The sequence below is a fragment of the Coregonus clupeaformis genome, chromosome 19, assembly GCF_020615455.1.
Source record: "Coregonus clupeaformis isolate EN_2021a chromosome 19, ASM2061545v1, whole genome shotgun sequence".
Taxonomy (NCBI): Eukaryota; Metazoa; Chordata; class Actinopteri; order Salmoniformes; family Salmonidae; genus Coregonus; species Coregonus clupeaformis.
Window position 1 is genome coordinate 34,478,988 of NC_059210.1, and position 72,089 is coordinate 34,551,076.

General features: G+C 43.1%; 2 protein-coding genes, 1 long non-coding RNA gene and 1 pseudogene across 4 annotated transcripts; 3 read left to right on the top strand and 1 right to left on the bottom strand.

The window, feature by feature from the left end:
• Window positions 1-2,237: 2,237 nt before the first annotated feature.
• LOC121532062 lies at window positions 2,238-15,628 on the bottom strand. The gene is made up of 3 exons (XR_005994232.1): window positions 15,486-15,628; window positions 2,678-2,765; window positions 2,238-2,317 (listed from the first exon to the last, which is right to left on the bottom strand). It is a non-coding gene; the product is annotated as an uncharacterized LOC121532062 (long non-coding RNA).
• On the top strand, window positions 14,732-21,882 carry LOC121532061 (SIN3-HDAC complex-associated factor-like). 2 transcript variants are annotated; one of them, XM_041837727.2, is made up of 6 exons: window positions 14,732-14,889; window positions 17,230-17,357; window positions 19,461-19,560; window positions 19,703-19,826; window positions 20,146-20,296; window positions 20,703-21,882. In XM_041837727.2, the coding sequence occupies exons 2-6, from the start codon at window positions 17,230-17,232 to the stop codon at window positions 20,995-20,997; spliced, it is 798 nt and encodes a 265-aa protein (XP_041693661.1). In that variant the 5' UTR covers window positions 14,732-14,889; the 3' UTR covers window positions 20,998-21,882. The 2 variants fall into 2 exon arrangements, with proteins under 2 accessions (XP_041693661.1, XP_045061091.1); XM_045205156.1 differs by lacking the exon at window positions 14,732-14,889 and adding an exon at window positions 16,934-17,033.
• Window positions 21,883-26,234: 4,352 nt separating this feature from the next.
• LOC121531382 (kxDL motif-containing protein 1-like) lies at window positions 26,235-34,184 on the top strand. Its single transcript, XM_041836620.1, has 5 exons — window positions 26,235-26,421; window positions 28,534-28,632; window positions 30,447-30,599; window positions 31,149-31,195; window positions 33,201-34,184. The coding sequence occupies exons 2-5, from the start codon at window positions 28,538-28,540 to the stop codon at window positions 33,461-33,463; spliced, it is 558 nt and encodes a 185-aa protein (XP_041692554.1). The 5' UTR covers window positions 26,235-26,421; window positions 28,534-28,537; the 3' UTR covers window positions 33,464-34,184.
• Window positions 34,185-40,242: 6,058 nt separating this feature from the next.
• Window positions 40,243-50,910, top strand: LOC121531201 (annotated as a pseudogene).
• The last annotated feature ends 21,179 nt before the right edge of the window (window positions 50,911-72,089 follow it).

Here is a 72,089-nt window from a genome sequence, read left to right on the forward strand (position 1 = left end):
GGAAACTTCCGGAAAAACAATATCTATACACAAATTAGCAACAGGAGGCTCTGGGTGAGTCAGGTGCCTACCCACCTGAGACGGTCGACCAGTGCCCTGCCTGCTGCCTCGACTTCCTGAGGACCCTCCCCAGCACCGACCAGCAGTGTGTCCTCTGCGGCCACAGTTGGTGCAGGGGACGGTCCCTCTCCCCGTCTCCCTAACTGCAGCACCTCCGAGCTCCATGGGGGTAGACTCGGAGGTGCTGGGGAATGGAATGGACGGCCCTTGATCAGAACGTCCGCGGGCTGCCAACAGGTTATCCAACCTGATGGACATGTCCACAAGTTGGTCCAGGGTGAGATCGGTGTCCCTGCAGGCCAGCTCCCGACGGACGTCCTCCCTTAAGCTGCAGAGATAATGGTCGATCAGGGCCCTCTCATTTCATCCCACGCTGGCTGCTAATATTCTGAACTCCAGCGCGAACTCCTGCGCGCTCCTCATCTCCTGTCGTAGGTGGAACAGACATTCACCCGCCGCCCTCCCCTCTGGTGGATGATCAAATACCGCCCGGAAGCGGCGGGTGTAGCGGACAGTACTTGCGTCTATTCCTCCCCACTCGGCGTTGGCCCACTCCAGCGCCTTCCCCGATAGACAGGAGATGAGGGTGGACACGCTCTCGTATCCTGCTCTGACATGCACTGTCAACTGTGTGACCTTATATAGACAGGTTTGTGCCTTTCCAAATCATGTCCAGTCAATAGAATTTACCCCAGGTGGCCTCCAATCAAGTTGTAGAAACATCTCAAGGATGATCAATGGAAATATTATGTACCTGAGCTCAATTTTGAGTCTCATAGCAAAGGGTCTGAATACTTATGTAAATAAGGTATCTGTTATTTATTTTTTATAAATTAGCAACATTTTCTAAAAACCTGTTTTCGCTTTGTCATTATGGGGTATTGTGTGTAGATTGATGAGGAAAAAATACATTAATCAATTTTAGAATAAGGTTGTAACGTAACAAAATGTGGAAAAAGTCAAGGGGTCTGAATACTTTTCGAATGCATTGTAGTCCGGGTAGCTATTGGTTAACTATTTAACTAACTATTTAGCAGTCTCATGGCTTGGGGGTAGAAGCTGTTCAGGGTCCTGGTCGTTCCAGACTTGGTACAATTTTTAGGGACTTCCTCTGACATCGCCTGGTATAGAGGTCCTGGATGGCAGGGATCAAAGTATTCGTGCCATTATCGCGTCTGACATTTTAAAGTAGTCAATTGTTTTCTTCTTCATTGGCTGATTGCTCCCCACCCAGTTGACTACTTTAAAAATGGTGGAAGCCCTCAATGGCAATCTCCATGCTAAAGTGGGTTATGTCCATGATGAGTCCTCTATCTATCTTCATGGCAACAGGGACAACTCCGATATAAAGCAGTTTTTTCCAAAGTGCTTCCACTTATATCAGTGCATTCATAACAACCTAACCATTACAAAACGTATATTCTATCATATAAGCCTCATGTAGCAAATTAGCAATTAATTTTTGTTGACCAAATTCGACACTCATTGTCCTCCATACAAACATTGTGAGTAAGCGAGAGGGTTTACGCTGCCCAAAATCTGTCCACGTCATGTAAATAAGCCCACAAAGTGAGGAGTTTTTTGTATGGAGGTCACTAACCATTTTTCCATCCAACCTTTTTATGCGAGTAAAGGACATGTTGAATAAAAAATGTCATGACAGGCCTGATGGAAACTGCACATTGGTTGGTTAATTTCCAGTATTATCAAACTTCATCCAGATATTACACTGTTGACGTGTATGGAGTACAAAATTACTTAATTAGCTTGTATTCTCCGAACAATAACACCAGTGTTCCTGTAAAATAATTTGAATACGGTAATATAGGTTATAGCCAAGAGAGGAGGAAGTGGTGGCTTGTTAGAGCACAGACATGGTTCACATTTCAGTGGTGCTCATGAGGACCCCCAGAACAATTGTCAATGTGGCCCCCCTCAAACATATTGTAACACTGGGAACCCTCAGCAGTCAATGTATGATAGGACCCTGAGTGCAGGAGTATAATGAACATGTGGGGTTTCTGTACATCGTAATCATTTATTTTCCATTCCATTGTTTGCTCAGCTTGTAATTGTAGTTGGTTATGTTAACATTATCAGAACAGGCATTGAATGATCGAACAAAACATGGACCCATTCTGTAATATTGTTTTGTTACAATTTCATCCCTATACTCACTTTATGTCAATATTACAATATTGCTGCTTGCTCAGCCTCTGTCCTTGGTCTGCATCACACAGCCCGGGAATCCTGAGTCCTGTAAGACACATGAAACACATAGGTAGGTTGTTGAATTGTCATTATGTCTGTCATGGATCCGGTCCAGACATTACCATTTTGCTTTTCTCAGTTTAGCCCAGAGAACTGAGAGTCAGGCAGGGATTCTCTCTCTCTGTATACAGTCAAGACGGTGCTGTCAGGTTTCTACCCACTGTGTACATCAACACCCGGGTCAAGCCACCCATGATTGTCCAGCCTTGTTGTAGTCCTGACTCTACCCTACTGTAGGATGGTGATCTGATTTGCATTTTATGGGTGAGAGACAATCCTCTCTTTCTTAGTTTTATGGGCATGTGTGAGTTATGATGTTATTTACAGTGACATACTGTATACCTACCTTCACAATAAGCTACGCAAATGAACGTGTACACTGCATTTTTCTGGACAAACTTCAGTGAGGCTAAATTGCTGTTGTCTGTTGACTCCTGAAACACAGACACAAAGGTGGAGTTGGATCAATATATAGCCTAAATTCTAAGAACTTGACAATGACATACAATGATACTCAAACATTCTTCATGGAGAGGAATGTGTCTGTCTGGCCATGGTTTTACTTCTGTGGTCTGATTGGAGAGAGGAAAAGATTAGGAACAATCTTTCTTATTGGTCTATTAATTAATTTACTGCATGGTGATGTCACTAGACAGGCCAAAACTCCATCCCACCAAAACAGGCAGAAATTTCAGGTGGTCTTTTCAAAGAGCACTTACACTAAAGGGCATTATCATCATTTTCACAAATTCACAGTATTATTCCAACCTCATAGTGTGGAAATATATATAGGAAAATCAAGTTTTTGACTGCACTGGGCCTTTAATGTAAGACAAGGGAGCCACATTCACATAAAAAGTTATTCATTTCACATGAAATAACATCAGGATGACTATAGGTCTTATTCCAAACATTAAATTGAGATGGGAGAGCTGCAAGCCTTTTCTTATTCAACAGTTGATTGATGATTTTCCAAGTTTACTTTTTTTGTTTGAAGATTCTTGGAATTTGCTAGTAAAATATATTTTGGGGGATATCGGAAGTAGATGGGTACATTTGTTCTTATACCTTTTGTAATTGGCAGAATTCAGGGGTGTGTGATTTGTGAGAAACATTTTATATACATTTTTTGAGACTGGTTGTAAACCAAGGTTTCCAGAATCCATCTGCTGCACTCTTACAAGGTCGAACTAAGGGAAAGCCGTGTTGAAATACAGAATTGAAGGATGTGAAAAAAGTCTGGTAAGCAGACTCCACATCGGCATGATTATAAACATTTTCCCAGTAAATATAATCAATCAACATCTTAAAGAGCTCCTTTTGTTAAAAACGTGAATTTTAACTGCAGACCCACCTGCTCTCAACCCCTTCTCCAAAACCCGCATCACTCTCTGCCACATGGCCTCAAACTGCACCATTTTGTTTCTGCCTGTCCCCCATGCACTTTCAACATTTAGATAATAAAGCATTTTACCTTTCAATTTGTGTTAACGATGGAGGATTGGTTGATTTCCAGTTTTTAAGTATATGTTTTTTCAAGATGATTGATGAGAGAAGTGTAATTTACATTTACGTCATTTAGCAGACGCTCTTATCCAGAGCGACTTACATCAAACCCATCAGGTATCTCACTGCACCCTCATATGCCATGTCTTGAAATATGCAGACAGACGGATTAAAAGTACATTTATATTGTATATAATACTTCTGACAGCAAACTTTCTAACACCGCCCATAACTTTTGGACTTTAAAGCATTCACAGAAGGCATGGATTATTGAGTCATTGTTAACTTTACACATGACTCTGCCGTTGTGCTCTATTGTATAATACAGTGCCTTCAGAAAGTATGCATACACTTTTTTTTTTTTGTCATTTAGCAGACGCTCTTATCCAGAGCAACTTACAGTTAGTGAATACATTATTATTTTTATTTCATACTGGCCCCCTGTGGGAATCGAACCCACAACCCTGGCGTTGCAAACGCCATGCTCTACCAACTGAGCTACATCCCTGCCGGCCATTCCCTCCCCTACCCTGGGCCAATTGTGCACCGCCCCATGGGTCTCCCGGTCACGGCCGGCTACGACAGAGCCTGGATTCGAACCAGGATCTCTAGTGGCACAGCTAGCGCTGCGATGCAGTGCCTTAGACCACTGCACCACTCTGGAGGATATTGACTTATTCCACATTTTCTTGTGTTACAGCCTGAATTCAAAATGGATATAATAGATTTTTTTACACAGAATACCCCATAATGACACCATGAAAACATGTTTTTAGGAATGTCTGCAAATGTATTGAAAATTAAATACAGATATATCTCATATACATACAGTGGGGAGAACAAGTATTTGATACACTGCCAATTTTGCAGGTTTTCCTACTTACAAAGCATGTAGAGGTCTGTCATTTTTATCATAGGTACACTTCAACTGTGAGAGACGGAATCTACAACTAAAATCCAGAAAATCACATTGTATGATTTTTAAGTAATTAATTTGCATTTTATTGCATGACATAAGTATTTGATACATCAGAAAAGCAGAACTTAATATTTGGTACAGAAACCTTTGTTTGCAATTACAGAGATCATACGTTTCCTGTAGGTCTTGACCAGGTTTGCACACACTGCAGCAGGGATTTTGGCCCACTCCAACATACAGACCTTCTCCAGATCCTTCAGGTTTCGGGGCTGTCGCTGGGCAATACGGACTTTCAGCTCCCTCCAAAGATTTTCTATTGGGTTCAGGTCTGGAGACTGGCTAGTTCACTCCAGGACCTTGAGATGCTTCTTACGGAGCCACTCCTTAGTTGCCCTGGCTGTGTGTTTCGGGTCGTTGTCATGCTGGAAGACCCAGCCACGACCCATCTTCAATGCTCTTACTGAGGGAAGGAGGTTGTTGGCCAAGATCTCGCGATACATGGCCCCATCCATCCTCCCCTCAATACGGTGCAGTCGTCCTGTCCCCTTTGCAGAAAAGCATCCCCAAAGAATGATGTTTCCACCTCCATGCTTCACGGTTGGGATGGTGTTCTTGGGGTTGTACTCATGCTTCTTCTTCCTCCAAACACGGCGAGTGGAGTTTAGTGTGTTACTAATGGTTTTCTTTGAGACTGTGGTCCCAGCTCTCTTCAGGTCATTGACCAGGTCCTGCCGTGTAGTTCTGGGCTGATCCCTCACCTTCCTCATGATCATTGATGCCCCACGTGGTGAGATCTTGCATGGAGCCCCAGACCGAGGGTGATTGACCGTCATCTTGAACTTCTTCCATTTTCTAATAATTGCGCCAACAGTTGTTGCCTTCTCACCAAGCTGCTTGCCTATTGTCCTGTAGCCCATCCCAGCCTTGTGCAGGTCTACAATTGTATCCCTGATGTCCTTACACAGCTCTCTGGTCTTGGCCATTGTGGAGAGGTTGGAGTCTGTTTGATTGAGTGTGTGGACAGGTGTCTTTTATACAGGTAACGAGTTCAAACAGGTGCAGTTAATACAGGTAATGAGTGGAGAACAGGAGGGCTTCTTAAAGAAAAACTAACAGGTCTGTGAGAGCCGGAATTCTTACTGGTTGGTAGGTGATCAAATACTTATGTCATGCAATAAAATGCTAATGAATTACTTAAAAATCATACAATGTGATTTTCTGGATTTTTGTTTTAGATTCTGTCTCTCACAGTTGAAGTGTACCTATGATAAAAATGACAGACCTCTACATGCTTTGTAAGTAGGAAAACCTGCAAAATCAGCAGTGTATCAAATACTTGTTCTCCCCACTGTAAGTATTCACACCCCTGAGTCAATACTTTGTAGAAGCACCTTTGGCAGCAATTACAGCTGTGAGTCTTTCTGGGTACGTCTTTAAGCGCTTTCTAAACCTGGATTGTGCAACATTTGCCCATTATTCTTAAAAAAATTATTAAAGCTCTGTCAAATTGGTTGATGATCATTGCTAGACAACCATTTTCAGGTCTTGACATAGATTTTCAAGTAGATTTAAGTCAAAACTCTAACTTGGCCACTGAGGAACTTTCACTGTCTTCTTGGTAAGCAATTCCAGTGTAGATTTGGCCTTGTGTTTTAGGTTATTGTCCTGCTGAAAGGTGAATTCATCTCACAGTGTCTGGTGGAAGGTAGACTGAAATAGGTTTTCCTCTAGGATTTTGCCTGTGCTAAGCTCCATTCCATTTCTTTTTAATCCTGAAAAACTACCCAGTCCTTAACGATTACAAGCATAGCCATAACATGATGCATCCACCACTATGCTTGAAAATATGGAGAGTGGTACTCAGTAATGTGGATTTGCCCCAAACATAACACTTTGTAGTCAGGGTAAAAGGTTATGTGCTTTGCCATATTTTTTGCAGTATTACTTTAGTGCCTTATTGCAAACAGGATGCATGTTTTGGAATATTTGTATTCTGTATAGGCTTCCTTCTTTTCCCTCTGTCAATTAGGTTACTATTGTGGAGTAACTACAATGTTATTGAGCCATCCTCAGTTTTCTCCTATCACAGCCATTAAACTCTGTAACTGTTTTAAAGGGACCATTGGCCTCATGGTGAAATCCCTGATCAGTTTCCTGATCACTTCTTAATTCTGTCATGGAAATAAATGTATTTCCTATTACCAAGTCATTTACGGTTTCTATGCCTTTAGTTTTCCATGTGGACCAATTTATCTGTGAATTCTGAAAAACTATGATATTGGTTCTTGAAGAATACGTTTCATTTTCTTCCATATAGTTATAGTGTTTTCAACTATGAAGTTGTTAATGTTCTTGGCTTTTTCCTTTGAAAATAGACACGTGAAAATATTCTGTGGATGAGCATTACATCTTCAATATGTACCCATTGTTCCTCTTTAGTGCATTTACATTTACATTTACATTTTAGTCATTTAGAAGACGCTCTTATCCAGAGCGACTTACAGTTAGTGAATACATATTTATTTAATTTTTTTATACTGGCCCCCCGTGGGAATCAAACCCACAACCCTGGCGTTGCAAACGCCATGCTCTATCAACTGAGCTACATCCCTGCCGGCCATTTCCTCCCCTACCCTGGACGACGCTGGGCCAATTGTGTGCCGCCCATGAGTCTCCCGGTCGCGGCCGGCTGCGACAGAGCCTGGATTCGAACCAGCATTTAACTATATGTCGCAAGTAAAAGCCTTGGGTGGCGAGTTGATACAATTCCATAGTATGGAAGGTTAAAACAACCCTCAGACTTAGGAAGATATAAAACCTTTTTATTCTATGAGTTTTATTCATCCTTATAAAGTCTGTTATGACCGAGTATACTTTTTTAAAGAATGTATTTGGTGGGGTAATTGTTATTACCGGGAATAAATATAAAAACTTTGGGAGCCATGCTATTCTGAATAGGTTTATTCTACCTATAAGATTCATGGGAAGATTGTTCCATTTAATTAGATTTTCTTTCATTTGTTGACTAATGGGATAAAGTTATATTTATATATGTGTTGTTTGTTGTCACTTATTAAGCATCCAAAGTATTTGATATTTTTTGTGGTCCACTTAAAGGATTGCTGTAGATCATGAGTTATTATTTATATTTTTCCTATTGCCATTATTTAGTTTTTTCCATGTTCATTTTATATCCTGAGATTTTAGAGTGTTCTGAAAATATTTTCTGCAAGGGGGGGCATTGCGTTTTCAATATTGTTCAGGTATATTAGGAGATCATCTGCAAAAAGGTTTAGTTTATATTTATCAATACTGATACCTATTACGTTTGGGTCCTGTCTAATTATTTCTGCACGCGGTTCAGTTGTCAGTGAAAACAGGAGGGGGGAGAGAATACATCCCTGTCTTGTGCCCCTTTCTAAAGCAATTTCATCAGATAATATTATTTGTGAATATTTTTTCTTTAGGACATTTATATATTTAGTTTTTCTAAGGACACAGAAAACAGAGGCAGTGGGAGAACCTATTCTAGTAAGTAAATGTATTGTTTGCTAGCTTGCTACAGGAACTTAGTGTGCAGGCTAACTCAAATGAGCTGCTAAAGTAGTTTACATACTGTATAGCTGGCTGAGTGAATTAAATATCACCAGCTAGCTAACTTCATATTAGCTAGCTATCTTGATGTATTTATCATTATATATTAAAAACACAAACTCGAAATGCATTTGTAGCTAGGTAGCTAGCTAGCTAACAGCCATGGAAGAGGGTGAAAGGATTAGAAGCTCCAGCTGTCAGAGAAGGGAGAGAGTAGGTACCTGGATAGGGCAGGTACCTTTGTGGGAGGAATTATGAAAAGATTATCCAGTTCAGGTCCCTAGCGAGACAAACTGAGGACAGAGAGATACAGCAACATAATATTCAGTGCTGTCTAATTAAAGTATAATGAAGCCTGTTTCATTGTGATTTTTTCTGTGAAACCCTGTCTGCAGATGAAGAGGTCCCAATGAATGTCCCAAGAGAATAAGGGTACATCCTTGTATACCATGGGTTATATGTGTACTTATGTTAGCAAATGTTGGGAACAGAAATACAGTTTAAAAGTCACACACAATGTATAAACCTATTACAACTGGAGCAGGCCAACCGTGCTGGGTGTGCAGACTTCTGTTCCAGCCCCGCACTAACACACCTTATCACACCTAATTAGTTGATAATCAACTGTGCTATTGCTGGGCTGGATCAGGGATTATTGGAGCGAGGTTGGCTACCTCTGGTATTGACTTTTTTGTTGTTGACCTGAAATTATACTTGAGGAATAATAGCCTACTTGTTTTTTTATTTTTTATTAACCCATCCACCTATTTATTTTTTTACCGCTTTTTTGTTACATATACAGTGAGGGAAAAAAGTATTTGATCCCCTGCTGATTTTGTACATTTGCCCACTGACAAAGACATGATCAGTCTATAATTTTAATGGTAGGTTTATTTGAACAGTGAGAGACAGAATAACAACAACAAAAATCCAGAAAAACGCATGTCAAAAATGTTAGAAATTGATTTGCATTTTAATGAGGGAAATAAGTATTTGACCCCTCTGCAAAACATGACTTAGTACTTGGTGGCAAAACCCTTGTTGGCAATCACAGAGGTCAGACATTTCTTGTAGTTGGCCACCAGGTTTGCACACATCTCAGGAGGGGTTTTGTCCCACTCGTCTTTGCAGATCTTCTCCAAGTCATTAAGGTTTCGAGGCTGACGTTTGGCAACTCAAACCTTCAGCTCCCTCTACAGATTTTCTATGGGATTAAGGTCTGGAGACTGGCTAGGCCACTCCAGGACCATAATGTGCTTCTTCTTGAGCCACTCCTTTGTTGCCTTGACCGTGTGTTTTGGGTCATTGTCATGCTGGAATACCCATCCACTACCCATTTTCAATGCCCTGGCTGAGGGAAGGAGGTTCTCACCCAAGATTTGACGGTACATGGCCCCGTCCATCATCCCTTTGATGCGGTGAAGTTGTCCTGTCCCCTTAGCAGAAAAACACCCCCAAAGCATAATGTTTCCACCGCCATGTTTGACAGTGGGGATGGTGTTCTTGGGGTCATAGGCAGCATTCCTCCTCCTCCAAACACGGCGAGTTGAGTTGATGCCAAAGAGCTCGATTTTGGTCTCATCTGACCACAACACTTTCACCCAGTTCTCTGAATCATTCAGATGTTCATTGGCAAACTTCAGACGGGCATGTATATGTGCTTTCTTGAGCAGGGGGACCTTGCGTGCGCTGCAGGATTTCAGTCCTTCACGGCGTAGTGTGTTACCAATTGTTTTCTTGGTGACTATGGTCCCAGCTGCCTTGAGATCATTGACAAGATCCTCCCGTGTAGTTCTGAGCTGATTCCTCACCGTTCTCATGATCATTGCAACTCCACGAGGTGAGATCTTGCATGGAGCCCCAGGCCGAGGGAGATTGACAGTTCTTTTGTGTTTCTTCCATTTGCGAATAATCGCACCAACTGTTGTCACCTTCTCACCAAGCTGCTTGGCGATGGTCTTGTAGCCCATTCCAGCCTTGTGTAGGTCTACAATCTTGTCCCTGACATCCTTGGAGAGCTCTTTGGTCTTTGCCATGGTGGAGAGTTTGGAATTTGATTGATTGATTGCTTCTGTGGACAGGTGTCTTTTATACCGGGAACAAACTGAGATTAGGAGCACTCCCTTTAAGAGTGTGCTCCTAATCTCAGCTCGTTACCTGTATAAAAGACACCTGGGAGCCAGAAATCTTTCTGATTGAGAGGGGGTCAAATACTTATTTCCCTCATTAAAATGCTAATCAATTTATAACATTTTTTACATGCGTTTTTCTGGATTTTTTTGTTGTTATTCTGTCTCTCACTGTTCAAATAAACCTACCATTAAAATTATCGACTGATCATTTCTTTGTCAGTGGGAAAACGTACAAAATCAGCAGGGGATCAAATACTTTTTTCCCTCACTGTACATACATTTTACATAGTAAATAAATGTTACTTTTATATACATCATTCACCTGACAAAGATTTATATATATCAAATCTTTGTCAGGGCAGAGCCCCACCTGTTTAGCTAAAACATTTATAATAATATCACATATCAGTTTGCAAACAATCATCAATCAATCTGCATACAAATATGATCTATTTTTTGCTTTCTTGAGTAAGGCAGCTCCAAAATGCAGGTGTTTCAGCCTAGCTCAGTGCTTTCTGTGGTGGTGGGGCAGCCAGCGGAAAATACGGAGCATAGGGACTGGTAAAGTTCTCTAGTTGCGCCGTAATTGGCTCAGTGTTCTGTCACTCATGGGGACACTACAGTGGCTTGCGAAAGTATTCACCCCCTTGGCATTTTTCCTATTTTGTTGCCCCCCCTCTTGGGATATGTCTCTATAAACTTGGCACATCTAGCCCCTGGGATTTTTGCCCAGTCTTCAAGGCAAAACTGCTCCAGCTCCTTCAAGTTGGATGGGTTCCGCTGGTGTACAGCAATCTTTAAGTCATACCACAGATTCTTAATTGGATTGAGGTCTGGGCTTTGATTAGGCCATTCCAAGACATTTAAATGTTTCCCCTTAAACCACTTGAGTGTTGCTTTAGCAGTATGCTTAGGGTCATTGTCCTGCTGAAAGGTGAACCTCCGTCCCAGTCTCAAATCTCTGGAAGACTGAAACACGTTTCCCTCAAGAATATCCCTGTATTTAGCGCCATCCATCATTCCTTCAATTCTGACCAGTTTCCCAGTCCCTGCCAATGAAAAACATCCCCACAGCATGATGCTGCCACCACCATGCTTCACTGTGGGGATGCTGTTCTCGGGGTGATGAGAGGTTTTGGGTTTGCGCCAGACATAGTGTTTTCCTTGTTGACCAAAAAGCACAATTTTAGTCTCATCTGACCATTGTACCTTCTTCCATATGTTTGGGGAGTCTCCCACATGCCTTTTGGCGAACACCAAACGTGTTTGCTTATTTTCTTCTTTAAGCAATGGCTTTTTTCTGGCCACTATTCCATAAAGCCCAGCTCTGTGGAGTGTACGGCTTAAAGTGGTCCTATGGACAGATACTCCAATCTCCGTGTGGAGCTTTGCAGCTCCTTCAGGGTTATCTTTGGTCTCTTTGTTGCCTCTCAGATTAATGCCCCCCTTGCCTGGTCCATGAGTTTGGTGGGCGGCCCTCTCTTGGCAGGTTTGTTGTGGTGCCATATTCTGTCCATTTTTTAATAATGTATTTAATGGTGCTCCGTGGGATGTTCAAAGTTTCTGATATTGTTTTGGTGGTGCCCCTTGCTTAGCGGTGTTGCGGACTCTGGGGCCTTTCAGAACAGGTGTATGTATACTGGGATCATTTGACACTTAGATTGCACACAGATGGGCTTTATTTAACTAATTATGTGACTTCTGAAGGTAATTGGTTGCACCAGATTTTATTTAGGGCCTTCATAGCAAAGTGGGTGAATACATATGCACGCACCACTTTTCCGTAATTTATTTTTTAGCATTTTTTTAACAAGTTATGTTTTTCATTTCACTTCACCAATTTGGACTATTTTGTGTATGTCCATTACATGAAATCCAAATAAAAATCCATTTAAATTACAGGTTGTAATGCAACAAAATAGGAAAAATGCCAAGGGGGATGAATACTTTTGCAAGGCACTGTATGTCACCACAAAATCTACGGGTAGACCTTGAAAGTTCAAGCCCAATGGGTGCTGCCATAGAGTTACATTAGAAGTGCCCATCCAAGAAGGCTCAAGGTCACAGATATGACATCAAATAACGTTATATATACCGTAGCTTTGATTGGACTGATCATGTCAACATCATACTTTCAAAATCTTAGCTAGCAAGCTAGCAGTCATCATCACAAATAAAATCGACAATCTACTGGCAAATCCTTTTCAATCCTTGTCACATGAAGATACATTATTAAGAGAAATTATAGATAAAACATATCGGTGCTCATCGGCCATTGGACATAAACATTACACAACAAGTTGGAAATCGCTAATTCAACGATGAGTGGTTTGGAAGGAAGCAGTGGCTAACTGCAAGCTTTGCAAAGCAATAACTAGCCTGCTATTCAGTGGAGTGGGTGTGTGGTCCAAGTCTGGGTTTAAGGGTCTCTTTTCCAAGCTTAAAAGGATAACATTCATCATGACGGGCCAGAAAAGTTGAATACATTGGCCATGCTGTCAATCCAACATAACTTCTGCCGTGTTCAAAACAACTGGAAACTCGGAACAGGGCAATCTCAGACTTCAGTGAGTTCAAGACAACTGGGAACTCTGAAAAAACAAGCTCAGACTGGGAAAATATGTTTTGAACGGTCATCCAACTCGGAATTCCAAGTCGGGAACTCTGCCTCTTTCTAGAGCTCCGACCTGAAGATCACTGACGTCATGATTCAACCTTGTTTTTTTCTGAGTTCCCAGTTGTCTTGTATGCACCATGAATCCAGAGATTGCCAGACTTTGATGACAAAGTTTGATTACAAAATCTGCCCACGAAGGACCATCGCACCATCTTCCTGTTCAAGTGAGCACCGCACAACAAGGTGAATCCAAAAATGTATTGTATGCTGCTTCATAAATGATGTGTTATGCCAGGGAGATATGTATACTGTAGCTAAGAAAGTAATACTAAGTGTATGTTGTGTAGTAAGCTGTTAGTAGCCCATGTGCCTCACCCTAATAATTTGGTCCCTTTCCCCTCATAACTTAATACTGTAAGAACGGCCCATGTTCTGAATTTTGTCGCTATACATTTCAAAAGTGCGGAACAAATAGTTATTTTGACTACGTCCGTCCTAGCTCGCTCATTAATGTCTTAATCTAAATTACGGATTGCCTCCCATCCACTCGTCGTCCCCTTATGCCAGTTTGAACATCTCAATTGTCAGCAGAAACCAAATTAGTTTAATCAAGTCGGCCATATCAGCTATGTTTTTTTAAAGGCAGTAAATGAGGTTGAATTAACTTTTTCGCTGCCAGACAAGGCTCTGCTGATAGCCAGGTGTAGCAGTGGTAAGGTGTTGGGACTGCTGTTGGGACTCTGCTGTTGGGACAGCTTTATGTAGGCCCTAACAGTTTGTGGGCACCGTTTGTCACTGTTATAGTGCAATGAATGTATTGTTTAGTGTTGTGTTGTGGCTTTCAAAAAATATATATATATATATGGTTTGCCCCATCAAGATTTACATGCTAAAATCACCTCTGCTTTTACTCAAGTATGACAATTGGGTACTTTTTCCACCACTGGAAAGTGGTCAAAAATGTTAGTATAAAGTATACCTGTTTTAGCCACATTACTCAATGAATTTGTAAAAAATATTATCTATAAGGGTGGCAGATGAACTGGTCACTCTTGTGGGCTTGTAGAGGGGATATGCTTAAATAGCTGTAGTAAAAAAAAGTTGTGTATTATAATCACTGCACTTTTGGAGCTAGGAACAAAAGCGTTTAGCTACACCCGCATTAACATCTGCTAAAAATGTGTATGTGACCAATACAATTTGATTTGATTTTGATTTGATAAAAAGTATTCAAAAGTATATGTGTCAGTGAGTGGTTCTCACTTTTAAATACATTTATGTTGTAGTTACCCAGCTACACAAGTCCTCGTCCACTACACGAGACCTAGTCTAGTTACTAATATTTTGTTATGATGGCTTCTACTCAAGTGAATGCATTTAATAATGCGATTCCTTGCTGCGTCTCCTTAAACAAGCCATCTGGCGTTCCATAGTAGAAAGATTGTCTCCGCCTCTTTGCTTACATTCTCCAATGTGCCATAGAAACGAAAGACGAGCCCCCTGTTCCCGCGCAATGTTCCCATCCTTATAATGCCAGCAGAGTGCAGACGCAATGAAACGTCAGCCGTTTATGCAAATCAGGTTGATTGAAGAAAATCAGAAAATGGAGGCGTGGATGGAGCGCACGCGCAGTGAGTCCACAACTACCCAGTCCCTTACACAGCGAGCGAGACATCAACAAGAGAGAGCCGTATCTGATGCTGGTGAATTGTGAGAGTAGTTAGGCTACATTGTAACGACGCGTGTTCAAGGTTATTACTTTGTATCAACTACGTTCGACTTTCATTAAGGTAAGAATTGTGTTGGCTATTGTTCAAGTCTAGACTTCTCAAAATGTGCAACATTTTTGTGTCAGTTTGCTTGGCTATTGTAGGCTTCAAAACAAGCAAGCTCCGAGTTGTCTTGGCCACTTGAGAAGGCGAACAATTTAACATCGATTTTCACAGTTTGAGAAACAGCATTAATTGGCCTATAAGCCTAACCTATTTATTCGTTTTTTTTTATTTTTTTATTTTGTTAAAGTATTTAATATGTTAGTTTAAATGGGAATGATACTTGGAAAAACGATTGCAGCAATATGCCTGTTTGTTGACATCTGATGGTGAAAGTGAACTAAAGAAACCGTCTGCAACATAATCAAAAATGGGTGCACAGCAGATGTAGGCCTACGCATTTTATCCCCTTTATTTCGAGTTATATAGTGCCGTGTGCATTCTATGGTGTCTTCCCGATTAATTAGTTTTAGTTGTGATTCTGAATAGGTGGATTCCTAGCCTCCAAGTCCACTTAGTTTGCAATGTTGAAATGTGCATGTTCCGCTTGTTATTCATGACTGTTTACTGACGTAAGTAATGCCCAAGTTCGAGACCCCATCATGCCTACCTACCCGAGATGGTGCGCTTTCCAACACGCCGGCGATTACTCTGTGTCAACACGAATGCATCTATCACAAAACAAATAGGAGCCTAACCAAATGATAGCGACTAACTAAAATGATAGCAAGATTAAACCACAATTTAAAATAATTTATGTAGGCCTACGTTGTCACTGTTAAAAACCGAAGCTTTGAACTTCGTGCGCATTTGGTGTTTGGAGTTGCACTGGCCAGTGACGCGGCGTCGCTTGAATAACAATTGGTACCCTAAATATCACATTACAAGACTATTCCAAAGCATAATTGTCTCGTTTTGGAGAGGAATATGTTATTTGTATGTACAAAGTTTGATAATGCGGTTGTTTCAATTACCTAATCGAGTTTATTGACTCAAACGGCAGACGGTGGGTTGAAAGGTTCAGTTAAAATGGGTGCGCATGAGGCTGCTCTTGTGCCATGCTTCCTCGTGTAAGTGGGCGGTGAACGTATCGATTTACAGTAGTCTAAGGTGGAAAGGTTATTTTTCATCATGACCGACTAATTTCGTTTTTAAACATAGGCCGTTTTTAATGACTACACGATGTTAGTCGGTTTTACAACTTTTTATTCTAAATATTTCGCACATAATAGCTCATCACAAGCTCAATTTCTCCATCACACACACACCCTCCCCCCCCCCCCGCCCCCTCCGCCCTCCCTCCCTCACTCCCCCCTCCCTCCCCCGCCTCCCTCACTCCCCCTACCACCTCCCCGCCTCCCTCACTCCCCCCTCCCCGCCTCCCTCACTCCCCCCTACCCCCCTCCCCGCCCTCCCTCACTCCCCCCTCCCCGCCCTCCCTCACTCCCCCTCCCCGCATCCCTCACTCTCCCTCCCCGCATCCCTCACTCTCCCTCTCCGCCTTTGAAGTCTGTTGCCATGTAGAGTTACGTCACGTACTGTACTATCCTGCTACTGTCTGGTTGTGCCACTGCACTGTCAAGAGACCCGAAGGACTGCCGCTTATATGGCAAAACAAGTAGGCTATAGGGGGCGCGGCTCACGGTTTTGCCGCATGATTATTTTGAAGGCTTCCATGCTTCGTGATAGGGTTTCCATGGCAAAATAAGAGGTACTTCTCCTTTAAATGCCGATTAGAAATAAACTATTAACATTTCTTCACATTTATTGCACCACGAGGTATTCACACAAGCATCAGGTCCGATCAACTTAGCTTAGGCCTTGGTTATTTCATTAACTGCGTCGGTGCGTCTGTCTTATTGCATCAAACCAGAGTTTACAATTTTGTCCTAGCTAAGGATATGTAATATTTGGCCATATCGCTGCGGCAGCTATGCAATGCAAATCTCCGAAGACGATAAGAGCGCAGCAGCAGGGTGACATTATCTGTCTGACACGCAGACAGCCAGCTGACCTATATTCGCTCCATTTGGGTCAGTGCATGGCAAGATGTTCACTTTCATCTGCTGCGCGTTATTGCGGGAGGCTTCTGAAAATTATTGCATGTCTATCAACCATTATTACAATAGTTAGCCTATATGGAAGAAAAAAAGATTGAAATGGTAGCCTGTTGTTCCGCTGTTTGGCACACAGGCTGAATCTTTTGCAAATAAATCACTTTTGAATCATACATTTGATATGCACAAAATTGACCATAACCATATCCTATTATATGCCAATCCCTTTCATAATGATTTGTACAATTTTTTTATTTATTAAAATGCAAATGCCTTTGCTGTTTTGTGTTTTGGAAAACAGATGTTTGGCTTTCACAAGCCGAAGATGTACAGGAGTTTAGACGGCTGTTGCATCTGCCGCGCCAAGTCCTCCAGCTCGCGCTTCACGGACAGCAAGCGGTACGAGAAGGACTTTACGAGCTGTTTCGGGTAAGCAAGGATTTCTGACAATTACCGCACCCTTATAGCGGATTTCCATGTCTATGCATTTTTGCAAAAGTAGAATGGCATTGTAAAAAAAAAAAAAAAACTGAGCAGTCAGTTCTGTTTCCATAGCACTCAGTGCGTAATTACGCATATAATGCAGCAAACTGGTGGACTGCTGCCTCCCATACACACTCTGAAAATTATCAAAACATTATTGTCCCTAATGAGTGGACAGCTACAGTGAGGGAAAAAAGTATTTGATCCCCTGCTGATTTTGTACATTTGCCCACTGACAAAGACATGATCAGTCTATAATTTTAATGGTAGGTTAATTTGAACAGTGAGAGATAGAATAACAACAACAAAATCTAGAAAAACGCATGTCAAAAAATGTTATAAATTGATTTGCATTTTAATGAGGGAAATAAGTATTTGACCCCCTCTCAATCAGAAAGATTTCTGGCTCCCAGGTGTCTTTTATACAGCTAACGAGTTGAGATTAGGAGCACACTCTTAAAGGGAGTGCTCCTAATCTCAGTTTGTTACCTGTATAAAAGACACCTGTCCACAGAAGCAATCAATCAATCAGATTCAAAACTGTCCACCATGGCCAATACCAAAGAGCTCTCCAAGGATGTCAGGGACAAGATTGTAGACCTACACAAGGCTGAAATGGGCTACAAGACCATCGCCAAGCAGCTTGGTGAGAAGGTGACAACAGTTGGTGCGATTATTTGCAAATGGAAGAAACACAAATGTAACTCATATGTAACTCTGTGTTGTTGTTTTTATCGCACTGCTTTGCATTTATCTTGGCCAGGTCGCAGTTGTAAATGAGAACTTGTTCTCAACTGGCTTACCTGGTTAAATAAAGGTGAAATAAAAAAAATAAAAAAAGACCTGTCAATCTCCCTCGGCCTGGGGCTCCATGCAAGATCTCACCTCGTGGAGTTGCAATGATCATGAGAACGGTGAGGAATCACCCAGAACTACACGGGAGGATCTTGTCAATGATTTCAAGGCAGCTGGGACCATAGTCACCAAGAAAACAATTGGTAACACACTACGCCGTGAAGGACTGAAATCCTGCTGTGCCCGCAAGGTCCCCCTGCTCAAGAAAGCACATATACAGGCCCATCTGAAGTTTGCCAATGAACATCTGAATGATTCAGAGGAGAACTGGGTGAAAGTGTTGTGGTCAGATGAGACCAAAATCAAGCTCTTTGGCATCAACTCAACTCGCCGTGTTTGGAGGAGGAGGAATGCTGCCTATGACCCCAAGAACACCATCCCCACTGTCAAACATGGAGGTGGAAACATTATGCTTTGGGGGTGTTTTTCTGCTAAGGGGACAGGACAACGTCACCACATCAAAGGGACGATGGACGGCGCCATGTACCATCAAATCTTGAATGAGAACCTCCTTCCCTCAGCCAGGGCATTGAAAATGGGTCGTGGATGGTTATTCCAGCATGACAATGACCCAAAACACACGGCCAAGGCAACAAAGGAGTGGCTCAAGAAGAAGCACATTAAGGTCCTGGAGTGGCCCAGCCAGTCTCCAGACCTTAATCCCATAGAAAATCTGTAGAGGGAGCTGAAGGTTTGAGTTGCCAAACGTCAGGCTCGAAACCTTAATGATTTGGAGAAGATCTGCAAAGAGGAGTGGGACAAAATCCCTCCTGAGATGTGTGCAAACCTGGTGGCCAACTACAAGAAACGTCTGACCTCTGTGATTGCCAACAAGGGTTTTGCCACCAAGTACTAAGTTGTGTTTTGCAGAGGGGTCAAATACTTATTTCCCTCATTAAAATGCAAATCAATTTATAAATTTTTTTTTTTTTGTTATTCTGTCTCTCACTGTTCAAATAAACCTACCATTAAAATTATAGACTGATCATGTCTTTGTCAGTGGGCAAACATACAAAATCAGCAGGGGATCAAATACTTTTTTCCCCTCACTGTACATGTGAATTATTGTAAAATGGTCAGAAATTATGTTCCTCCTGGTAACCTAAATGTAATGGCATTATGAACATCCATAATATTTACATTGTTCACATGGTCCTGCTTAACCCATATTTCACATGTTTTCCCCTCATGTAGATTATGTGAAATTCGGTCTGGAGAAATCTGTAATGCCTGTGTACTCCTGGTGAAACGATGTAAGAAACTCCCAGTGGGGTCTAAGAAAAACTGGAATCATGTAAGCTCCACATTTTGTCTATATCTCCTCCTCACCACTCACCTGCCTGTTGAAAATGGTTAAGAAGAATACCAAAAAATGATGGGAGCACCTCTCTTCACTTCTCCTCTCTTCACTTCTCTTCTCTTCTATCCTATCCTAGGTGGTTGATGCCCGAGGAGGCCCCAGCCTAAAGATTTCTTCCAGGCCAAAGAAACTGAAGTCCCTCTCCAAGAGAGCCATGCCAAGCCAGATCAGCCGACTTCAGAAAGAGCTAAAGAGGAACAGTAAGTCCTGTGCACAATGCTCCATAAACATATTAAGGTGTGACCACTTTTAGGTCAGTTTAGCCAATTCAGTAATAGATCAATGCAACCAGAAGACCCAATCTCAGTGCTTTTCAGATGTTGAGGCACTGAGTCAGACAATACTTTTTTTCATTTCACGAGTATCCTTGTATCGTAGCCTAAATATGTACATATTCTGGAGGTTGAGATTCAAACATTGTGCGACATTTCCACTCAGAACATACTTCTTCTTCAGTCTACCCAATGATGTACACTACAGTATTGCCTACTACATCTATGGTTCCCCCTCCCTCTCCAGACTCTGATGCCCACAGCACCACGTCCAGTGCCTCCCCGGCCCAGTCTCCCAGCTACAGCAACCCTTCTGATGAGGGCTCCGACACAGAGCTCTCCCCAGGCCCCAGCCGCTCCCCTGTCTTCTCCTTCCTGGACCTCACCTACTGGAAGAGGTAAGGCTACTGTTTTTTGTTATTTTTACCATCTTTAATTATATGGCCTTATAATTCTAATTATATGGCCTGTATGTGTGTGGCCACTCTTTGCTGTTTTTTTTATTTATTTTTTATGAACTGTGTGTGGTGATTTCATGAGTCTCCAAACAAAACACTGTGTCTGTAAAATCCAGCCTGGAAGCGTCCATGTTCATTTTCACCAGACGTGCAGCCTCACCATTGCTTTTGGCACTCAGATAAGAGAGAAAATAAAGGAAACATGAGCCATCTAAGACTTTATTTATTTATTTTATATGCACATATGCATTCCTCGCTGTAACAATAATTGACCATATCTTGTATGGTTGCATAAACTATATCAGTATTACATGAATAATCCCATGTTCCTTTGCTCCTCCTCCAGGCAGAAGGTGTGTTGTGGGATCATCTACAAGGGCCGCTTTGGGGAGGTGCTCATCGACCCTCACCTCTTCAAGCCCTGCTGCCGCAAGAAACAACAACAGCAGCGACAGGAGCTGGAGGAGGGGTACGAGGAGGAGGTTGTGGAAGAGGGAGAAGTGGCGGAGGAGGTGGTGGTGAGGAAGGAAGATGAGGTGGAGAAAGAGGAGGTGAGGTCAAACAGCCAGGAGAGCTCCGAGACTCCTCAGCTACAGGTCATCGTGACAACATCTCAGACCAAAGAGGAGGAAGACTGGTGATGTTGCACCACAGTGTGTGCATTTTTCAGGAAGCCTTGGGAGTGCTCCTGGTTTACAAGCACTTACAAAAAGAAGTTACCGCTGATTGCCTTTAGTCAGCGAGCAGCTGAATACGGTCATTTTGTTTGTTTGGTAACTTATGAACTGACTGAGCCATATGGACTAGTTTTTCCCAATTCATCTGGTCTTGTTGTACTTGGTATTCTCCTTGTCCTGGGTTTGTCTTCATTAGGCTGGGCATGCAACGGAAAATGTTTGAAAACGTTTTGCAACGGAAAATTAGCATTTCTTATTGGGCAAGTCAATGTAGTCCACTCCTTGTTGCAAATCCATTTTATTCCGTTTGGTGCCTTATGAACACAACCCAGATGTTCGGACACCTCTCTTGGTGTTTTTCTCCTTGACATAAAATGCTGTAGTTTTGACTGATCGGCAGAATATCTTTACAGGTTACAGCCGTACAGTAGCACTTGTATTATCGTGAAACAAATTCACATTCACACTATATTTATCTGTTCTGTATATATGGGCCTGTATGTATTTCTATATGGGCCTCGGTCGAGAGCCTGTTCACAGCACCAACAGCCAATACACCAGCCTTAATTTAGTGAGGGAAGGCAGTGCTAGTGTTTTGTCAGTGTTGGTATACTAAGGGATGATATTAAGGGAACATTTTGAAACTTCATAATCTCCAGCACCACCCCAACATCAATGTGAAAACTGTGTTTCTTTGTTTTGTAGTAAAAAAGATGAGCACCAGATTAAAAAATATATATTATTCCGGATGATGTCATCTGGTGTGCATCATGTAATTTTAACCAATTATGAGCAAGCAAAGGTTAGTACTTTTGACCAGATTATGCTCCTGCTCAGATGTTGCATGCATCAACCAATGGTTGCATGCCATTATATCAACTGTGTCATCGACTGACAAATTGCTATAACATAGGTGGTCCTGTGTGGCTCAATTGGTAGAGCACGGTGCTTACAACACCAAATATCATGGGGCTTGATTCCCGCTTGGGCCACCCATATGTAAAATGTATGGATGCATGATTGTAAGTCGCTTTGGATAAAAGTGTCTGCTAAATGGCTTATTATTATAGATATGTGGTTAGCTGATACATAAAATACCTATCCAGGTGTTGTAAGATCTGGCAGGTGTCAGCAACGCCTGGGCAGAGGAACGCGCCCAATTTCAAGTGTTTCCGAATGATGTTTTCACCTTTTTATACTACAAAATATAGAAATGCGCTGTTTTTATATACAGTATTATGCTGTTTGGGTGGTGGAGATGATGAATATGAAGTTGAAAATTGTGAAATGTCCCTTTAAGGCAATAGTTAGTGCTAGATGGGTAGTTTGAGTTTTCTCCTGCTTATTATCTTAATGTTGGCAATGGAGGCCTTAGGTTTTCAAAATGAAGAAAAGCAACACTAGTGTGCTTTGCATAAATGCCGAAGAAATAACCCCTCTCATCCAAAAGATCTGTAGATCAGATGCATGAGTCTAATACGCTATTGCATGTCCTTAAAAGCATATTACTTGCTCTTATTTTCCAAACCCGAAGCCCCAAAGTATTTTTTATTTTAAAAATTTTTACATGTTTTCAACGTATTATAAGTCAGCAAATACAATAGTAAACAGTTCAGATCATGAACTATTCCTCCTAGAGGCCTAGCGGGATTCCTTTGTTTCTTACTGTCAATAAGGGGACAGTGGATCTACTGCAACAACTTAGACCTACAATGCAATGCATTAACCCACATGAGCACAAAACTCAATTATGCCCCCCTGTTGTCAAAAACTGTGTATTGTTTTTGATTCTCTGGGGAATTGGTATTTTTTTAAATTCTATTTTTTTTTGTCTGCAGGATTTCCATATAATTTAAACTTAATGATACATATGTCAATTCTATTGATCCTTATTTAAGCATTTTATACTTTTGAGGATTTACTATCATGTTCAAAACGTAGGATTCATAATTCCTTGGTTACTTAAGCAACTACAATATACTAGCCTACATTATCAAACAAAAACCAAAGCACACTTAAATTCAGTCAACTTCAAATGCAAAACAGGTTATTTAGTCATTTATTTGTAATTTATAAGTGGTATAAAAAAAGGACACTAAAATCTGTTTGTTTTTAATTATCCATACTATAGGGAAGATTGTATGTATATGTACATATTTAAATGGAGGGTGAAGGCTTTCTAGTTCAGTTTTTCTGTTATTTATTTCATATTGACTCAGTACTGGTACTCCCTGTATACTGTATAGCTATGCTATTTTCTACTCCCTATATACAGCCATGTTTATTTTTATTTGTTATTCACTGTATTTATTCCTCGTGTCACTATTACATTTTTATCTTATCTTTAACTCTGCATTGTGGTAATAGGACACGTAAATAAGCATTTCACTGTTTGTATAGACAACAGGTGCACACTAAGCATGTGACTAATAAACTTCAATTTTATTTATTTGTATTAGAGCATTTTCCCCATATTACTATTCTGATGCTGGTTTCTCACTATGTAATAACTTCGATTTTACATTTAAAGTTAGGTAGTTCTGTGATATGATTAGCCATTAATGTAGTTCTTAAGCAATCAGTCTTCTAGTCAAATTCACAATTAACAGTATTTGAATTATTGGGAGCAATACTCGTATTTATTTTATCAACATGAATGTGTAGTAATTTATTCTGTAATATAAAAGCATTTGATTGGACCTGTATCCTTGTATCAGGTATCCAGCCTGTTGAACTATGAATTTCAGTGATTTGAGGTAGCCTATATTCAAACTTTGCTTTCATCTCATCTTTGCCCTGTAATGTTGCATATGAACTGCATAATTTAAAAGTTGAATCTTAGCTTTAGTGCTTCATGCATGTATTGTAGCTATGCAATTGCATTTATTTACCAAGTTAGATCTAGACAAAGCATTGTCTTGTGTTTTATACATGATGTACTTTTTTTGTACTAGTCTTTCAATAAAAGTAATTTGTGAGTTTGAGTCAGAATTTTCTGTTTTGCTAAAAACCTTGGACCTTTATCCTGTTTCAGGGGTTGTTTATAACCACTCCCTAAACTCGAACAGTAATCTGCACCCCTCTGTCATGTTGTCTATAAGGCAGCATGATGCATTGTTCAGAAACATGCATCTCTTTTCCTTAACTTGTTTGAATTTTCAGGCAGATAAAGCATATTTTATTAAAACCAGAGCGGATAAGGGGCAAAGCAAGAGGGATAACTGGGCCCAAAATCTGTCTTGTCCACTAGGTGGCGTTTTGTTTGTTTTCACTTACCAAGGGAGGAGTTAAACTTTTTTTTTTTTTGGAAACCCCTTTTTCTCCCCAATTTCGTGATATCCAATTACGATCTTGTCTCATCGCTGCAACTCCCCAACGTGCTCGGGAGAGGCAAAAGTCGAGTCATGCGTCCTCCAAAACATGACCCGCCAAACCGCATTCCTTAACACCCACCTGCTTAACCCGGAAGCCAGCTGCACCAACATGTCGAAGGAAACACCATCAACTGGCAACCGACCCGTTACAGCCAAGTAAAGGAGCCACTACAGCCAAGTAAAGCCTCCCCGGCCAAACCCTCCTCTAACCCGGACGACGCTTGCTATTGTGCACCGCCCTATGGGACTCCTAGTCACGGCAGGCTGTGACACAGCCTGGGATCGAACCCGGGTCTGTAGTGACGCCTCAAGCACTGCGATGCAGTGCCTTAGACTGCTGTGCCACTCGGGAGGCCAATCAAGGAGTTTTTGTATGGAGTTCAATAGCTAGGTTTTCATCAAATGGCGACAGATTTTCATGCAAATATTTTCAAATCCGCATTAAAAACAATATTCCCATTTTCCCACTAGTGATGTTTCCCTCAAATGTACTTGTTGCGGGTGATGTGTGTGATGACGTAGTGCACATAAAAGTAACTTTTGCTGTAAAATTCCCATGTAGGCTACCGAATTAAAAATACAAGTTAAATGGGCTTCCATTTTCTTTTCAACTCTACTGATGGTTTTGTCACAAAAAGATTGTGCTATATGGTGAATTTGCCCACTCTACCCAACAATTGGTAGATACAGTGCAGATATAGCCTACAATGAGATTATTATAGACAAAAAAGAGCGAGATTATTTTTATTTGTCAAACGGCAGCCAAACTCATCATGTCACCAGAATAAGACCCTCTATTTATTGGAAAGGCCCATCAAGCTCATTAGCATACACTTTCACCACCCTGTGAAGTTCATAATTTATTTCATTTGTAGCCTAATAAACTGCATGCTTTCCCGAGTTGTAGTGGAAGGACCACACAATATACAGGTGCAGCTCAATAAATTAGAATATTGTGGAAAAGTTAAGTAATTTCAATAATTCAATTGACAAAGTGAAACTCATATATATTGTGGATTAATTACAAAAAAAGTGAAATAGTTCAAGCCTGTATTTGTTTTAATGTTGATGATTACGGCTTACAGCTCATGAAAACCCCAAATTCAGTATCTCCGAAAATTAGAATATGACATAAGCCCCCCACGCTTGACACGAGGAATGCAACAGTTGTAGCCCATTTCCTGGATAAGTATGTGCGTGGTGGCTCTTGATGCACTGACTCCTGCCTCAGTCCAACCCTTGTGAAGCTCCCACACATTTTTGTCCATGGAGTTTTATGAACATCCTCAAGGCAGACACAGTGATTTTTTTATTTATTTTTTACCTACCTCTAGGCTGCTATACATATTAATTTGGTTTGTCATTCTATAGTTTTTCATTGAAATTTAGTGGTAGGGCCTAATTAAATTAAATTAATTTAGAATTTATTATAATTAATTTTCCAGAAATAGTTTTACCAGTTCCGTGTATTCTCGAGTCAAATAGAAAAAAGTGAGGGAGCGCAACTCCTCCGGCGCTCCGGCAGCACTACATCCCTGAATGTAAATGTAAGACATTTATTTTCATTGTTAGAGCAGCCACTTGAGTATCTATCTGGTCAATATAATGGATAATCTGTGTAAAAAAGTATTACTTTTTCCATGCGACCCCCAGTTTGGGTCGCATTAGATTAGGTCCCATATTATTAGTTAGATCTAGAGTTCTAAAAAAGGTTTAAAATAATAATAAAAAATAATAATAACTACCTTTGGTTTGCTGTGATTGGCATAAGGCCACCGGAAATGACAGATATTCCTTTCCTATGTCACGTGATAAATATTTCCACAACACGGAAATGCGGTGTAGCGTTCAGTTTCTCCAGAAATAAGAAATGTTTCTTTTTGCCACAGACTGCTAAATTACATCTAGCTCCAGTTATAAAAGTGACTGTCAGTAGCTTAATGTAAGAGTTTATATTTCCATTCAAGTGTTAAAGAAAATTAACGGATGTAACGAGTTTGGAACATATGTAATCGTAAGTATGTTAGGCTAGCCTGCTTATCGTTACCAAATATTTGTATAACTAACTAAGCTCGTTGTTCTGTCTGTGATGTTCCTGGCTATAGTCTAGTCAGGTAACGTTAGTTGCTAGCCAGCTAGCGTTAGCTATATACACTGAACAAAAATATAAACGCAACGTAAAGTGTTGGTCCCATGTTTCATGAACTGAAAAAAAGATCCCAGACATTTTCCATACGCACAAAAAAAATATTTATCTCAAATGTTATGCACAACTTTGTTTACATCCCTGTTAGTGAGCATTTCTCCATTGCCAAGAAAATCCATCCACCTGACAGGTGTGACATATCAAGAAGCTGATTAAATGGCATGATCATTACACAGGTGCACCTTGTGCTGGGGACAATAAAAGGTCACTCTAAAATGTGCACTTTTGTCACACAACACAATGCCACAGATGTCTCAGGCTTTGAAGGAGTGTGCAATTCTCCTGAGTCCTCCTGAGTGGCGCAGTGGTCTAAGGCACTGCATCGCAGTGCTAACTGTGCCACTAGAGATCCTGGTTCGAATCCAGGCTCTGTCGCAGCCGGCCGCGACCAGGAGACTCATGGGCGGCGCACAATTGGCCCAGCGTTGTCCAGGGGAGGAGAGGGAATGGCCGGCAGGGATGTTGCTCAGCTGATAGAGCATGGCGTTTGCAACGCCAGGGTTGTGGGTTCACTAACTGTAAGTCGCTCTGGATAAGAGCGTCTGCTAAATGACTAAAATGTAAATGTAAATGCAATTGGCATGCAGGAATGTCCACCAGAGAATTGAATGTTCATTTCCCTACCACAAACCAACGCTGTTTTAGAGAATTTGGCAGTACGTCCAACCAGCCTCAAATTTGTAACCACGCCAGCCGAGGACCTCCACATCTGGCTTCTTCACTTGTGGGATCGTCTGAGACCATCCACCTGGACAGCTGATGAAACTGGGGGTTTGCACAACCGAATAATTTTGGCACAAACTGTCAAACCTTCTCAGGGAAGCGCATCTGTATGCTCATCGTCCTAACCAGGGTCTTGACCTGACTGCAGTTTGGCGTCGTAACCGACTTCAGTGGGCAAATGCTCACCTTCGATGGCCACTGGCACGTTGGAGAAGTGTGCTCTTCACGGATGAATCCCGGTTTCAACTGTACCGGGCATATTGCAGACAGCGTGTATGGCGTTGTGTGGGTGAGCGGTTTGCTGATGTCAACTTTGAACAGAGTGCCCCATGGTGGCGGTGGGGTTATGGTATGGGCATGTATAAGCTATGGACAATGAACACCATTGCATTTTATCGATTGAAATTTGATTGCACAGAGATATCGTGACGTAATCCTGAGGCCAATTGTCATGCCATTCATCCGCTGCAATCACCTCATGTTTCAGCATGATGATGGACAGCCCCATGTCGCAAGGATCTGTTCCTGGAAGATGTAAATGACCCAGTTCCTCTATGGCTTGCATACTCACCAGACATGTGACCCATTGAGCATGTTTGGGATGCTCTGGATCGATGTGATCGACAGTGTGTTCTAGTTCCCACCAATATCCATCAACAGCCATTGAAGAGGAGTGGGACAACATTCCACTGGCCACAATCAACAGCCTGATCAACTCTATGCAAAGGAGTTGTCGCGCTGCATGAGGCAAATGGTGGTCACAGCAAATGATGGTCACACCAGATACTGATTGGTTTTCTGATCCACACCACTACCTTTTTTTAAAGGCATCTGTGACCAACCGATGCATATCTGTATTCCCAGTCATATGAAATCCATAGATTAGGGCCTAATTAATTTATTTCAATTGACTGATTTCCATGTAACTCTGAAAAATATTTGAAAATGTTGCATTTATATTTTTGTTCAGTGTAGTTAAGCAAACTAACAGAATGCATAATAGCCTTGTATCTTGCCAGTGCTAACAACAAGGTAACTGCTTCATAGCATTTCCTGACTATGATAGGCCTTTTCCCTAGCAGGCTCATATTTGTGTTTGCATTACAAATTACAACAAATAGCTAACCCCTAGTTGTTTGACATTCATGAATTCACGGTGATGGTGTGTTTTTTTCAATTGCTTTCCATTATCATCAGCACCATGGAACCCACAGCCTCTGGAATGTTCTGTAACAGAATGCTCAGCATGGTCAACTCTGAGGATGTCAACGCCATCGTCCAAGCCCAGAGGCACATGTGAGTAACAGTCTGGACTGCTGCACAGAGCACATCCTATATCTGCTCTGAGCATTGATATTACTCACATAAAGTAATGTTTTCCAACTCCAATCCTCGGGTACCCCCCTAACAGCACACATTTTTGTTATTCCTCTGGAGAAACACCTCATTCAACTCAGGTGTGCTTGTCCAGGCCTACAATAAAAATTAGTACTGTTGGGGGTACTTGAGGACTGGAGTTGGGAAACACTAACATAGATAACAGACTAGCTGGCTCCATGGGGTCTTGATGGATGGCCTTGCACACACTATGATATGTTACAATAGTCAAATACAGCACAACATTGGTTCATTTTGGGTCATGCAGATCTGAGGTGATTTTATTACACCAACAAAACATAGCCTAGAGTCTAGACCTACTAATTTAATTGACACTCAATCCTGTTACAGTCAGCGTGTGCAGACTGCAGCAAAACAGGCACAGCTTTTTTTTATTTTTTTTATTTCACCTTTATTTAACCAGGTAAGCCAGTTGAGAACAAGTTCTCATTTACAACTGCGACCTGGCCAAGCTAAAGCAAAGCAGTGCGATAAAAACAACACAGAGTTACATATGGGGTAAAAAACATAAAGTCAAAAATACAACAGAAAATATATATACAGTGTGTGCAAATGTAGCAAGTTATGGAGGTAAGGCAATAAATAGGCTATAGTGCAAAATAATTACAATAGTATTAACACTGGAATGCTAGATGTGCAAATAGAGATACTGGGGTGCAAAAGAGCAAAATAAATAACAATATAGGGATGAGGTAGTTGGGTGGGCTAATTTCAGATGGGCTGTGTACAGGTGCAGTGATCGGTAAGGTGCTCTGACAACTGATGCTTAAAGTTAGTGAGGGAGATAAGTCTCCAGCTTCAGAGATTTTTGCAATTCGTTCCAGTCATTGGCAGCAGAGAACTGGAAGGAATGGCGGCCAAAGGAGGTGTTGGCTTTGGGAATGACCAGTGAGATATACCTGCTGGAGCGCAGACTACGGGTGGGTGCTGCTATGGTGACCAATGAGCTAAGATAAGGCGGGGATTTGCCTAGCAGTGATTTATAGATGGCCTGGAGCCAGTGGGTTTGACGACGAACATGTAGTGAGGACCAGCCAACAAGAGCGTACAGGTCACAGTGGTGGGTAGCGTATGGGGCTTTGGAGACAAAACGGATGGCACTGTGATAGACTACATCCAATTTGCTGAGTAGAGTGTTGGAGGCTATTTTGTAAATGACATCGCCGAAGTCAAGGATCGGTAGGATAGTCAGTTTTACGAGGGCATGTTTGGCAGCATGAGTGAAGGGAGGCTTTGTTGCGAAATAGGAAGCCGATTCTAGATTTAACTTTGGATTGGAGATTCTTTATGTGAGTCTGGAAGGAGAGTTTACAGTCTAACCAGACACCTAGGTATTTGTAGTTGTCCACATACTCTAGGTCAGACCCGTCAAGAGTAGTGATTCTAGTCGGGTGGGCGGGTGCCAGCAGCGTTCGATTGAAAAGCATGCATTTAGTTTTACTAGTGTTTAAGAGCAGTTGGAGGCTACTGAAGGAGTGTTGTATGGCATTGAAGCTCGTTTGGAGGTTTGTTAACACAGTGTCCAATGAAGGGCCAGATGTATACAAAATGGTGTCGTCTGCGTAGAGGTGGATCTGAGAGTCACCAGCAGCAAGAGCGACATCATTGATATACAGCTTTGCCAAAGACTGACGCAAATAGGACACCATTAATTTCAAATTATCGCTATAATAGAGCCTATATATCTTGCTCGTCATTGGCTCCTCTCCCAGGCTGGACCGCTTTGAGAAGACCAATGAGATGCTGATCAACTTCAATGGACTTTCCAACGTGCGGCTTCAGCAGATGAACGACCACTTCCTGCTTCACACGCGCACCCTGGTGGAGATGAAGAAGGACTTGGACAGCATCTTTAGGAGAATCAGGTGATGGACCCGTCCTAATACTACCCCCATTGTCTTCTGACAGATGGCGTCATTCTAACGCGACACGCTTTGCCATCAAGCTATCTGACGTAAGACAATGAGGCTACCCCTAGACCCGGCCTCTAGACCCCCTATTCCCTATTTCCAAAAACAACCCCACGCCTTTCTGTAGATCTGACACGGTTGGATAAGTGTAAGCAATCTGGCAACATCTCCACCCAACCTATCAGGGGACAAGATGGGATCTACTACCATACCTATCACATTTTTCAGATCTACATGAAGTGCTTAGGGGAAGGGGCAAGGGGTTGTTTAACAACCATATTCTTGGTGGATTGTATACTTCCTCCAAGTTGTTTCTCCAAGCACATATTATACTGACTACGAATGGAAACGTTCATCTGACAGTGACGGTCAGTCACACACTGTCTCTTGTCCAATTTTCGCTCTTAGCTCGTGGGAGTAGTCACAAAATTATTGCTCTAACCTTGGTTTCTTTCTGTTCTGTGAACATAATCCAGATATTCATGTTTTTTTCTGTCCACGTAGGGCTTTAAAGGGCAAGATCGCCAAGCAGTACCCAGAGGCCTTCAGCAGTAAGTTTGACATTTTACAGTCATGACAGCAACATTGGCAGACAGACAACAGATACAGTGAGGGGGAAAAAGTATTTGATCCCCTGCTGATTTTGTACGTTTGCCCACTGACAAAGAAATGATCAGTCTATAATTTTAATGGTAGGTTTATTTGAACAGTGAGAGACAGAATAACAACAACAAAAATCCAGAAAAACGCATGTCAAAAATGTTATAAATTGATTTGCATTTTAATGAGGGAAATAAGTATTTTACCCCCTCTCAATCAGAAAGATTTCTGGCTACCAGGTTCTTTTATACAGGTAACAAGCTGAGATTAGGAGCACACTCTTAAAGGGAGTGCTCCTAATCTCAGCTTGTTACCTGTATAAAAGACACCTGTCCACGGAAGCAATCAATCAGATTCCAAACTCTCCACCATGGCCAAGACCAAAGAGCTCTCCAAGGATGTCAGGGGACAAGATTGTAGACCTACACAAGGCTGGAATGGGCTACAAGACCATCGCCAAGCAGCTTGGTGAGAAGGTGACAACAGTTGGTGCGATTATTCGCAAATGGAAGAAACACAAAATAACTGTCAATCTCCCTCGGCCTGGGGCTCCATGCAAGATCTCACCTCGTGGAGTTGCAATGATCACGAGAACGTTGAGGAATCAGCCCAGAACTACACGGGAGGATCTTGTCAATGATCTCAAGGCAGCTGGGACCATACTCACCAAGAAAACCATTGGTAACACACTACGCCATGAAGGACTGAAATCCTGCAGCGCCCGCAAGGTCCCCCTGCTCAAGAAAGCACATATACAGGGCCGTCTGAAGTTTGCCAATGAACATCTGAATGATTCAGAGGAGAACTGGGTGAAAGTGTTGTGGTCACATGAGACCAAAATCGAGCTCTTTGGCATCAACTCAACTCGCCGTGTTTGGAGGAGGAGGAATGCTGCCTATGACCCCAAGAACACCATCCCCACCGTCAAACATGGAGGTGGAAACATTATGCTCTGGGGGTGTTTTTCTGCTAAGGGGACAGGACAACTTCACCGCATCAAAGGGACGATGGACGGGGCCATGTACCGTCAAATCTTGGGTGAGAACCTCCTTCCCTCAGCCAGGGCATTGAAAAATGGGTCGTGGATGGGTATTCCAGCATGACAATGACCCAAAACACACGGCCAAGGCAACAAAGGAGTGGCTCAAGAAGAAGCACATTAAGGTCCTGGAGTGGCCTAGCCAGTCTCCAGACCTTAATCCCATAGAAAATCTGTGGAGGGAGCTGAAGGTTCGAGTTGCCAAACGTCAGCCTCGAAACCTTAATGACTTAGAGAAGATCTGCAAAGAGGAGTGGAACAAAATCCCTCCTGAGATGTGTGCAAACCTGGTGGCCAACTACAAGAAACGTCTGACCTCTGTGATTGCCAACAAGGGTTTTGCCACCAAGTACTAAGTCATGTTTTGCAGAGGGGTCAAATACTTATTTCCCTTATTAAAATGCAAATCAATTTATAACATTTTTGACATGCGTTTTTCTGGATTTTTTGTTTGTTATTCTGTCTCTCACTGTTCAAATAAACCTACCATTAAAATTATAGGCTGATCATGTCGTCGTCAGTGGGCAAACTTACAAAATCAGCAGGGTATCAAATACCTTTTTCCCTCACTGTATGTTGTTTACTGTAAATAGTTCTTCATTCAGACATTCACAGTAGTTTTCATCGGGTCTTAATTAGACCTACACATATCAGACACTTTGTAAAGTATTTGACGTAACGGAATTCAATGTTGTGATTCCATATTCAGTAAGCCTTTCTCCTCAGTGCCTCTGAGGGTGCATCTTAATATTATTAAGTGGTGTTCTTTCTTCCTCCATCTGCACAAGGTGAAAGCATAATTTCTGGATAGTAGGGATCCCCTATTGCGTTCACCGGTGCTGTTTTTTTCCAATTAGTGTAGAATGGAGGCCACTTTAGACTGAGATTCACCCTGAGTCTCTCCCTCTCCCACACAGACGTCCACGAGTCGCCTATCATGGAGGACGACGAGTTTGATCCCATCCCTGCCAGGGTCGCCATGACAATCACCACCGCCATGTCGGGGCAGAGCACCGAGTCATGTGACACGAGCCCCGACGTCATTTCCCGGACTGTAAGCCGGTGTTCCGAAGACTTCTCCCAGGAGCAGGCCGACACACCCACCTCTGACAAAGACCTGCCTAGCCCTGAAACGGACGTGCTGAGGGACGAGGGCCCGGACTCAGTGCCTGCAGAGTAAGGCTTAGGACTAAAGCTCTACTCAGTGCCTGCAGAGTAGGGCCTCCGTAACCCAGGCCTAGAGCTCTACTCAGTGCCTGTAGATTAGATAGAAGCAGCAGGAGGTCAATGTGATTGATTGGCTTCAGAGTTTTGACCAGTTATCTGGTAAGTCGGGTCTTAATCAGTAGCTGATTTGATGTTCAGGATATAACCCAGCACACTGACTGCCGTTCGCCTGTAACCACCAAGACTGTGTTAGAAGAGTACACCTTACACAAGATCCCTTTTGTAGACATGCTTGCTCCATGCTTGTCCAGCACTCGCCACTAACAATGAAGAAGATAATTGCATTTTTGTGTGTGTTGTTGTGAAGAACCGAATCCTTTATTACTGACACAGGAGGACTGCACCCAGCTAGTCATTATTTGTTTGTGTGCACAGGAGTCTCTTTTATCATTAATAATTGTTTAGCTTGGAAATATTCACTCCTTTAAAGAGGTAGTGAGCTTTGTTGGTCATGGGTAAGCCTATTGGAAGCCAGCTAATCGCAATGGTACGGCCTGCCAAAATATGGTTAAGTTTTTTAGTAACACACCTCGGTGTTATTTACCCTATTAAAACTAGAGCCTGACCGAAATGGTTATTTGGGTCCGATTTCTGGGGGGACAAAACTTACCGATACAGATATATCTGCCGATATACTGTTTTACAGCAGGGAAAATAAAGTTTCATTTTCCACACTGAATTCTCATAAATTGCCATCCAAAAGAGCAATTGTCCAAGAAATATGCTTTGAATGTTGATTTCTTACATTGTGACATCATGAGAATGGCAGAAAGGGTTCAGATAAGCTTGAGATACCCTTTTTTCATCCTATTTATTGAGTATCAGTTATCGGTGGAATTATCGGCCGATACCGATATAGCGTTAAAATGGCAATATCGGCAGATAATTCTGGTGATGTAATATATCGGACAGCTTCTAATTGAAACCTCACCACCACTACAGATACTTTTTTTAAAACATGCAAAATGTGTGAGTTGCTTCATGGAAGAGTTCAGTATTATTGTTTTCCATTGTCTCTCAGATATGCGTTTTATTTTGTTGGGATGACTTGAGCTCAAGTACTAGGCTACATTGTAAATTACATCTCGATGAAGTGGCTAACTTAAGCTTTCTAAGTGTTTATCTGTATCATGTTTACGGTAAATGTTGCGTAACAACTTGAATGCTAAATTATATTAATAGGTTTGTTTAACAATTAAAATACTTGAAATATGACAACAAAAAACTCCAGCTTTTAATGTAACTTTTAGAAGTGGCGGAGCATTAGTCTGTCTAGACAGATGGGTTGACTCCCACGATGTACCAATGTTCCAGCCATACAGTGCATTTGGAAAGTATTCAGACCCCTTGACTTTTTCCACATTTGTTTTTTTCCCCCTCAATCTACACACAATAATACCCCATAATGACAAAGCAAAAACAGGTTAAGAAATGTTAGCAAATGTATTTTAAATAAAAACAGAAATCACATTTACATAAGTATTCAGACCCTTTACTCAGTACTTTGTTGAAGCACCTTTGGCAATGATTACAGCCTCAAATCTTCTTAGGTATGATGCTATAAGCTTGGCACACCTGTATTTGGGGAGTTTCTCCCATTCTTCTCTGCGTTGTCTTGGCTGTGTGCTTAGGATCGTTGTCCTGTTGGAAGGTGAACCTTCGCCCCAGTCTGAGGTCCTGAGCACTCTGGAGCAGGTTTTCATCAAGGATCTCTCTGTACTTTGCTCCATTCATCTTTCCCTCGATCCTGACAAGTCTCCCAGTCCCTGCTACTGAAAAACATCCCCACAGCATGATGCTGCCACCACCATGCTTCACCGTATGGATGGTTCCAGGTTTCCTCCAGACGTGAAGCTTGGCATTCAGGCCAAATAGTTAAATCTTGGTTTCATCAGACCAGAGAATCTTGTTTCTCATGGTCTGCGAGTCCTTTAGGTGCCTTTTGGCAAACTCCAAGCGGGCTGTCATGAGCCTTTCACTGAGGAGTGGCTTCAGTCTGGCCACTCTACCATAAAGGCCTGATTGGTGGAGTGCTGCAGAGATATTTGTCCTTCTGGATGGTTCTCCCATCTCCACAGAGGAGCTCTGGAGCTCTATCAGTGACCGTCGGGTTCTTGGTCACCTCCCTGACCATGGCCCTTCTCCCCCGATTGCTCAGTTTGGCCAGGCGGCCAGCTCTAGGAAGAGTCTTGGTGATTTCAAACTTCTTCCATTTAAAAATGATGGAGGCCACTGTGTTCTTAGGGACCTTCAATGCTGCAGATCTTTTTTTAGTACCCTTCCCCAGATCTGTGCCTCTAAAAATATCCTGTCTCGGAGGTCTATGGACAATTCCTTCGACCTCATGGCTTGGTTTTTGCTCTGACATGCACTGTCAAATGTGGAATATTATATAGACAGGTGTGTGCCTTTCCAAATCATGTCCAATCAATTGAATTTACGACAGGTGGACTCCAATCAAGTTGTAGAAACATCAAGGTTAATCAATGGAAACAGGATGCACCTAAGCTCAATTTCGAGTCTCATAGCAAAGGGTCTGAATATTTACAGTGGGGAGAACAAGTATTTGATACACTGCCGATTTTGCAGGTTTTCCTACTTACAAAGCATGTAGAGGTCTGTAATTTTTATCATAGGTACACTTCAAAAACAAAAATCCAGAAAATCACATTTGTATGATTTTTAAGTAATTAATTTGCATTTTATTGCATGACATAAGTATTTGATACATAAGAAAAGCAGAATTTAATATTTGGTACAGAAACCTTTGTTTGCAATTACAGAGATCATACGTTTCCTGTAGGTCTTGACCAGGTTTGCACACACTGCAGCAGGGATTTTGGCCCACTCCTCCATACAGACCTTCTCCAGATCCTTCAGGTTTCGGGGCTGTCGCTGAGCAATACGGACTTTCAGCTCCCTCCAAAGATTTTCTATTAGGTTCAGGTCTGGAGACTGGCTAGGCCACTCCAGGACCTTGAGATGCTTCTTACGGAGCCACTCCTTAGTTGCCCTGGCTGTGTGTTTCGGGTCGTTGTCATGCTGGAAGACCCAGCCACGACCCATCTTCAATGCTCTTACTGAGGGAAGGAGGTTGTTGGCCAAGATCTCGCAATACATGGCCCCATCCATCCTCCCCTCAATACGGTGCAGTCGTCCTGTCCCCTTTGCAGAAAAGCATCCCCAAAGAATGATGTTTCCACCTCCATGCTTCACGGTTGGGATGGTGTTCTTGGGGTTGTACTCATCCTTCTTCTTCCTCCAAACACGGCAAGTGGAGTTTAGACCAAAAAGCTCTATTTTTGTCTCATCAGACCACATGACCTTCTCCCATTCGTCCTCTGGATCATCCAGATGGTCATTGGCAAACTTCAGACGGGCCTGGACATGCGCTGGCTTGAGCAGGGGGACCTTGCGTGCGCTGCAGGAATTTAATCCATGACGGCGTAGTGTGTTACTAATGGTTTTCTTTGAGACTGTTGTCCCAGCTCTCTTCAGGTCATTGACCAGGTCCTGCCGTGTAGTTCTGGGCTGATCCCTCACCTTCCTCATGATCATTGATGCCCCACGAGGTGAGATCTTGCATGGAGCCCCAGACCGAGGGTGATTGACCGTCATCTTGAACTTCTTCCATTTTCTAATAATTGTGCCAACAGCTGTTGCCTTCTCACCAAGCTGCTTGCCTATTGTCCTGTAGCCCATCTCAGCCTTGTGCAGGTCTACAATTGTATCCCTGATGTCCTTACACAGCTCTCTGGTCTTGGCCATTGTGGAGAGGTTGGAGTCTGTTTGATTGAGTGTGTGGACAGGTGTCTTTTATACAGGTAACGAGTTCAAACAGGTGCAGTTAATACAGGTAATGAGTGGAGAACAGGAGGGCTTCTTAAATAAAAACTAACAGGTCTGTGAGAGCCGGAATTCTTACTGGTTGGTAGGTGATCAAATACTTATGTCATGCAATAAAATGCAAATTAATTACTTAAAAATCATACAATGTGATTTTCTGGATTTTTGTTTTAGATTCCGTCTCTCACAGTTGAAGTGTACCTATGATAAAAATTACAGACCTCTACATGCTTTGTAAGTAGGAAAACCTGCAAAATCGGCATTGTATCAAATACTTGTTCTCCCCACTGTATGTAAATAAGGTATTTACGTTTTTTATTTTTAATACATTTGCAAAGATTTCTAAAAACCTGTTTTCACATTGTCATTATGGGTTATTGTGTGTAGATTGATGAGGATTTTTATTTAATCTGTTTTACAATAAGGCTGTAACGTAACAAAATGTGGAAAAAGTGAAGAGGTCTGAATACTTTCCGAATGCACTGTAGGTATGGGATTTCCGAGACTAGCTGAACGTTGTTCCGTAGCACATGCACAGAAAGTACGGGGTTTAGCTATTGGGAAGAGGTGTCCAGAGAGTGGTCACGCAGCCACTCTGCCAAAACAGACTAAAACATGCTCCCTTGCCACATTGAAAAGGGTTAGATTAGCAGCCTCAGGTCGTCATTCTGAGAAGACGATTATCTCTGGTTGTAATGAAATGAAACTTCAGCACACTGATGATCTTAATTCTACACAGATTTTATACCAATTTGGTCCTAATGTACCTTCAACAGGATTTTTTTGTTGTTGATTTCTTACATTGTGACATCATGAGAATGGCAGCAAGCGTTCAGATAATCTTGAGATACCCTTTTTTCATCCTATTTATTGAATATCAGTTATTGGTGGAATTATCGACCAATATAGCGTTAAAATGCCAATATCCGATAATGTCAGTGATGCGATATATCGGTCCGGTTCTAATTGAAACTCAATTTCTGTCAGACCTCATATCATAGGGATTAAGAGACTTTGCATTTGAGCCAAACACTGCACCTTGCCATCAATAACCTGCAATACTAATCTGCACTATACTGCATTTGCACTATGTACACCTTTGCGCAACAATGTATATGCACTGTATATATTCGTTATAGCAGCATCCCTTCCTCTGCATATTTCCCCTCTGTAAATTGTATATCCTCACTGTAAATCATCTTCTACTCCAGAATTGTATGTTTACTGTAAGTATATTGTATGTCCTGTATGTTTACTGTAAGTATATTGTATGTCCTGTATGTATATTGTATGTCCTGTATGTTTACTGTGTCTGTATTCTGTTTGTACATTGTCTATTGCTGGCAGCGCCTACTCACTAAGTCAAATTCCAGGTACAGTTGAAGTCAGAAGTTTACATACACTTAGGCTGGATTCATTAAAACTCGTTTTTCAACCACTCCACAAATTTCTTGTTAACAAACTATAGTTTTGTCAAGTATGACAAGTAATTTTTCCAACAATTGTTTACAGACAGATTATTTCACTTATAATTCACTGTATCACAATTCCAGTGGGTCAGAAGTTTACATACGTAAGTTGACTGTGCATTTAAGCAGCTTGGAAAATTCCAGAAAATGATGCATGGCTTTAGAAGCTTCTGATAGGCTAATTGACATCATTTGAGTCAATTGGAGGTCAGTGCCTCTTTGCTTGACAACATGAAAATCAAAAGCAATCAGCCAAGACCTCAGAAAAAGAAAAAAAAATTGTAGACCTACACAAGTCTGGTTCATCCTTGGGAGCAATTTCCAAACACCTGAAGGTACCACGTTCAACTGTACAAACAATAGCATGGGACCACGCAGCCGTTATACCGCTCAGGAAGGAGACGCGTTCTGTCTCCTAGAGATGAACGTACTTTGGTGCGAAAAGTGCAAATCAATCCCAGAACAACAGCAAAGGACCATGTGAAGATGCTGGAGGAAACGGGTACAAAAGTATCTATATCCACAGTAAAACGAGTCCTATATCGACGTAACCTGAAAGGCCGTTCAGCAAGGAAGAAGCCACTGCTCCAAAACCGCCATAAAAAAGACAGACTACGGTTTGCAACTGCACATGGGGACAAAGATCGTACTTTTGGGAGAAATGTCCTCTGGTCTGATGAAACAAAAATAGAACTGTTTGGCCATAATGACCATTGTTATGTTTGGAGGAAAAAGGGGGATGCTTGCAAGCCGAAGAACACCATCCCAACGGTGAAGCACGGGGGTGGCAGCATCATGCTGTGGGGGTGCTTTGCTGCAGGAGGGACTGGTGCACTTCACAAAATAGATGGCATCATGAGGAAGGAAAATGATGTGGATATATTGAAGCAACATCTCAAGACATCAGTCAGGAAGTTAAAGCTTGGTCGCAAATGGGTCTTCCAAATGGAGAATGACCCCAAGCATACTTCCAAAGTTGTGGCATAATGGCTTAAGGACAACAAAGTCAAGGTATTGGAGTGGCCATTACAAAGCCCTGACCTCAATCCTATAGAACATTTGTGGGCAGAACTGAAAAAGCGTGTGCGAGCAAGGAGGCCTACAAACCTGACTCAGTTACACCAGCTCTGTCAGGAGGAATGGGCCAAAATTCACCCAGCTTATTGTAGGAAGCATGTGGAAGGCTACCTGAAACGTTTGACCCAAGTTAAACAATTTAAAGGCAATGCTACCAAATACTATTTGACTGTATGTAAACTTCTGACCCACTGGGAATGTGATGTAAGTAATAAAAGCTGAAATAAATAATTCTCTCTACTATTATTCTGACATTTCACATTCTTAAAATAAAGTGGTGATCCTAACTGACCTAAGACAGGGAATTTTTACTAGGATTAAATGTCAGGAATTGTGAAAAACTGAGTTTAAATGTATTTGGCTAAGGTGTATGTAAACTTCCGACTTCAACTGTATGTGTAAATGTACTGTACTTGGCTAATAAAGTGATTATGATGCCCTCTGCTGGCCAGACACTGTCTGATCTTATGGTTCACACACAGAACCAGTGAAAAAGCCAAGTTTCGATTTCAGTGGAAGCCAATCCTACTGCTCAGAACAAACCGTTAAACCGGGAAACAATGTATCTCTGTGACTCTGCGGCTCAGTCTAATAGGGTGTGTTTCACCATGGCAGAAGCTATTTTAGAAGATAAGGATTTGATTACCTGTTCAATCTGTCTGGATCTACTGAAAGATCCAGTGACTACTGCCTGTGGACACAGCTACTGTATGGGTTGTATTAAAGAAAGCTGGGATGAGGATGATCAGAAAGGTGTCTACAGCTGTCCCCCAGTGCAGGCAGACCTTCACCCCAAGACCTGTTCTGAGGGAAAACACTCTACTGACTGAATTGGTGGAGAAACTGAAGAAGACAGGACTCCAAGCTGCTCCTCCTGATTACTGTTTTGCAGGACCTTTAGATGTGGGGTGTGACATCTGCGCTGGGAGAAACCTCAAAGCTGTCAAGTCCTGTCTGGTGTGTCTTGCCTCTTACTGTGAGACTCACCTAAAACTTCACAATGACCTCAACCAAGGGAAAAAACACAAGTTGATTGATGCCACTGGGCTACAGGAGAATATTTGCCCTCGCCATGACAAACTGCTGGAGGTTTACTGCCGTACTGATCAGCAGTGTATCTGTCTGCTATGTGTGATGGATGATCATAAAGGCCATGATACAGTCTCAGCTGCAGAAGAAAGGACTGAGAAACAGGTAAAGATGAGAACAGTCAAATCACACAATACATCTATTTTAGCCTGGCATCCAGACCAGTGAGTGAGAATAGGTGTAAGAAGAGCGACACGTAGTTTGTTAACTAGCAAAAACAGTCTTTATATTGCCACATTTTATCTAAAGTTTTAATTTTGTTTACATAATCTGTTTAACATGTTTCATCTGATTGGTTGATATCTGGTTCTTCATACAAAACAGAATGATGAGGTTCAATTTGAAAAGGGGTCAGCCCATCAGTACAAAGCCCAACCCATTTGAGCTGACAATAGGTTTCAGACTGTTAAGCTATTGGTTGCATGCTTGATTAGTTAGATACGTTTTGGAGGGAGATGCAACTGAAATTCCAAGGGTGGGGAGAGCGCCAGAGAGGCGTGGAAATGGAGGGGGCTTGGCTTGAAGCGCTGAACATCATGACATGACGTGAATGCGCTTTTGCTATTACTAGCATCATAACTTCTGAATTACATAATTATATAGTAGACATTAGAAACAAAAAATAACATTATCCGGCTCTCAAGATTTGAAAATAACGGTTCTGTTCCGGAACACTAGAGATCACTTTCATTCCCGGTTCGGTTCCTTGAAAAATGACATTATTTTCCGGTTTGAGGATCTGTTCCTTGAACCGGTTCCTTCAGAACTGAAAGTGTAGGTGGCTTCAACGTCAGACTAAAACGCTTTTTCAACATTTTGTTTACTGGGTACCTTGTCAGATGCACAGTGGCCTACCTGATAGTTAGCAATGTGTTTTATGCATATGATAATATTCTCTGCAGAAGCAGTTGGGGGGAAATCATCTGAAATCCCAGCAGAGAATCCAGGAGAGAGAGAAGGAGATGCAGGAGCTGAGACAGGCTGTGGACTCTCTGAAGGTGAGTGTTGGGACCATTTAATTACATTCAGGCAGTCTGGGGTCCTGATGAGAGCTAAGTGAATAGAGTGGTTGAAATGGATCCCCTCCTCTCTGTGTCCTAACAGCGCTCTGCACAAGCGGAATTGCTCGACAGTGAGAAGACCTTGACTGAGCTCATCCACTCCATTGAGAAAAGGCGCTCTGAGGTGAGTGTGCTGATCAGGGCCCAAGAGAAGGCTGAAGTGAGTCGCGCTAAAAGGCAACTGAAGCGACTGGAGCAGGAGGTCGCTGAACTGAGGAGGAGAGATGCTGAGCTAAAGCAGCTCTCACACACAGAAGATCACATCCATTTCCTTCAGGTGACACCTGTAACTTAAATGTCATTCACAAATTACTTTTCAATGACAAGCTCTAGAACTCTTTCACAAGTGAAATGTGATGAAATAAAATAACCATATTTTTTCTCTGTCGTAGCGTTTCCAGTCTCTCTGTGTCCCTCTTGGATCTAAGGCCATACCCAGCATCGTTGTCACGTTTAAGGATGTGAAGAAATTTGTTGCAGAACTGAAAGCGCGACTACAAGACATCTGCAAGGGGGATTGACAGAATATCCGGGAAAGGTTTGGTAGAAGGCCTATTTCAAGCTCATAAGAGCTCTTTTGTATGTTTACTACTATGCCTTCTGTAGAGATGCATGCAGTATGATTTGTGGTATTTGGACTGTTGATGGCTAGGTTAGCATCGCTGAGTGATGTTGCCCTCCTGAGACTTGTTGTATAGCCTCTGTCTATAGTGGCTAAAGTTCCAAACGTTCACCCTTCTGAGCCCAAGACCAGAGAGGAGTTATTAGAATGTGAGTAAAGCACACACACACAATGCATGATCACTCACTTTGCAAAAAACAGCTAGCTGGAACCATTCTGAGCGGTCAGGTGTGCCTTCTTAAAAGTTAATTTGTGGAATTTCTTTCCTTCTTAATGCATTTGAGCCAATCAGTTGTGTTGTGACAAGGTAGGGGGGTATACAGAAGATAGCCCTATTTGGTAAAAGTCCATATTATGGCAAGAACAGCTCAAATAAGCAAAGAGAAATGACAGTCCATCATTACTTTAAGACATGAAGGTCAGTCAATACGGAACATTTCAAGAACTTTGAAAGTTTCTTCAAGTGCAGTCGCAAAAACCATCAAGTGCTATGATGAAACTGGCTCTCTTGAGGACCGCCACAGCAATGGAAGACCCAGAGTTACCTCTGCTGCAGAGGATAAGTTCATTAGAGTTACCAGCCTCAGAAATTGCAGCCCAAATAAATGCTTCACAGAGTTCAAGTAACAGACACATCTCAACATCAACTGTTCAGAGGAGACTGTGTGAATCAGGCCTTCATGGTCAAATTGCTGCAAAGAAACCACTACTAAAGGACACCAATAATAAGAAGAGACTTGCTTGGGCCAAGAAATACGAGCAATGGACATTAGACCGGTGGAAATCTGTCATTTGGTCTGGAGTCCAAATTGGAGATTTTTGGTTCCAACCGCTGTGTCTTTGTGAGACGCGGTGTGGGTGAACGGATGATCTCTGCATGTGTAGTTCCCACCGTAAAGCATGGAGGAGGAGGTGTTATGGTGAGGGGGTGCTTTGCTGGTGACACTGTCTGTGCTTTATTTAGAATTCAAGGCACACTTAACCAGCATGGCTACCACAGCATTCTGCAGCGATACGCCATCCCATCTGGTTATGGCTTAGTGGGACTATCATTTGTTTTTCAACAGGACAATGACCCAACACACCTCCAGGCTGTGTAAGGGCTATTCTACCAAGAAAGAGAGCGATGGAGTGCTGCATCAGATGACCTGGCCTCCACAATCCCCCGACCTCAACCCTATTGAGATGGTTTGGGATGAGTCGGACGGCAGAGTGAAGGAAAAGCAGCCAACAAGTGCTCAGCATATGTGGGAACTCCTTCAAGACTGGTGGAAAAGCATTCCAGGTGAAGCTGGTTGAGAGAATGCCAAGAGTGTGCAAAGCTGTCATAAAGGCAAAGGGTGGCTATTTGAAGATTCTCAAATATCAAATATATTTTGATTTGTTTAACACTTTGTTGGTTACTACATGATTCCATATGTGTTATTTAATAGTTTTGATGTCTTCACTATTATTCTACAATGTAGAAAATAGTAAAAATAAATAGAAATCCTCGAATGAGTATGTGTGTCCAAACTTTTGACTGGTACTGTATATATATATATATATATATATATATATATATATATATATATATATATATATATATATATATATATATATATCACTGCTCAAAAAAATAAAGGGAACACTTAAACAACACATCCTAGATCTGAATGAATGAAATAATCTTATTAAATACTTTTTTCTTTACATACAGTGGGGAAAAAAAGTATTTAGTCAGCCACCAATTGTGCAAGTTCTCCCACTTAAAAAGATGAGAGAGGCCTGTAATTTTCATCATAGGTACACGTCAACTATGACAGACAAAATGAGGAAAAGAAATCCAGAAAATCACATTGTAGGATTTTTAATGAATTTATTTGCAAATTATGGTGGAAAATAAGTATTTGGTCAATAACAAAAGTTTCTCAATACTTTGTTATATACCCTTTGTTGGCAATGACACAGGTCAAACGTTTTCTGTAAGTCTTCACAAGGTTTTCACACACTGTTGCTGGTATTTTGGCCCATTCCTCCATGCAGATCTCCTCTAGAGCAGTGATGTTTTGGGGCTGTCGCTGGGCAACACTGACTTTCAACTCCCCTCCAAAGATTTTCTATGGGGTTGAGATCTGGAGACTGGCTAGAGCCACTCCAGGACCTTGAAATGCTTCTTACGAAGCCACTCCTTCGTTGCCCTGGCGGTGTGTTTGGGATCATTGTCATGCTGAAAGACCCAGCCACGTTTCATCTTCAATGCCCTTGCTGATGGAAGGAGGTTTTCACTCAAAATCTCACGATACATGGCCCCATTCATTCTTTCCTTTACACGGATCAGTCGTCCTGGTCCCTTTGCAGAAAAAACAGCCCCAAAGCATGATGTTTCCACCCCCATGCTTCACAGTAGGTATGGTGTTCTTTGGATGCAACTCAGCATTCTTTGTCCTCCAAACACGACGAGTTGAGTTTTTACCAAAAAAGTTATATTTTGGTTTCATCTGACCATATGACATTCTCCCAATCCTCTTCTGGATCATCCAAATGCACTCTAGCAAACTTCAGACGGGCCTGGACATGTACTGGCTTAAGCAGGGGGACACGTCTGGCACTGCAGGATTTGAGTCCCTGGCGGCGTAGTGTGTTACTGATGGTAGGCTTTGTTACTTTGGTCCCAGCTCTCTGCAGGTCATTCACTAGGTCCCCCCGTGTGGTTCTGGGATTTTTGCTCACCGTTCTTGTGATCATTTTGACCCCACGGGGGTGAGATCTTGCGTGGAGCCCCAGATCGAGGGAGATTATCAGTGGTCTTGTATGTCTTCCATTTCCTAATAATTGCTCCCACAGTTGATTTCTTCAAACCAAGCTGCTTACCTATTGCAGATTCAGTCTTCCCAGCCTGGTGCAGGTCTACAATTTTGTTTCTGGTGTCCTTTGACAGCTCTTTGGTCTTGGCCATAGTGGAGTTTGGAGTGTGACTGTTTGAGGTTGTGGACAGGTGTCTTTTATACTGATAACAAGTTCAAACAGGTGCCATTAATACAGGTAACGAGTGGAGGACAGAGGAGCCTCTTAAAGAAGAAGTTACAGGTCTGTGAGAGCCAGAAATCTTGCTTGTTTGTAGGTGACCAAATACTTGTTTCCCACCATAATTTGCAAATAAATTCATTAAAAATCCTACAATGTGATTTTCTGGAAAAAAAATTCTCAATTTGTCTGTCATAGTTGACGTGTACCTATAATGAAAATTACAGGCCTCTCTCAACTTTTTAAGTGGGAGAACTTGCACAATTGGTGGCTGACTAAATACTTTTTTTCCCCACTGTAGTTGAATGTGCTGACAACAAAATCACACAAAAATGATCAATGGAAATCAAATTTATCAACCCATGGAGGTCTGGATTTGGAGTCACCCTCAAAATGAAAGTGGAAAACCACACTACAGGCTGATCCAACTTTGATGTAATGTCCTTAAAACAAGTCAAAATGAGGCTCAGTAGTGTGTGTGGCCTCCACGTGCCTGTATGACCTCCCTACAACGCCTGGGCATGCTCCTGATGAGGTGGCGGATGGTCTGCTGAGGGATCTCCTCCCAGACCTGGACTAAAGCATCCGCCAACTCCTGGACAGTCTGTGGTGCAACGTGGCGTTGGTGGATGGAGCGAGACATGATGTCCCAGATGTGCTCAATTGGATTCAGGTCTGGGGAACGGGCGGGCCAGTCCATAGCATCAATGCCTTCCTCTTGCAGGAACTGCTGACACACTCCAGCCACATGAGGTCTAGCATTGTCTTGCATTAGGAGGAACCCGGGGCCAACCGCACCAGCATATGGTCTCACAAGGGGTCTGAGGATCTCATCTTGCTACCTAATGGCAGTCAGGCTACCTCTGGCGAGCACATGGCCCCCCAAAGAAATGCCACCCCACACCATGACTGACCCACCGCCAAACCGGTCATGCTGGAGGATGTTGCAGGCAGCAGAACGTTCTCCACGGCGTCTCCAGACTCTGTCACATCTGTCACGTGCTCAGTGTGAACCTGCTTTCATCTGTGAAGAGCACAGGGTGCCAGAATTTGCCAATCTTGGTGTTCTCTGGCAAATGCCAAACGTCCTGCACGGTGTTGGGCTGTAAGCACAACCCCCACCTGTGGACGTCTTGCCCTCATACCACCCTCATGGAGTCTGTTTCTGACCGTTTGAGCAGACACATGCACATTTGTGGCCTGCTGGAGGTCATTTTGCAGGGCTCTGGCAGTGCTCCTCCTGCTCCTCCTTGCACAAAGGCGGAGGTAGCGGTCCTGCTGCTGGGTTGTTGCCCTCCTACGGCCTCCTCCACATCTCCTGATGTACTGGCCTGTCTCCTAGTAGCGCCTCCATGCTCTGGGCACTACGCTGACAGACACAGCAAACCTTCTTGCCACAGCTCGCATTGATGTGCCATCCTGGATGAGCTGCACTACCTGAGCCACTTGTGTGGGTTGTAGACTCCGTCTCATGCTACCACTAGAGTGAAAGCACCGCCAGCATTCAAAAGTGACCAAAACATCAGCCAGGAAGCATTGGAACTGAAGTTCAGAACCACTTCTTTATTGGGGGTGTCTTGCTAATTGCCTATAATTTCCACCTGTTGTCTATTCCATTTGCACAACAGCATGTGAAATGTATTGTCAATCAGTGTTGCTTCCTAAGTGGACAGTTTGATTTCACAGAAGTGTGATTGACTTGGAGTTACATTGTGTTGTTTAAGTGTTCCCTTTATTTTTTTTAGCAGTGTATATATATAAAAATATAAGTGCAATATGTAAAGTTTGGTCCCATGTTTCATGAGCTGAAATAAAATGTTCCAGAAATGTTCCATTCGCACAAAAAGCTTATTTCTCTAAAATGTTGTGCGCACATTTTTTGCATCCCTCTTAGTGAGATGAGAATTTCTCCTTTGCCAAGATAATCCTTCCAGGTGTGGCATACCAAGAAGCTGATTAAACAGCATGATCATTACCCAGGTGCACCTTGTGCTGGGGACAATAAAAGGCCACTTTAAAATGTGCAGTTTTGTCACACAACACAAAGCCACAAATGTCCCAACTTTTGAGGGAGTGTTCAATTGTCATGCTGACTGCAGGAATGTCTACCAGAGCTTTTGCCAGATAATTGAATGTTAATTTATCTACTATAAGCCGCCTCTAACATCATTTTAGAGAATTTGGCAGTACATCCAACCGTCCTCACAACCGCAGACCACGTGTATGGCATTGTGTGGGCGAGCGGTTTGCTGATGTCAACGTTGTGAACAGAGTGCCCCATGGTGGCGGTGGGGTTATGGTATGGGCAGGCATAAGCTACGGACAACAAACAAAATTGCATTTTATCGACAGCAATTTGTATGCACAGAGATACTGTGACGAGATCCTGAGGCCCATTGTCGTGCCATTCATCCACTGCCATCACCTCATGTTTCAGCATGATAATGCATGGCCCCTTGTCGCAAGAATCTGTACTCAATTCCTGGGAGCTGAAAATGTCCCAGTTCTTCCATGGCCTGCATACTCACCAGACATGTCGCCCATTGAGCACGTTTGGGATGCTCTGGATCGACGTGTACGACAGCATGTTCCATTTTCCGCCAATATCCAGCAACTTCACACTGCCATTGAAGAGGAGTGGGACAACATTCCACAGGCCACAATTAACAGCCTCTATGTGAAGGAGATGTCATGCTGCATGAGGCAAATGGTGGTCACATCAGGTACTGACTGGTTTTCTGATCCACGCCCCTACCTTTTTTTTGTAAAGGTAGAGTATCTGTGACCAACAGATACATATCTTGGAATAGTATAGGAGATTGTGTGTGTGCTCTATTCATTATATTTCCATCTTCAACATGCAGTTCCAGATACAGCCCTGCCATTAGTTGAAGGCAGCCAATCCAATAGTTTCAGAAAAGTAGTCACTTCCTGAGATCTGTATTCAAATATTTTGAAAAAGTAGTTGCTTTCTCAGATCTTTATTCAAATAGTTGTAGTCACCTCCAAAGCAACCATTTGTTCCCCCGGAAATTGTTTTACTTTCCACAAAGCATAGTTAAAACTATAGTTCAGAAAGAAAACATAATGTAGAAATATGTTTAACCGTTTATTAAGCAATGAATAGCGCAATGAATAATGCAAGTATTGGTGATATAAGCTCTGTTCCTTCAGGATATCTCACTGCCCAAGCAAAGCATCAATATAAAATAGCCTACAGGCAGTGAGCACGGTAAGCTATACCAATCCCCCCGGCAGGAACACAGAACCTAACAGGTGGAGGCTGGGGTGGTGGTGGGAGTAAGAAGCCAGCACATAGTAGCAGCAAGCGGCAGCAGGATGAGTGAGCTGACCCGGTCAGCTTAAATAGACCGCCAATAAGGTAGGCTTGATTATTACCAGCCTCTAATTGATGCCAGTTCAGCTCATGCGTCAGCCTGAGGCGGGGCACTGTTTCCTTAAAGTATAATTGTTAGAAAGTACTAATGTTGCTATCCCCACTACAAAACAAACAAAAAATACTTGAATACATGTAATTTTGTCCTTGAAACATTAACTGAAATACTATAGGATTCCATTCGTGCCTATGGATGACTGCTTCTTCTGAGGAGTGCCAGTATGGCCGACAGGTCGCTTCAAAGCCTCTCATTGGCCAATACATAGCGTTACCAATCTAGGGTTTATATACATAATTGGTACTGACTTATATCACTTAGCAAACATAATATGATGGATGGACCACATTCAGAAGCTAACCAAATGCATCAAATAATATTTGGTAAGTACAACTATAAAGCTTGGGTAAATGTAGCTCTCTACATTAATATGGCAACACCATTACTTTTGTACAAATGAGCATGCACATGTTAGCATATTAGCGTGCTAGCGGTACAAACACCAAACAAACCACTGTCACTGCTGTTGCAAGAGAAAACACCAGGATGTATGGTCCATATTTAATAGCAAGAGCGGCATGCATGAAGGTGAAAACCAAACAGTAGCATGAATATGTTAGCATAGCAAACATTATTCAAACACTAGGCCTACTCACAGTTTAGTGGATGCACTTATCAACTTGACTAGGCCTAGGCCATCTCTTCTACTGTATACCCATTTCCAGCTCTTAAAAAAAATAAAAAACTCACCTAACGCCCAAGGGAAGAGCGCCAAGAAGGTGATTGGCAAACATATGGGAGCAGAGATTGGTTGACTGGCTTGTCAATAAAATACCCTTAAAGGCACAGGGTCTTTTTGTTTTAACACTATTTTGTCCTCATCCTAGACTGCTGCCCGCTGACAATGGATCCCAACACAGCAAATCAACTCCTGTGTCTGTCTGAGAGGAACAGAAAGGTGACCAGGAGTCATAAGATCCAGCCCTATCCCAACCATGAACATAGATTTAGCCACTGGAAACAGGTGTTGTGTAGAGAGGGTTTCTGGAGAGTGCCTGGAGCCTGCTACTGGGAGGTAGAGTGGACCGGGTGGAGGTTGATGTAGCTGTCTGATATAAAGGGATCAGCAGGAGAGGAAGTGATTATGAGTGTTGGTTTGGAGCTAATGCCAAGTCCTGGAGGTTGTACTGCTCTGCATCTAGATGCTGTTTCTACCATAATGGTAAAGAGACTTATATCCCTGCCATCTGCTCAGACTCCAGAGTTGGAGTGTACCTGGACCACGAGGCAGGAATTCTGTCCTTTTATAGCGTGACCGTCTCAGACACTATGACCCTCCTTCACAGAGTCAAGACCACATTCACTCAGCCCCTTTACCCTGGGTTTGGGGTTGGTTCATCTGTGAGGATACTGACACCATTTTGAGTAGTAACTAACTCAATATGTACTGTGTAAAATATGAACCTAGATTACACTGTACTTGCCTATGGAACTACTGTGCACATAGAAAAGTATTAGGAACACATTGTAAAGTGGGGCGGTTATTTTTGTACTTTTTAAAAATACTTTTTGAAAACTTTGAAAAAACCTTGTTGATTGACATCAATCATTCTCCCAATGTACAGCAAACAATAAGTTCAACTGCTGTACAACATATTCAATGCCAACCAATGTGTTTAGACTTTGCGATGTAAGTAGGGTACCGTACTGGTCACCTTGTACTTTACTGCCAAAACAAACCGTAACTCTGCCTTATCATATTGTAATCATGTCATGTATGTATACTATGCACTATTCTACTATGTTAGTTCATTAAACGTGAGACAATGATTTGTTGGGAGTTGTCTGTCTCTATTCTGTCCAGTGACATCACTTCCACCCTCTTCTGGCCAGACCTGGTACCTTTGTGCCTGACATCACAGAACCACTACTACACCTCAGCACAAACAGGAGAAGGAAATTCTTCTGTTACTGTCCAACTAGTTCATAGAACCAAGGCTTTGTTTCTACCCAGATAATTTGTTTTCCAATGTGATGATCCGTTACTACACTGTAGCTTTATAGAATGCTCCTCATACAAGTGCCCATAAATCATACTCCCAACTGAAACAACAATCTCACTAATGGTGGAAGGCGCCATCATTAGCACCCTTGGAAATATGTTAATGTACCCCCGTTACTAAAGTTTTTTTTTTTTACAGGTCTAAATTGCCCCTGAGCCCGAGACTAAAGATGAGTTTGGCTTATATCAGTAAATGTTTCTTTTTCAATCAATGTTGTCTCCATCACTGGCAGAGCAAAACTAGACACAGCAATCACTATTTATCCATAATAACAACGCAACATGAATGTACTGAAAATAGTTCACTTTTATGAGTTAATTCCTGTAGAATATGACGTCAAAATATATAATACATAATTAAGGCATTGGAAAGGCTTTATTGTTGACTTGACACAACTCATAAGCTATTTACAGTAACGGTATATACATTTTGACAAATAGATGGCACATAATACACACACATATTTCAGTAGGAACATAAAGGGTTGTGTACACACAAACAAGTCTATGAGCATCTAAACTTAGGGTATAAACCAACTCAATGGAAATAACACACATAAATAATACAAGTGTAACGCCAGCGCTACAGGGCACAAAGGAAGTGTAGAAATTCCACAAAGACCGTTTCTATGGAGGCGGTTGTGAGGGAGTGTTCCATGGTGTCGTAGAATCACAGGCAGGTCTTGTACTGCAGGAGTTTCTCTGCCAGAAGGCTGCTTCCTACTCCTCTACACTGCACCACACTCAGGTCTAGGTACCTGGGGCACATGAGGGAGGAAAGACTCTTAGCGTGCATCTGTCTCAATACTGTCATCTGTTTCATCAACACAGACTATATTGATACTTTTTCCAGGTCACGTCAAGGAAATTCTCAAATTTGTATCACTGAAAATCTTGAATGCCAAGATTGAAAGAACTCTAATGGCTTCCTCTCCTCCTCATCTCGTTTGCAATGACTAGATTGATACCCGTTTAAAATAGATGGTACATGGGGTCAAAGGAACTCTCAAATTTGACTATTAGACTGCTGAAGAGAGGTTCTCATATTGTACCTGTAAGATATCCACCAGAGTATTTCTGGCCATTAATGTGGCCAAGAAGAAGAAGAAAAAACGCTCCAGATTCCCTTCATGCAGTGTGTTTGGGTAGAAGTTACCTGAAGTTGGACAGGAGAACAGTGCTTTCATTGGCCATAGAACTGAATCACCATAATGCAGACAGACCCCTATCAACATTAGCAACGGTCGTCAAAATGGATAAAAGGTCCAAAATACAGGTCTGATAAATGTAACAGGTGCATAATGGAGTAAGATCCTCAACAATTTTTTATTTAAAAAAATCCATCAAATATTGACTGTATTATAGCAAATCAACAATTGTATAATGAGAGACAGAAAATCAATGGAATTCAGACATTTTGGTGGGACTTCAGGTATTCAATTGAATGTCAAATATAAAAAAAATGTATCCTTTAAAATGATACATGCCAACGTTTTTAAACCACATATGGCCATTTTATATGTTCTGTTAATACATTGATAGAATGATAACGTTTGAAAATAGCAACTAATTTGCATATACATATGGGCATAATTTAATAAATTAGCATGGCATTACTCTCTATCCAACCAGCTCATTTTAAGGTACCCCCCACAATCTCCCATCAACTTTCACCATGGGCTCCTTTGAGTGGTAAGGCGAAAGCAACCGACTACAGACGAAAGGCAAGGAGTGAAATCGGGGGAGGTGCATCTGAGACAGCCAAAGGTTGGACACTGATGTGGTTTTCCAACAGCAAGTCTCAGTGCAACATGACTTTGTTTATAAAAGTTTTTCTTTGTAACTTATTTTAATTTTATTTAACCTTTATTTAAATAATGTCGAAATAAACATGTCTCCTACCCCCACTCACAAACGGTAAAGATACAGTGTCTTCAGAAAGTATTCTCACGCCTTGACTTTTTCCACATTTTGTTGTGTAACAGCCTGAATTTAAAAAGGATTACATTGATATTTGGTATCACTGCTCTACACACAATACCCCATAATGTCAAAGTGGAATTATGTTTTAAGAAATGTAAAAAAATACATATTGAAAAGCTGAAATGTCAATAAGTATTCAACCCATTTGTTATGGCAAGTCTAAATAAGTTCAGGAGTAAAAATGTGCATAACAAGTCACATAATAAGTTGCATGGGCTCACTCTGTATGCAATAATACTGTTTAACTACCCCATCGCCGTACCCCACACATACAATTATCTGTAAGGTCCCTCAGTCAAACAGTGAATTTCAAGTACAGATTCAACCACAAAGACCAGGGAGGTTTTTCAATGGTTCGCAAAGAAGAGCACCTATTGGTAGATGGATAAAAAACAAACAGACATTGAATATCCCTTTGAGCATGATGCAGTTATTAATTACACTTTGGATTACACGAAGTTACTACAAAGATACAGGTGTCCTTCCTAACTCAGTTGCCGGAGAGGAAGGAAACTGCTCAGAGATTTCACCATAAGGCCAATGGTGATTTTAAATCAGTTTCAGAGTTTAATGGCTGTGACAGGAGATAACTGAGGATGGAACAACAACATTGTAGTTACTCCACAATACTAACATAAATGACAGAGTGAAAAGAAGGAAGCCTGTATAGAATAAAAATATTCCAAAACATGCATCCTGTTTGCAATAAGGCACTAAAGTAATACTGCAAAGAAAATAACATTTTGTCCTGAATACAAAGCGTATGGGTGGCAGGTAGCCAGCCTTTTTTATTTTATTTTATTTATTTCACCTTTATTTAACCAGGTAAGCCAGTTGAGAACAAGTTCTCATTTACAACTGCGACCTGGCCAAGATAAAGCAAAGCAGTGCGATAAAAACAACAACAACACAGTGTTACACATGGGTTAAAACAAAACATACAGTCAATAACACAATTGAAAATATATATACAGTGTGTGTAAATGTAGTAAGTTATGGAGGTAAGGCAATAAATAGGGCATAGTGCAAAATAATTACAATTAGTATTAACACTGGAGTGATAGATGTGCAAATAGAGATACTGGGGTGCAAATGAGCAAAATAAATAACAATATGGGGATGAGGTAGTTGGGTGGGCTAATTACAGATGGGCTGTGTACAGGTGCAGTGATCGGTAAACTGCTCTGACAACTGATGCTTAAAGTTAGTGAGGGAGATAAGAGTCTCCAGCTTCAGACGCTGAGCTGGTGGCCGGGGTAGGGGTAGCCAGGTGGAAAGCATGGCCAGCCATAGCAAAATGCTTATCGAAATTCTCGATTTACATTTGAGTCATTTAACAGACGCTCTTATCCAGAGCGACTTACTTAAGGGCACAACGACAGATTTTCTTTCACCTAGTCAGTTCGGGGATTTGAACCAGTGACCTTTCGGTTACTGGCCCAACGCTCTTAACCGCTAGGTTACCTGCAACCCTGTATCGCGCTCTCTGTCTCTCTATGTCCGCCCCTGACTGGACCATATCGTACTCTACTCTACTAAACTTTACTGTCCTGTACCGTACCATACCAGACTGTACTGTACTGTCCTCTACTGTGCTCTGCTGTACTAAACTGTGCCGTACTGTACTGTTCAAAATTGTGAAACATAGCCTAGATGTCTATGATTCGTTCATATTTGGATCTGGTCCGCACTGAGCAAATTTGTACTTGTTTGAGGAGCTCCGAGGCATGCGTCAAAATCGCTAAGCATTGTACTTTAAAGAAGTGTGCCGATGCATGTATCACTTTATCAGAAGCACGTGATCAATGATGTCCGAAGCTTCGTTTCCACCTGATTGGTTTGGCATTGGTTTGGTAGAAGATAAAAAGGCTACGCTGCACACGCGCTACGGGTGTGGGACGTCATCTATAATAATTTGGCACAATTGGCTGTAAAACCTCAATGCTTCAGGAAGCTTTGTTTCTCTATCATTATCTAAAATGCACTTGATTTCAAAGTCTGGAAAATACGTCTTTTCACCTATAATTCAGCACCTACAATGCACCTGACGTCCACTTCTGGAAAATACATCTAAAAGGCGTGATTTTGCTTACTGGGAGGGGGTTTACAGTCTTGGAGAGAGCTGAGTGGGTTTGTGTCCTAACATGTCCATGTTCATGGGTAGCGGTGGATGACTTTGATTGAATGTGTACCAAGCACATACTTTCATATATCCGCTCCATTGAGAGAAGGCGTTCTGAGGTAAAGGAGCAGATCAGAGTCAAGCTGAAGGACTCCTGGAGCAACTGGAACAGGAGCTTGCTGAGTTGAAGAGGAAAGAAATGCTGAGCTGGAGCAGCTCTCACACACAGAGGATCCCATCCCAGGTGATGTTACTCTCTATCCCTCAAAATTGTTTTTTTGTCTCACAATGTTGTCAAATTGTCTTACAGTGAAGTTAGCCTGGGCAGCCGCTAGTAGGCGCTATGGATCTCTCTATCTTCTGGGCTTAATGTGCCCAGCCGGTAATACACTCGTATCCCCCGGCAACCGGTTTGTACATAAAACATCCCCCATTCAGGCTGCAAAGGCATCGGTTCACTCCTTAACTAGCTGTAATGGCGTGCCAGACAATGGTGGAGATCCATAGCGCCCACTAGCGGCTGCCCAGGCTGCAGTGAAGTGTGTTTGAGCCAGAGGAGAATGAAGCCACGAAGTGGCCTACCGCGGTAATGCAGGCATTGTTTGCACAAAACAGGATCCCCCATTATAGTGAATGGGAACTCTCTTTGTGACCCTCCTGGACCTAAGGCCTTTCCTAGCAGTCTTGAGGCAGTTAAGAAATGTGTCTCTGAACAGAAAGAGAGAATGGAAAATATGTGCAAGTACAGAACGAGAAGTGCATTTTGGAAAGTGAGCAATAATTATTTTTGTAATAATACAAAAACACATGGACTCTCCTCGTCCATCTTTCTCTCTTTCTCTCTCTCTCTCTCGCTCTCTCTCTGTCTCTCGCTCTCTCTCTCTCTCTCTCTCGCTCTCGCTCTCGCTCTCGCTCTCGTGCTCTCGCTCTCTCGCTCTCGCTCTCTCTCTCTCTCTCTCTCTCTCTCTCTCTCTCTCTCTCTCTCTCTCTCTCTCTCTCTCTCTCTCTCTCTCTCTCTCTCTCTCTCTCTCTCTCTCTCCCATCTTTCTCTCACTCACACACACGCAGCACTGACCCAGTATCTTTTATGACCTCTTTCACAGACTCCTGCTATCCTAGCATGGAAGTGGATCCCAACACAGCATGTGCAGCCCTCTCTCTGTCCAACATTTAAGGATTGAAAAGGTGTGGGCTACGGAGAAATATAGAACAGTGCAATTTGAGGCCATATGGCATAGAGCCCTACAAGCACTGGAAAGGGGGATGAAGGATGAGGGGTAGTGTGGTTGTGAGACATACATTACCTGATATGTATGGTTGCGATGGGAACATGTGGGTCTGAGTAGGTGTGATGTAATTTTGTTGAAATGTGTGTGCGTCTGTTTATTGTCTTTTGTTAATGTATGGTTGTTATTGTTTGAGAAATAAATAAAAATAAAATCATATAAAAATAAAAAAAAGTAACAAGGAGATAGCATGGAGTGACAAGGTCCAGGCCTATTCAGGCCTGTCTGAAACCTGCTACTGGGAGGTAAAGTGGAGCGGGGGCATCGTTGATGTGGCTGTCTCTTACCAAAATCACTACCCCCTGCTCGCAGGTTAGTGTTTTTTGTCATGAATCTTGTTCTGGAGGTAGCTCTGCAGAGTGGTCACTAACTAACACAGCCACAAAGTCATACAATCTGATTTTAAACCTAACCCTAACCCTAAACTTAACCCTAACCACACTGCTAACCCTAACCCCTAATGCCTAATTAAATTAAGACCAAAAAGCTCATTTTTGTTTTATAAATTTTTACAGTATAGCCAGTTTTGACTTTACAGCTGGCCCATCTAGCGGAAATCGCTCAGTTCTGCCCCGAGGACAAGACTCATCCCAACCAAACACACATAGCTACACTGAGTGTACAAAACATTAAGAACACCTGCTCTTTCCATGACATAGACTGACCAGGTGCATCCAGGTGAAAGCTATGATCCCTTATTGATGTCACTCGTTAAATCCACTTCAAATCAGTGTAGATGAAAGGGAGAAGACAAGTTAAAGAAGTATTTTTAAGCCTTGATACAATTGAGACATGGATTGCATATGTGTGCCATTCAGAGGGTGAATGGGCAAGACAAAAGATTTAAATGCCTTTGAACGGGGTATGGTAGTAGGTGCCAGGCGCACCAGTTTGTGTCAGGAACTGCAATGGTGCTGGGTTTTTCACGCTCAACAGTTTCCTGTGTGTTTCAAGAATGGTCCACCAACCAAAGAACATCCAGCCAACTTGACACAACTGTGGGAAGCATTGGAGTCAACATGGGCCAACATTCCCTGTGGAACACTTCGGACCTTGTAGAGTCCATGCCCCGACAAATTGAGGGTGTTCTGAGGGGAGGGGGGTGCAACTCAATATTAGGAAGGAGTTTCTAATGTTTGGTATACTCAGTGTATAAACCCTGGATTGCTGATGTTATGTTTTGGCCAATTAGAGACTTTGAAGCCACCGGCCGCCATATTGGTACTCCCCAGAAGGAGCAGTCCTCCATAGGAATGAATAGAATTCTACAGTATTTCAATAAATTGTTTTAAGGAGAAAATAATGTGTGGGAGATTAGTACTCTCTAAAAAAAATACTTTAAGGAATATGTTTTATTTTATTAAAACATGTTATGATTAGCTCACATAATATAATTAGAAAAATAAAAGTGTGTTGTGTGACAAAACTGCAATTGTATTGTCCCCAGCACAAGGTGCACCTGTGTAATATCATGCTGTTTAATCAGCTTCTTGATATGCCACATCTGTCAGGTGGATGGATTATCTTGGCAAAGGAGAAATGCTCAGTGATGTAAACAAATTTGAGAGAAATAAGGTTTTTGTGCGTATTGAAAATTTCTGGGATCTTTTATTTCAGCTCATGAAACATGGGACCAACACTTTACTTGTTGCGTTTATATTTTTGTTCAGTGTAGTTTAGTTAAGGCATCACCTTGGTGGAATCTGAATGTCATCATGTTATTTGGATTGTGAAAATGAACTAGTTGCACTGCCCTGTAAGTCTTTTCTGTAAGTCTTCACAAGGTTTTCACACACTGTTGCTGGTATTTTGGCCCATTCCTCCATGCAGATCTCCTCTAGAGCAGTGATGTTTTGGGGCTGTCGCTGGGCAACACGGACTTTCAACTCCCTCCAAAGATTTTCTATGGGGTTGAGATCTGGAGACTGGCTAGGCCACTCCAGGACCTTGAAATGCTTCTTACGAAGCCACTCCTTCGTTGCCTGGGCGGTGTGTTTGGGATCTTTGTCATGCTGAAAGACCCAGCCACGTTTCATCTTCAATGCCCTTGCTGATGGAAGGAGGTTTTCACTCAAAATCTCACGATACATGGCCCCATTCATTCTTTCCTTTACACGGATCAGACGTTCTGGTCCCTTTGCAGAAAAACAGCCCCAAAGCATGATGTTTCCACCCCCATGCTTCACAGTAGGTATGGTGTTCTTTGGATGCAACTCAGCATTCTTTGTCCTCCAAACACGACGAGTTGAGTTTTTACCAAAAAGTTATATTTTGGTTTCATCTGACCATATGACTGTCACGGTTTCGGCCGAGGCTGCTCCTCCTCCTGGTTCGGGCAGGCTTCGGCGGTCGTCGTCCCCGGAGTACTAGCTGCCACCGATCGATGTTTCATGTTCGTTTGGTTTTGTCTTTATGTTGTACACCTGTGTCTTGTTAGTCCTCGTTAGTGTCCTATTTAGTTCTCGTTGGTTGTGTTTGTCTTTGTGTGTGATTGCTCTTCTGTTTTCGTGTTGGAGCTACGTACTTCCCTCCAGTGTTTTGGAGAGGGTTTTCGCACATGTTTGTGCGCCGTTTGTTTGACGCCTGTGTGCGCCGTGATTTCGCCTTCGGGCTTATTGTGCTTATTTTCTACGTGATTATTGCACTAAAGTCTTTTGGACTGAGCTTCTGCGTCCTGCGCTTGATTCATGCACCACACCCACCTTCAGCACCCCTTGACAGAATCACACACCAGAATGGAATCAGCAGGATCTGCAGTTACGCCTGAGTCGCTCGAGGAGCATGTCCGCGGCCAAGATGACCAGATACGACAACTGGGGACCGCTCTACAGGACGTCATCAACACCTTGCACCGATGGGAGGCCAGCGGGGTACCCACGCCTCCACCTACCCTGCCAACCCCATCGGCCGGTCCACCAGTCCCAGGTCCGGAACCCAGGGGGATTCGGCTCTCGCTCCCGAGGGCGTATGACGGAACAGCTGCCGGGTGTCAGGGGTTCCTCCTGCAGGTGGAGCTCTACCTGGCCACTGTACACCCGGTGCCCTCGGGACACGAGGCGTTTCCGCCCTCATCTCCTGTCTCACGGGCAAGGCGTTGGAGTGGGCTAACGCCGAGTGGAGGAAGATGGACGCCAACACCATCTCCTACGCCGAGTTCTCCCGTCGCTTCAAGGCCGTGTTCGACCATCCACCTGAGGGCAAAGCGGCGGGGAGCGTCTAGTCCACTTGAGACAGGGGAGGAGGAGCGCACAGGCGTTTGCTCTAGAGTTCCGGACTCTAGCGGCGGACGCAGGGTGGAATGAACGGGCCCTCATCGACCATTTTCGATGTAGCCTACGGGAGGACGTTCAACGTGAGTTGGCCTGCAGGGATACCCATCTTACCTTCGACCAGTTGGTCGATATGTCCATTCGTCTGGACACCCTGCTGGCCACCCGTGGACGTCCCGAGGGGGTCCGTCCATTCCGCCCTCCGGCACCTCCGAGCCGAGCCCTATGGAGCTCGGGGGTGCCGGCGCTAGAGAAAGGAGGAGGAGGAGCCCGAGGGGGCCTGTCTCCTGCACCAAGTGCGGTCGTGGAGGGCACACTGCGGCCAGGTGCTGGGGAGGGTTCTCCGGGGGGGAAGACAACAGGCCACGCACTGGGGGGGCCTCCCAGGTGAGTAGATGTCCCACTTACCCAGAGCTTTCTGTTGCGCACTTCTGTATACCAGTTTGTTTTCCACAGGTTGCACCTCATTCCCAGCATAAGGCGCTAGTAGATTCAGGCACAGCTGGGAATTTTGTTGATCGGAAGTTTGGTGTAGATTTAGGGATCCCTCTCCTACCTGTTGACAAACCTTTTCCCGTTCATGCCTTAGATAGCCGCCCGTTGGGGTCGGGGTTGATTAGGGAGATGTGTGCGCAGGGGGGTCATGAAGAGACTATACAGCTGTATCTGATCGACTCTCCTGCGTACCCAGTGGTGCTGGGAATTCCCTGGTTAAGCACCCATAACCCTGCTATTTCGTGGCAACAGAGGGCTCTCGATGGGTGGTCTGCTCAGTGCGAGGGGCGATGTCTGGGTGTTTCCGTGGGGGCGACTTCGGTGGAAAGTCCAAACCAAGTGCCCGCACTGCACATTCCGCCTGAATATGGGGATTTAGCTCTCGTGTTTAGCAAGACTAGGGCGACGCAGTTGCCTCCTCATAGACAGGGGGATTGTGCGATTGATCTCCAGGCAGGAGCAGCGCTCCCACGGAGCCATGTGTATCCTTTGTCTCAAGAGGAGAGAAAAGCTATGGAGACTTACATAGCCGAATCTTTGAGACAGGGATACATTCGGCCCTCCACTTCTCCCGCCTCCTCGAGCTTCTTTTTTGTGAAAAAGAAAGATGGAGGGTTGAGCCCGTTCATTGATTACCGTGGTCTCAATCAGATTACTGTGAAATACAGTTATCCACTCCCTCTGATTGCGACCATGACGGAGTCATTGCATGGAGCGCGGTGTTTCACAAAACTGGATCTCAGGAGCGCGTATAACTTGGTGCGCATTAGGGAGGGCGACGAATGGAAGACAGCGTTTAGTACCACGTCAGGTCATTTCGAGTATCTTGTCATGCCATATGGGTTGATGAATGCTCCATCAGTCTTCCAATCCTTCGTAGATGACATTTTCCGGGATATGCAGGGACAAGGGGTGGTCGTGTACATTGATGATATTCTGTTGTACTCGTCTACCCGAGCCGAGCATGTAACCCTGGTGCGTCGTGTATTGAGGAGGCTGTTGGAGCACGACCTATATGTCAAGGCAGAGAAATGTCTGTTTTTCCAGGAGTCGGTCTCCTTTTTGGGTTATCGGTTGTCCGCGTCAGGGGTGAGAATGGAGGTGGATCGTGTGTCCGCTGTGCGTAATTGGCAAACCCCAACCACTGTAAAAGAGGTGCAGCAGTTCTTGGGCTTTGCGAATTACTACCGGAGGTTTATCCGGGGTTTTGGACAGGTGGCAGCTCCCATCACGTCCCTTCTGAAAGGGGGTCCGGTGCGCCTGCAGTGGTCAGCTGATGCGGACAGGGCCTTTGGGAGACTGAAGGACCTGTTTACGTCGGCTCCGGTGCTGGCGCATCCGGATCCCGCATTACCCTTTCAGGTTGAGGTGGACGCGTCTGAGGCAGGTATAGGGGCCGTTCTCTCTCAACGGTCCGGCTCGCCACCTAAACTCCGCCCCTGTGCTTTTTACTCAAAAAAGCTCAGCCCGGCGGAGCGTAACTATGACGTTGGGGACAGGGAGCTGTTAGCTGTAGTTCAAGCCCTTGTGTGTGGAGGCATTGGCTTGAGGGGGCTCAACACCCTTTCCTCATTTTGACTGACCATCGGAACCTGGAGTACATCCGGGCAGCGAGGAGACTGAACCCTCGCCAGGCTCGATGGAGTATGTTTCTCACCAGGTTCGTATTTAAAATCACGTACATCCCTGGGTCCCAGAATGGTAAGGCAGATGCACTGTCCCGGCGGTATGACACGGAGGAGAGGTCCGTTGAGCCTACTCCCATACTACCGGAGTCTTGCCTTGTGGCACCGGTGGTGTGGGAGGTCGATGCCGAAATCGAGCGGCGTTGCGTACCGACCCCAGCCCTCCACAGTGTCCTGAGGGTCGGAAGTACGTTCCGCTCGAGATTCGGGATCGACTCATTTACTGGGCTCACACGTCACCCTCCTCTGGACATCCGGGTATTGGCCGGACAGTGCATTGCCTTAGCACTAAATACTGGTGGCCTACTTTGGCTAGGGATGTGAGGGTTTATGTCTCCTCCTGCTCGGTGTGCGCCCAGTGTAAGGCGCCCCGACATCTGCCCAGGGGTAAGTTACAACCCCTGCCCGTTCCACAACGACCATGGTCCCACCTCTCGGTGGATTTTGTGACAGACCTTCCCCTCTCTCAGGGGAATACCACCATCCTGGTCGTTGTGGACCGGTTCTCAAAGGCCTGTCGTCTTCTCCCTATGTCGGGTCTTCCTACTGCCCTACAGACCGCTGAGGCCCTATTTACCCACGTCTTCCGGCATTACGGGGTACCCGAGGATATAGTGTCTGATCGAGGCCCCCAGTTTACCGCCCGTGTTTGGAGAGCGTTCATGGAGCGTTTGGGGGTCTCGGTTAGCCTTACCTCAGGGTACCACCCGGAGAGTAACGGGCAGGTAGAACGTGTCAACCAGGATGTGGGTAGGTTTCTGAGGTCGTATTGCCAGGACCGGCCTGAGGAGTGGGCACGGTACATTCTCTGGGCCGAGATGAACCAGAACTCTCTCCGCCACTCCTCTACCAACCTAACCCCCTTCCAATGTGTGTTAGGTTACCAGCCGGTTCTGGCACCGTGGCAGCAGAGCCAGATCGAGGCCCCTGCGGTGGATGATTGGATGAGGCGCTCGGAAGAGACGTGGAATGCTGCCCACGTCCACCTGCAGCGGGCCGTCCTTCGTCACAAGGCGAGCGCCGATCTCCACCGCAGTGAGGGGCTGGTGTACGCACCCGGAGATCGAGTCTGGCTCTCTACCAGAAACCTACCCCTCCGCCTGCCCTGCCGGAAGCTGGGTCGGCGGTTTGTGGGGCCCCTTTAAAGTCCTGAGAAGATTGAACGAGGTGTGTTATAGGTTACATCTACCTGTTGAGTATAAGAATATTAACCCCTCGTTCCATGTGTCTCTTCTCAGGCCGGTGGTAGCTGGTCCACTCCAGGACAATGAGATAGGAGAGACTCCTCCGCCCCCACTGGACATCGAGGGGGCTCCGGCGTACACCGTTCGGTCCATCTTGGACTCCAGACGCCGGATGGGGGGTCTCCAGTATCTCGTGGAGTGGGAGGGGTACGGCCCGGAGGAGCGGTGCTGGGTGCCGCGGAGGGACATCCTAGACCCATCTCTCCTGTCGGAGTTCCACCGGGACCATCCCGCGCGCCCTGCTCCGCGTCCTCCTGGTCGTCCCCGAGGCCAGTCAAGGGGGGGTACTGTCACGGTTTCGGCCGAGGCTGCTCCTCCTCCTGGTTCGGGCAGGCTTCGGCGGTCGTCGTCCCCGGAGTACTAGCTGCCACCGATCGATGTTTCATGTTCGTTTGGTTTTGTCTTTATGTTGTACACCTGTGTCTTGTTAGTCCTCGTTAGTGTCCTATTTAGTTCTCGTTGGTTGTGTTTGTCTTTGTGTGTGATTGCTCTTCTGTTTTCGTGTTGGACCTACATACTTCCCTCCAGTGTTTTGGAGAGGGTTTTCGCACATGTTTGTGCGCCGTTTGACGCCTGTGTGCGCCGTGATTTCGCCTTCGGGCTTATTGTGCTTATTTTCTACGTGATTATTGCACTAAAGTCTTTTGGACTGAGCTTCTGCGTTTTGCGCTTGATTCATGCACCACACCCACCTTCAGCACCCCTTGACAATGACATTCTCCCAATCCTCTTCTGGATCATCCAAATGCACTCTAGCAAACTTCAGACGGGCCTGGACATGTACTGGCTTAAGCAGGGGGACACGTCTGGCACTGCATGATTTGAGTTCCTGGCGGCGTAGTGTGTTACTGATGGTAGGCTTTGTTACTTTGGTCCCAGCTCTCTGCAGATCATTCACTAGGTCCCCCCGTGTGGTTCTGGGATTTTTGCTCACCGTTCTTGTGATCATTTTTGACCCCACGGGGTGAGATCTTGCGGGAGCCCCAGATCGAGGGGAGATTATCAGTGGTCTTGTATGTCTTCCATTTCCTAATAATTGCTCCCACAGTTGATTTCTTCAAACCAAGCTGCTTACCTATTGCAGATTCAGTCTTCCCAGCCTGGTGCAGGTCTACAATTTTGTTTCTGGTGTCCTTTGACAGCTCTTTGGTCTTGGCCATAGTGGAGTTTGGAGTGTGACTGTTTGAGGTTGTGGACAGGTGCCTTTTATACTGATAGCAAGTTCAAACAGGTGCCATTAATACAGGTAACGAGTGGAGGACAGAGGAGCCTCTTAAAGAAGAAGTTACAGGTCTGTGAGAGCCAGAAATCTTGCTTGTTTGTAGGTGACCAAATACTTATTTTCCACCATAATTTGCAAATAAATTCATTAAAAATCCTACAATGTGATTTTCTGGATTTTTTTTTCTCAATTTGTCTGTCATAGTTGACGTGTACCTATGATGAAAATTACAGGCCTCTCTCATCTTTTTAAGTGGGAGAACTTGCACAATTGGTGGCTGACTAAATACTTTTTTTCCCCACTGTACCTCCTAGGGGCCTATCATACACAACACACTGCAAGAGTAATATCGTATTGCAGGTATGCAGCTTATTGCAACTGTAATAGCTGTCCTCATTCTAAATACTGTACGTTTTGAACAATTCACAAAGACAACCACACAACAGCTAGCTAGACAGATACACATACCTCTCTTGAGCATTTCTTTCAACACGTAAGCTGGTCTTTCAACCGGCTGAAGCGATCCTCTCCTTGCATGATAATAACTTACATTGTGTATTTCTCCATCTCTTTCAGCTGTCTCCTCTTGTTCTGTCTCCATTACTGCCCACAAACAAAAATGAAAAGGATGGAACAAAATAGCCCTGCTAACTCCTCCAACCCGGCTAACTCCTCCATACTTAAATATGCATGTCACTGAGGATCAGAACAATGTAAAATTGCCTCATCAGTCGCTGTCTTAGCATCAGTCGTCACTAGCAGTTTTTCCCGCAACTTAAACCTAGTCCTGTTTCCAGTTCCATGGCAAATGAAAACAAACAAGAACCAATAAGTCTAGTTCATGCTGGTTCCAGCACAGTTTGGTTCCTCTAGTGGAATTGCGCCATAAGTTCCAACCTAGCTACCCATCCAACCAGCTAGCTGCCCATCCAACCAGCTAGCAATGAGCAGCTACTGTAGGTAGCTAAATGGTTATAGTACAGAAGAGACATTCTTCAAATCGAAGCTGGATATTAGTAGTGCTGTAGTAAAGGATCTATTATACAGCCAGTTAAGATGGCATTAATATGATTTAAACCTACAAATATAGCATGTTCATTTCAAGCAAAACACATGTAAGTGAATGGATTTTCTAATGTTCTGAAGCTTTCTTTACCCTTTGTGGACATTGCTAAGCTAAACAATCTGTAGGCAGGTTTCCATGATTGTCCTGACTTTCAAGAATGCCTGAATTGCTTCACCTTGCTTCTCTGGTTGGCTGGCAAGTTTCACCATCCAATTTTTCAGATCTACAGGAGTGCAAGTTTCACCATGGCACGGCTGGTGGCGATTCAGTGACATGTGAGAATTATTAGAATATGGCAAATATCAGTCAATTATTGTCATTCTGGTTAATGTTCTGTTGTATTGTCAACACATCTTAAGGTTGAGCACTGACACTTTTGTAGCTTTAATAAGGCTTACACAAGAGTATGAGTTCCTTAACCTAAGGAAAATGTGTAGAATTGCAGGAGATTAGCTTTAACCCTTTGACACGTGGGTGTGATCATTCTACAGTGGTCCCTGCAGTGTATGCTCAAACCGGTGTGATTAGAACACTTCATTAGGGTGTCAAGTTACGATTTACATAACAGTTAGCATTTGCGCTAGCCACACTGTTTTTTTTTTACATAAACATTTTGTACAAACATAGTCTTTACAACTTATGTCCACAACGTGAGCTGTTTATTTGTGGATGCAGATGTTCAGACATTGAAGTAGCAACAGCATAACACAATTCTCAATCTATCCAAATCGGAAAATATAGGCTACATTAGTCCTAGCCTAACTGAGGAAAGAGTGAGCTAACACAAGCGGTCATATGCTAACTCTTGACTGACAGAAACCATAATATGAATTAGCTAATAGCAATTATTATTTACGATTTATCACATGACGGGTGAGCTCACCAGTGATTGAAATAACGCCACCATGTTTGTTTTTCCACGTCAACCAAAGATAATACGAGGTAACAAGACGAGTTGGGTCTGTTTGCAGTATGCGTGCTGAAGGCGAAGGGGGTGTGTCGTCTACCATCATTCACTTCCCGTCATTCAGTTCCGGATGTTTACTCGAAAAACAAGTGGTCTGACAGACGTTTACGTGACACCCAAAATGCATTGAATGATGTCAACAAACATGGCTCCACACATAGCTGGCAATTAGCGTAGCATTAGCTCATCATAATCAGTACAACCTTCAAAAAAGTATTTTACATACATCATGTACCATTATCTATGCAAGAATGGGAATGCATGATTTGTCACCAATACTTGAAAACATGAATAAAAATAAATAAATAATTACAAACCATTTTCTGATAGTGATTTATTGATACAAGTGGCGCGTGCCGGTGTTATGATACTGATGATCTGTCGACACAGATGTATATATTTTTTATGTTTCTACTGTTGTGGCTAGATGGAGTACTTAGGCCTACAACAGCTCTATCTAATGATCGTGTTGGTGACAACAGTTGTTGACAACTGTAGCATTGTAGCTAAGCTTAACCCTTAGCTTAACGCCTTCTGGATGATAGCGGGGTGAACAGGCAGTGGCTCGGGTGGTTGATGTCCTTGACGATCTTTTTGGCCTTCCTGTGACATCGGGTGCTGTATGTGTCTTGGAGGGCGGGTAGTTTGCCCCCGGTAATGCGTTCGGCAGACCGCACCACCCTCTGGAGAGCCCTGCGGTTGTGAGCGGTGCATTTGCCGTACCAGGCAGTGATACAGCCCGACAGGATGCTCTCAATTGTGCATCTGTAAACGTTTGTGAGGGTTTTAGGTGCCAAGCCAAATTTCTTCAGCCTCCTGAGGTTGAAGAGGCTCTGTTGTGCCTTCTTCACCACACTGTCTGCGTGGGTGGACCATTTCAGTTTGTCGGTGATGTGTACGCCAAGGAACTTGAAGCTTTCCACATTCTCCACTGCGGTCCCGTCAATATGGATAGGGGGGTGCACTATGAAAGTGAGGAATCAGATTCTGACAGTGAGGAGCTGCCCACCAACCTCATGGCCATTGAGAACCCTGAATCTGAGGTCCCCTTGCCCACCAACAAAGTCCCAGGTCCCTATGAAGACATGGGAGGCAGACCAACAGCGGGTGAAGTACAGGAGGTCTGAGGTAGCTGGAAGGTCACCAGCCAGTTCACCCCTCCTGTTGGCTTTGATGAATCCCAGTCTGGAGTGCAAAGCCCCTTGCCATTTCCCTCTGAGGCAGAAGGTTTCAAGAGGTTTCTGACAGAAGAGCTAATGGGAACTAGTGGAGGAGAACAATTGCTATGCCTTGAAGCTACAGGACAAGAGAGAGCCACAGGGAAGGTGGACCATCTGACGGGAGAGGGAAAGATCAAAACAGACTGTGTGCTTGACTACACTGTAAACCCTAAGGCATTTTTAACTCAAATATTTCTAGTAAGTTGTACTAAAAGTCAATGAAAAGTCATGATTACTTAAAATGTTTATGTGGTTCTGACTCAAAACTAAATCACACCAACAATAAAAATAAAAAAATGACACCAAATGAATTTTTTTCCCAGCATGCTCTACTGCAGGCTGATTTTTGGGAATCGCTTTTAATATCTGTTTTTTTGCATGTACATTGAGTGAGTGATTGATTGATTAAATATTATGCTACACAAAGATAAATATATGTTTTCTAAATTAATCCAACCATTGAATTTCTGCACCCGTTACTGAAATGGTTGTTCCAGTTTAAATGGCTTAGGTCGTTTCCTCACACTGTTCTTACCCCTGGCAGTTATTATGAATGCAGGTAAATATAAGTGTAAATTCTTGGATAGCCTAACGCTGGCAAGATTCCAATAGGAATTACACATCACTTTGCACGCCAGCATATTGTGATTTGCATTTAGTTTACAACCCCACTTGAAGGCCTAAAGTGGGTGGTAAAAACTATGAGTTTCAGGCCACTGTATAAGGCCATATGATAATACAGTACCAGTCAAAAGTTTGGACACACCTACTCATTCAAGGGTTTTTCTTATTTTTACTATTTTCTACATTGTAGAATAATACTGAAGACATCAAAACTATGAAATAACACATATGGAATCATGTAGTAACCAAAAAAGTTAAAACAAATCAAAATATATGTTATATTTTAGATTCTTCAAATAGCCACCCTTTGCCTTGATGACAGCTTTGCACACGCTTGGCATTCTCTCAACCAGCTTCACCTGGAATGCTTTTCCAACAGTCTTGAAGGAGTTCCCACATATGCTGAGCAGTTGTTGGCTGCTTTTCCTTCACTCTGCGGTCCAACTCATCCCAAACCGTCTCAATTGGGTTGAGGTTGGGTGATTGTGGAGGCCAGGTCATCTGATGCAGCACTCCATCTCTCTCCTTCTTGGTCAAATAGCCCTTACACAGCCTGGAGGTGTGCTGGGTCATTGTCCTGTTGAAAAACAAATGATAGTCCCACTAAGCACAAACCAGATGGGATGGCGTATCGCTGCAGAATGCTGTGGTAGCCATGCTGGTTAAATGAGCCTTGAATTCTAAATAAATCACTGACAGTGTCACCAGCAAAGCACCCCCACACCATCACACCACCTCCTCAATGCTTCACGGTGGGAACCACAAATGCGGAGATCATCCATTCACCTACTCTGCGTCTCACAAAGACACGGCGGTTGGAACCAAAAATCTCAAATCTGGACTCATCAGACCAAAGGACAGATTTTCACAGGTCTAATTTCCATTGCTCATGTTTCTTGTCCTTTAGTAGTGGTTTCTTTGAAGCAATTCGACCATGGCCTGATTCATGCAGTCTCCTCTGAACAGTTTATGTTGAGATGTGTTACTTGAACTTTGTGAAGCATTTATTTGGGCTACAATTTCTGAGGCTTGGAACTCTAATGAACTTATCCTCTGCAGCAGAGGTAACTCTGGGTCTTCCTTTCCTGTGGTGGTCCTCATGAGAGCCAGTTTCATCATAGCGCTTGATGGTTTTTGCGACTGCACTTGACAAAACTTTAAAAGTTTTGACAAGCATTTGATAATGCCTCGAATTTCACGGTGGCATCCCCTTTGTGGTCGTAATGCACCCTAAAAGAATCCATACCTTTTGCGGCCAGTGGCCGTTGTGCCATTTTCCGGATTGACTGACCTTCATGTGTTAAAGTAATGATGGACAGTCGTTTCTCTTTGCTTATTTGAGCTGTTCTTGCCATAATATGGACTTGGTCTTTTACCAAATAAGGCTATCTTCTGTATACCAACCCTAACTTGTCACAACACAACTGATTGGCTCAAACGCATTAAGAAGGAAAGAAATTCCACAAATTAACTTTTAACAAGGCACACCTGTTAATTGAAATGCATTACAGGTGACTACCTCATGAAGCTGGTTGAGATAATACCAAGAGTGTGCAAAGCTGTCATCAAGGCAAAGGGTGGCTACTTTGAAGAATCTCAAATTTAAAATATATTTTGATTTGTTTAACACTTTTTGGGTTACTACATGATTCCATAGTTTTGATGTTTTCACTATTATTCTGCAATGTAAAATAATTGTAAAAATAAAGAAAAACCCTGGTGTGAGTAGGTGTGTCCTAACTTTTGACTGGTACTGTATGTAATGGTTCAGTTATAATGATAATATTTGCCTAGGAACTCACTTAGTAATGGCCTAACGACTGAATATGAGCAACCATCTCTCTGTCACTAAGAAATACAGTCATGGGTGGTAACTCTACAATTCAGTCGAAAAGGCAAGGCTCACTGGGAAATTATTGGAGGTGTGGCTTAGTGGGGTGTTAAATGTAAGGTTTCCCTTTTTTAAAAATGCAGTTGTAGTACACATATAAAGGTAGTACTGCTAAATTCAGCTATTTAAGTTTCTTAACTTAAATTTTTTATGTAATCGGTTTCCTCAAAATGTTTGAGTAGCCGGAACTTATCCGGTTTTACAGTGTATGATCATAAAATGGGGCAGTGGATAAAGGCGGACATCATAAAATGTTTGAGTAGCCGGAACTTATTTGGTTTTACAGTGTATGATCACAAAATGGTGGCAGTGGATAAGGCGGACATGATAAACATGTCCGCCTTATCCAACAAGTGGTATAAGAAGATATTTTCCCAGCTGATTGACAATGCTGTCCTCAATGGCCACATAGTTCACCACCAGCTAACAAGTGAGATGATTACTGAACAAGGTGTTTTGTAATTGGACATACAGTTCACATACAAATCAAATACAGTTCTATTATGCAATTTTATTGACAATATCTCACCCACCTCCCCACGACCTCATCATACTTTCCATTCCCTCATCCTCCCCACTCCCTATCCAACAGTATGTTGCTAGCATACAAAAGACGGCCTCAATCTTTGTCAAGATAGATGTCAAGTTCCAGTAATGATGTTGGCAAATAATGTTCAATACTGTTTTTGTGTGTGGTCCTGAATAAAGATACATTATTAGTAATTAGAATACAATATCAGGATATAGCAATAAAACAATATTACAATGAAGTAACATAAGTGGCGCAGTGGTCTAAGGCACTGCATCGCAGTGCTAACTGTGCCACTAGAGATCCTGGTTTGAATCCAGGCTCTGTCGCAGCCGGCCGCGACCGGGAGACTCATGGGCGGCGCATAATTGGCCCAGCATCGTCCAGGGTAGGGGAGGAAATGGCCGGCAGGGATGTAGCTCAGTTGATAGAGCATGGCGTTTGCAATGCCAGGGTTGTGGGTTCGATTCCCACGGGGGGCCAGTATAAAAAAATTATAATATGTATTCACTAACTGTAAGTTGCTCTGGATAAGAGTGTCTGCTAAATGACTAAAATGTAATAATAATAACAACAGTAACTGAAGAGCTCCACAAGGGGGCAGGGCAGAGCTGTGCTAAACAGGCCAAATGAATACACATGTCAAGATAAGGCCAGGGCAGCTTCGAAGGATACATTCCATTGTCATTTAGCAGACGCTCATATCCAGAGGGACTTACAGTTAGTGAGTGCATACATTTTTCATACTGGCCCCCGTGGGAAACAAACCCACAACCCTGGCATTGCAAGCGCAATGCTCTACCAACTGAGCTACACGGGGCTACAACACACAAGCTAATACTTCTCTGACACCATTAGTGTTGTTTTACAGAACTAATAGAATGATGTAGCTACATAAGCAAAATTGAGTATAACACAATAAAGGTTATGAAATTAGTACCTGGCGTGTCCGTGATTATAAAGGAATGCACACACTGCAAATTGGCCAGTGTTACCAAGTGTTGATTTTTCAGTGTAACATTTCTAGTGTTTATTTTGGAGTTAAACTAACTAAGAGTGAAATTAACATTCAGTGGTGTAAACGAACCCCAGTGTTGGTGTTTATAACCAGTGTTGAGTGAGAGAGTCTGATTGTGTCAGTTCTACTCTGTGGAGAGTAAAACCTTCCCATCAAAACCACGCTTATCATTATCATATTTCCCAGCATGCTCTACTGCAGGTAGATTTTTTTAGGATTGTTTTTAATATCTGTGTTTTTGCATGTACATTGATTGAATTATCCATCTTATGCTACACAAAGATAAATAACATACATTTTCTAAACGAATCCAGTTAGTTAGCTTTATTGC

Coding starts and splice junctions, on each gene's coding strand:
- LOC121531382 (XM_041836620.1), top strand. CDS start 28,538: ATGGAACCCACAGCCTCTGGAATGTTCTGTAACAGAATGCTCAGCATG. Junction 28,633..30,446: donor GTCCAAGCCCAGAGGCACAT/GTGAGTAACAGT, acceptor CTCCTCTCCCAG/GCTGGACCGCTTTGAGAAGA. Junction 30,600..31,148: donor AGCATCTTTAGGAGAATCAG/GTGATGGACCCG, acceptor CTGTCCACGTAG/GGCTTTAAAGGGCAAGATCG.
- LOC121532061 (XM_045205156.1), top strand. CDS start 17,010: ATGGAAGAAAAAAAGATTGAAATG. Junction 19,827..20,145: donor GAAAGAGCTAAAGAGGAACA/GTAAGTCCTGTG, acceptor CTCCCTCTCCAG/ACTCTGATGCCCACAGCACC. Junction 20,297..20,702: donor GACCTCACCTACTGGAAGAG/GTAAGGCTACTG, acceptor CTCCTCCTCCAG/GCAGAAGGTGTGTTGTGGGA.